Source organism: Coregonus lavaretus, assembly GCF_964263955.1.
Source record: "Coregonus lavaretus genome assembly, chromosome: 8".
NCBI lineage: Eukaryota > Metazoa > Chordata > Actinopteri > Salmoniformes > Salmonidae > Coregonus > Coregonus lavaretus.
This window is the reverse complement of record NC_139995.1, coordinates 47019775-47091863: the sequence shown is the minus strand read 5'-3', so window position 1 is coordinate 47091863 and position 72089 is coordinate 47019775. Positions and strand designations below refer to the sequence as shown.

Below are 72089 nucleotides of genomic sequence, written 5' to 3'. Positions count from 1 at the left end.
AACACACTACGCCGTGAAAGACTGAAATCCTGCAGCGCCCGCAAGGTCCCCCTGCTCAAGAAAGCACATATACAGGCCCGTCTGAAGTTTGCCAATGAACATCTGAATGATACAGAGGAGAACTGGTTGAAAGTGTTGTTGTCAAATGAGACCAAAATCGAGCTCTTTGGCATCAACTCAACTCACCGTGTTTGGAGGAGGAGGAATGCTGCCTATGACCCCAAGAACACCATCCCCACCGTCAAACATGGAGGTGGAAACATTATGCTTTGGGGGTGTTTTTCTGCTAAGGGGACAGGACAACTTCACCGCATCAAAAGAGACGATGGACGGGGCCATATACCGTCAAATCTTGGGTGAGAACCTCCTTCCCTCAGCCAGGGCATTGAAATTGGGTCGTGGATGGGTATTCCAGCATGACAATGACCCAAAACACACGGCCAAGGCAACAAAGGAGTGGCTCAAGAAGAAGCAAATTAAGGTCCTGGAGAAGTCTAGCCAGTCTCCAGTCCTTATTCCCATCGAAAATCTGTGGAGGGAGCTGAAGGTTCGAGTTGCCAAACGTCAGCCTCGAAACCTTAATGACTTGGAGAAGATTGGGACAAAATCCCTCCTGAGATGTGTGCAAACCTGGTGGCCAACTACAAGAAACGTCTGACCTCTGTGATTGCCAACAAGGGTTTTGCCACCAAGTACTAAGTCATGTTTTGCAGAGGGGTCAAAAACTTATTTCCCTCATTAAAATGCAAATCAATTTATAACATTTTTGACATGCGTTTTTCTGGATTTTTGTTTTGTTATTATGTCTCTCACTGTTCAAATAAACCTACCATTAAATTTATAGAATGATAATGTCTTTGTCAGTGGGCAAACGTACAAAATCAGCAGGGGATCAAATACTTTTTTCCCCTCACTGTATCTGACTCTGACACCTGGCACTGTGCCTCGCTATTTTGTAATATTTGTAGAACTTGGCTCACTAATCAAGGCAGAACAGATATCATGAAAAGTCATTTGTGCATTAGCTAGAACTTCGCTACACTAGCTAGCTAGCTAGAGGGAGTATTCAGCATTGAGTGTGTGAACTTTTGTTGATAGCATCCCTGCCTTTCGTTTCATATGGATTGATTTGAGACTGGTTCAGCCAGCAAGCAGACACTAGCTAGCGAACGTGTTAGCCAGCAAATTTTTGGCCACCACAAAACACTTTAGCTAGATGTAGAATTAGGTAGTGAAGATTTGGTCATGAAAAAAGGCAATGTTAGCTACAGGTTTATAGTTTTTGGTAATATTAACTCTGACTATTGAGAATGAAAGGTGGTTCAGTGGACGATATCAACTTGGTAACATTTTAGAATGTTAGGACAGCATTGTAGCCTAACATCTTTTTAGCTTTCCCCTGAGTGTTTGCGAGTTATCAGTGCAGACAGCCATTGCGCTATTTGACATGAGACAATGCTGTGGTTTCCACTAGTTTCCACATCCACAAAGTCAAAATTGGCTATATCTTAAAAAATCATGAAAACCAAAATTGTAGAAATAGTTCCAATATTTGCATAACCTGGAGGTTAGCAATGAGGGTTATTGAATAAGGATCAAATTCTCTGATCTCCTCGAGCTCATTAATGACAGAATGTTCATATTTGAAGATTGAAAGGCCAGTCTCTTTGGCAAATGACAGGAGTGGAATGTTAGCTAAAAAGACTGGATGCAGTTAAATATTGGATGCAGAACAACTTCCTCCAACTCAACAGCAGCAAGACAATGCAGTAGATCACCAACTCCTGCAGCATCCGCCCTGCCATAGATGGCCACATCATTCCCCTCTCCTCAGCCATCACCAACCTGGGTGTGAAATTCGACCCTACTCTCTCCTTCAATTCCAACATTCGTCACATATGTAAAATGTAATTCTTTCACTTGAAGCACATCTCCCACCTAAGGTCCTCTCACCACTTTTTTACACTTTAGTAATTTAGCAGGCCGCTCTTATCCAGAGCGACTTACATGAGCAATTAGTGTTAAGTGCCTTGCTCAAGTGGACATCGACAGATTTTTCACCTAGTCAGCTCGGGGATTCGAACCAGCGCCCTTTCGCTTACTTGCCAATCGCTCTTAACTGCTAGGCTACCTGCCTGCAAACTCAGTTAATTAATTAAAGCTTACTAGAGTTCTGTGTTATTGCACTTCAACGTTGTGGAGTTTCTGTCTCTTCTCTAAATCTTGAGCAGGAGCAACACATTCACATGTAACTTAGAGTCATATGATCTTCCAAAGGTTTTGGAGGTGTTCAAAACCAATATACAGTACCTACAACTCCAGACGACTAAATGCTGATTACAATTACTACTACGAATACCACTTTACTGTTATGTAGCCTACTTCTAAGACCTAGACTGACAATATAACTACTGTTACAATGATGTCATCAGTTTTCCCATAAGCATAGATCAGCTTCACTGGACTGACCTATGAGAGGAGGAGGGGGGATAGAACAAAACAACACCAATTGACATAAAACATACAAGAGCACAGAATAACAAAGATCACAGGCTGAGGACTGTGTGAAGAAAAGGCCTAGTAGGCAGTAGTCACTAAGTGGGGCCTACAATGACATTGAAGTTATGACACTTGTTATGACACCATTGTCTTTATTAATGCTATTTTGTCTGCTTAGATTTCTGAATCCCTGGGAACCATGTAGGGTTACGGACAGGTCACTTTTGAAAATGTCTGCGTCCCTCCCTGTGTTTAGGCCATTGTTCTACTCCCCTGATTGTTTGTGGTGAATGACTCTCAAAAGAACCAGTAGGTGGATGTAAACGAAAGATGGCCTCCAGAGAGTTTTCCAAGAGCAGGTACAGTAGATTGAGCACACTGTACAGAAGAGAAAAGAATCAGGGTTTTAGGAAGACACTGGAGCTTTGCATGGAGGCCTGTTGTGATATTATGAGATGATGATTTAACATTACAAACAATGAAGTACAACAGTGAAAAACCAGAGCACAATAGAGTAGAAACCTGGCGCTGAGCCGTTCCACTGTGCCGACCAGAAAAATAAAATTCTGAACCGGTTCGAACAAAAAAAAAGTTATGGTTTATATCGTTCCTTTCTGTTCCTTTTTAAACCTCTGAAATCATTTATTTATTTATTTTTATTTACATTTTGCTCGACATACACTACCGTTCATAAGTTTGGAGTCACTTAGAAATGTCCTTGTTTTCGAAAGAAAAGCACATTTTTTGTCCATTAAAATAACATCAAATTGATCAGAAATATAGTGTAGACATTGTAATGTTGTAAATGGCTATTCTAGCTGGAAACTGATGATTTTTTATGGAATATCTACATAGACGTACAGAAGCCCATTATCAGCCCATTATCAGCATCCTGTGTTCCAATGGCACGTTGTGTTTTCTAATCCAAGTTTATCATTTTAAAAGGCTAATTGATCATTAGAAAACCCTTTTGCAATTATTACAAACTGTTGTGCTGATTAAAGAAGCAATAAAACTGGCCTTCTTGAGACTAGTTGAGTATCTGGAGCATCAGCAATTGTGGGTTCGATTACAGGCTCAAAATGGCCAGAAACAAATAACTTTCTTCTGAAACTCGTCAGTCTATTCTTGTTCTGAGAAATGAAGGCTATTCCATGCGAGAAATTGCCAAGAAACTGAAGATCTTGAACAACGCTGTCACGCCCTGGCTCTGGGGACTCTTATATGTTGAGCCAGGGTGTTAGTTTATATGTGTAGTGTCTATGTTTTGTTTTCTATGTGTTCTTTTCTAGATCGTGTGTTTCTGTGTTGGCCGGGGTGGTTCCCAATCGGAGGCAGCTGTGTCTTGTTGTCTCTGATTGGGAACCATACTTAGGCAGCCTGTTGTGCACTTGTCATTTGTGGGATCTTGTTCCGGAGAGGTTTGTGTTTTGTTACCTCAGGACTTCACGTATCGTTTTGTTGTTTTGTTGTTATTGTAATAGTACTCATTAAAAGATGTACGCATATCACGCTGCGCCTTGGTCTGTTGCTTACGACGATCGTGACAGAAGATCCCACCATAACAGGACCAAGCAGCGTGTCCAGGAGCAGACAGCCTGGACTTGGGAGGAGATCTTGGACGGGCAGGGATCCTGGACTTGGGAGGAAATCCAGGCCGGAATGGATCGCCGTCCGTGGGAGGAGACGGTGGAGGCGCGCCATAGAGAGGAGCAGCGGCGCCAACCGTGCCGACGTCGGACACGCAAGAGGCAACCGCAATAATTTTTTTTGGGGGGGGCACACGGCATGGACGACGGGGCTGCTGGAGGCAGCTACAGGGCGAGTTTGTGGATTAGGAGAGGAGGCCACCGGGTTTGGGGGGCTGGAAGGGAGGTTGGCGGAGCCTAGAGGTAGAGCAGAGCCAACTCCCCGACTCAGGCTAGGCAGCGTGAGACTGGGCAGGTTCCGAGGTATGCGGAGCTGTGTACTGTGCCGCGAGTGGTCCGGCACAGTCCTGTACGTCCTGTGCTAGCACCACACACGTGTCGTGCTAAGGTGGGCATGCAGCCAGGACGGAGTGTGCCGGCTCAACGCTCGTGGCCTCCAGTACCCCTCTTCGGTCCCGGATATCAAATCAAATCAAATCAAATTTTATTGGTCACATGCGCCGAATACAACAGGTGCAGACATTACAGTGAAATGCTTACTTACAGCCCTTAACCAACAGTGCATTTATTTTAAACAAAAAAAGTAAGAATAAAACAACAACAAAAAAAGTGTTGAGAAAAAAAGAGCAGAAGTAAAATAAAGTGACAGTAGGGAGGCTATATATACAGTAAAATAAAGTGACAGTAGGGAGGCTATATATACAGGGGGGTACCGTTGCAGAGTCAATGTGCGGGGGCACCGGCTAGTTGAGGTAGTTGAGGTAATATGTACATGTGGGTAGAGTTAAAGTGACTATGCATAAATACTTAACAGAGTAGCAGCAGCGTAAAAATGATGGGGTGGGGGGGCAGTGCAAATAGTCCGGGTAGCCATGATTAGCTGTTCAGGAGTCTTATGGCTTGGGGGTAGAAGCTGTTGAGAAGTCTTTTGGACCTAGACTTGGCACTCCGGTGCCGCTTGCCGTGCGGTAGCAGAGAGAACAGTCTATGACTAGGGTGGCTGGAGTCTTTGACAATTTTGAGGGCCTTACTCTGACACCGCCTGGTATAGAGGTCCTGGATGGCAGGGAGCTTTGCCCCAGTGATGTACTGGGCCGTACGCACTACACTCTGTAGTGCCTTGCGGTCAGAGGCCAAGCAGTTGCCATACCAGGCGGTGATGCAACCAGTCAGGATGCTCTCGATGGTGCAGCTGTAGAATTTTTTGAGGATCTGAGGACCCATGCCAAATCTTTTTAGTCTCCTGAGGGGGAATAGGCTTTGTCGTGCCCTCTTCACGACTGTCTTGGTGTGTTTGGACCATGATAGTTCGTTGGTGATGTGGACACCAAGGAACTTGAAGCTCTCAACCTGTTCCACTACAGCCCCGTCGATGAGAATGGGGGAGTGCTCAGTCCTCTTTTTTTTTTCCTGTAGTCCACAATCATCTCCTTTGTCTTGGTCACGTTGAGGGAGAGGTTGTTGTCCTGGCACCACACGGCCAGATCTCTGACCTCCTCCCTATAGGCTGTCTCATCGTTGTCGGTGATCAGGCCTACCACTGTTGTGTCGTCGGCAAACTTAATGATGGTGTTGGAGTCGTGCCTGGCCATGCAGTCATGGGTGAACAGAGAGTACAGGAGGGGACTGAGCACGCACCCCTGAGGGGCCCCCGTGTTGAGGATCAGTGTGGCAGATGTGTTGTTACCTACCCTTACCACCTGGGGGCGGCCCGTCAGGAAGTCCAGGATCCAGTTGCAGAGGGAGGTGTTTAGTCCCAGGATCCTTAGCTTAGTGATGAGCTTAGAGGGCACTATGGTGTTGAATGCTGAGCTGTAGTCAATGAATAGCATTCTCACGTAGGTGTTCCTCTTGTCCAGGTGGGAAAGGGCAGTGTGGAGTGCGATAGAGATTGCATCATCTGTGGATCTGTTGGGGCGGTATGCAAATTGGAGTGGGTCTAGGGTTTCTGGGATTATGCTGTTGATGTGAGCCATGACCAGTCTTTCAAAGCACTTCATGGCTACAGACGTCAGTGCTACGGGTCGGTAGTCATTTAGGCAGGTTATCTTAGAGTTCTTGGGCACGGGGACTATGGTGGTCTGCTTGAAACATGTTGGTATTACAGACTCAGTCAGGGACATGTTGAAAATGTCAGTGAAGACACTTGCCAGTTGGTCAGCACATGCTCGGAGTACACGTCCTGGTAATCCGTCTGGCCCTGCGGCCTTGTGAATGTTGACCTGCTTAAAAGTCTTACTCACATCGGCTACGGAGAGCGTGATCACATAGTCGTCCGGAACAGCTGGTGCTCTCATGCATGCTTCAGTGTTGCTTGCCTCGAAGCGAGCATAGAAGTGGTTTAGCTCGTCTGGTAGGCTTGTGTCACTGGGCAGCTCGCGGCTGTGCTTCCCTTTGTAGTCTGTAATAGTTTTCAAGGATATCCTGCGCCAGTGCCACGTGCTGTAGTGCCAGTACGAGTACACAGCCCTGTACGTCCTGTGCTGATGCCTCACACAGAGTGTGTAAAAAAAGGCATTCATCCAGGACGGGTTGTGTCAGCTCTTCGCTCCAGACCTCCAGTCCGTCTCCACAGCCCGGTCCGGCCTGTTCCTGTTCCCCGCACCAAGCCTGTGGTGCGCGTCGCCAGCCCGGCCCGGCCTGTTCCTGCTCCCCGCACCAAGACTGTGGTGCGCGTCGCCAGCCCGGCCCGGCCTGTTCCTGCCCCTCGCACCAAGCCTGTGGTGCGCGTCGCCAGCCCGTTCCGGCCTGTTCCTGCTCCCCGCACCAAGCCTGTGGTGCGCGTCGTCAGCCCGGTCCGGCCTGTTCCTGCTCCCCGCACCAAGACAGTGGTGCGCGTCGTCAGCCCGGTCCGGCCCGTTCCTGCTCCCCACACCAAGCCAGTGGTGCGCGTCGCCAGCCCGGTCCGGCCCGTCCCTGCTCCCCGCACCAAGCCTGTGGTGCGTGTCGTCAGTCCGGCACAGCCCGTGCCTGTTTCACCGGTGCCTGGTCAGGTACCGGTCAGCTGCTCCACACCGGAGCATAAGCAATCCGCTCCACCGATGTCCAGTCCAGCTCCAGCCAGCGGGGCCAGACCAGACCAGGGGCGCTACGGGGGGGGTAGTTAGAGGGTGGTGGTCACGCCCGGAGCCGGATCCGCCTCCGAGGCGGAATGCCCACCCGGCCCCTCCCCTGTTGGGTTTAGTTGGCGCAGTCGCAGTCCGCGCCTTTGGGGGGGGGGGGGGGGGGGGTACTGTCACGCCCTGGCTCTGGGGACTCTTATATGTTGAGCCAGGGTGTTAGTTTATATGTGTAGTGTCTATGTTTTGTTTTCTATGTGTTCTTTTCTAGATCATGTGTTTCTGTGTTGGCCGGGGTGGTTCCCAATCGGAGGCAGCTGTGTCTTGTTGTCTCTGATTGGGAACCATACTTAGGCAGCCTGTTGTGCACTTGTCATTTGTGGGATCTTGTTCCGGAGAGGTTTGTGTTTTGTTACCTTAGGACTTCACGTATCGTTTTGTTGTTTTGTTGTTATTGTAATAGTACTCATTAAAAGATGTACGCATATCACGCTGCGCCTTGGTCCGTTGCTTGCGACGATCGTGACAAACGCTGTGTACTCCTCCCTTCACAGAACAGTGCAAACTGGCTCTAACCAGAATAGAAAGAGTGGGAGGCCCCGGTGCACAACTGAGCAAGAGGACAAATACATTAGAGTGTCTAGTTTGAGAAACAGATGCCTCACAGGTCCTCAACTGGCAGCTTCATTAAATAGTACCCGCAATACACCAGTCTTATAGCGGACAGCCAAGTTTTCTGTCACTCATAATGCTCATCAGCGTTTCATCTTTTTTTCCCCTAACCTTGCCCCACTTGTTAGATAATATGCACATTGATAGCTTAATAGCAAACGTCCTCGCCATGTGATTTATCATAGTAGCAGGCAGCAGCAATCTAAATGATCAGACCAAAAACGTGAGGAAAATTGATTGTGTGAAATTATGAAGCGAGTGGAAGGAGAAATACAGCTTCACTCTATACAATCATAGCAGCAGGATCAACGGACAGCCCGCCCTTCTCTTTACAGAGACCCAGTTGAGTCATTTAGACCACGTAAATCCTCACACATGATTGACTGACATGAAAATGATGCGTGCTGGCACCTGTTTTTCTTTTTTCAATCATGGATAATTACCAAAAAATACTCGGTTTGTAATCGTATCCAGAAAATTGCTCATATCCGTTACAATACTCGTTTTGTCCGACTACTCGGCACACCCCTAACCCAGGCAATCTGTCTAAATGAATAACACTATTGGCTATGCAGCCTAAATGACAACCCATTAATTGGTAGACTATAGCCATGATCTACACTCAGTGGCCAGTTTATTAAGGTACAACACCCCGTTCACGAAAAGAGTTCGCTCCTACAGCCAGTGAGTAACGTGGCTATGGCTTGCTATGCAGTATAAAGCAGGCAGACAGGCATCGAGGCATTCAGTTACTGTTCGATTGAACATTAAAATGGGCAAAACGAGTGACCTAAGCGACTTTGAGCCTGGTATGATAGTTGGTGCCAGGCAGGTTGGTTCCAGGTTCTCAGAAACGGCCGGCCTCCTGGGCTTTTCACACACAACAGTGTCTACAGCAGGGTTCTTCAATTCCGGTCCTGGAGGGCCGAAACTCTTCTGTTTTTTATTTCTACCTGGTAGTTAATTGCACTCACCTTGTGTCCCAGGTCTGAATTACCCCCTGATTAGAAGGAGAGGATGGAATTGAAGAACCCTGGTCTACAGTTTACCGAGAACGGTGTGACAAACAAAAAACATCCAGTCAGTGTGCGAAAACAGCTTGTTGATGAGAGAGGTCGAAGGAGAATGGCAAGAATCATGCAAGATAACAGGCGGTCCACAAACAGGCAAATAACGGCGCAGTACAACAGTGGTGTGCAGAACAACATCTTGGAACGCACAACTCGTCGGTCCTTGTCATGAATGGGCTATTGCAGCAGACGACCACACCGGGTTCCACTACTATCAGCTAAAAATGAGAAGAAGCGGCTCCAGTGGGCACGCGATCACCAACACTGGACAACTGAGGTGGAAAAAACATTGCCTGGTTCGACCGACAAATCCCAGTTCCTGTTGCATCATGCTGATGGCAGAGTCAGGTTGTTGGCCATGGCCCCATCCTGCCTGGTGTCAACGGTACAGGCTGGTAGCGGTGGTGTAATGGTGTTCGACCCGGTACTAGATGGGTGTATTTGAGTAATTTGTTTAAGTAATGAACTGACAAGTGAACAAGACAACATGATGATTGCTATTATCTGGACAATTATTTTTGAATGCTTCGCAGCCAATAGGCTATAAAAGGCCTGGGTGGATGGAAATCATTTAAATAGCCAATGTGAAAAATGACTGGGAAAGATCAAATGTCAAACGGCCTAAGATGCTGAAATTGTAAGCACACAATACTTATGTCCATTGTTCTTTCTCCCTTTAAAATAAATACATTTACTTTTGCCCGAATTAAGGCATCATAACGGGGAAATTGATACATTAATTGAAATATTTGTCATCACGTGTCGATTAAACTTTTTTTTAATTCTCCCATAGAAAGTTCAATTAATAATTTTAATGAATTGGTTGAATGAATGTTGAAGAAACAATTACAGAGTTAATAAAAGAGAGAGACGAACAAGCAGGCTATGTGCGCTAAGCCCACAATTGTTGTTGGACAATTATATTGAAATTAATTAATGAATTAACTGAATCCCAAGGTGGGAATGTACAAGAATTGTAGCTAGGCCATCTGAAAATGTAGCTGATAAAATCAGGTGAATAAATGGCCTAAATCCATTTTATTGTCAATTAACAGAGTGATGTTTTTTCTGTGGTATCCTGAGAGGGATAACGTATTTCTTTCCTTTGGCTGAAAAAATAAGAGGTAGGCCTATCACGCTGTATACTTCAGAAGTGTCTCATCTATCTCAAAAGGTAGAACCAGCCCTAGACAGGTGTCACGCTCGTTGATAGACAGATCAGACCAAGGTGCAGCGTGGTATGCATACATATTCCTTTATTCACTGAATACAGATCAAAACAACAAAATACAAACAACCGTGAAGTTCAACAGGCTGCACAAGCCAAAACAGAAACAAGATCCCACAACTAAGGTAGGCAAAATGGCTGCCTAAGTATGAACCCCAATCAGAGACAACGATCGACAGCTGCCTCTGATTGGGAAACACACCCGGCCAACATAGAAATACAAAATCTTGAATTTACACCCTGACCAAACAAACTAGAGAAAAACAGGGCTCTCAAGGTCAGGGCGTGACAACAGGACTCCTTAATAATAATCACATTACACATACTGACTCAAATTAATAATAAAATGTATTAAAATAAATCGTAAAATAATGACCAATGGAATCATAAGTCATATTATTATATGTAATTTGTTTCCCTTCATAATGCACTTTCTTAAAATAGGACATTTGTGTGTTTGACTAGAGCGCATTTAAGTCTGGCCAAGACTATATGTATATTTTCTTTGTATTGCATAGATACAGTCACTGACCAATAACCTGCATAAATAAAAGGAATGGTCACTACGGAGGCACCAATAAGGTCGCTCTCTCACCTGTGCAACAGTACAGGACAGATTCATGCGGAAAACATGAAAGGGGAGCAGGGGAAAGAGGAAGATGAGGGATTAATACAATTTAGTTTTTGATGTTTTATTAATACAGTGGGGGAAAAAAGTATTTAGTCAGCCACCAATTGTGCAAGTTCTCCTTCTTAAAAAGATGAGAGGGGCCTGCAAATGTCATCATAGATACACGTCAACTATGACAGACAAATTGATTTAAAAAAATCCAGAAAATCACATTGTAGGATTTTTAATGAATTTATTTGCAAATTATGGTGGAAAATAAGTATTTGGTCACCTACAAACAAGCAAGATTTCTGGATCTCACAGACCTGTAACTTCTTCTTTAAGAGGCTCCTCTGTCCTCCACTCGTTACCTGTATTAATGGCACCTGTTTGAACTCGTTATCAGTATAAAAGACACCTGTCCACAACCTCAAACAGTCACACTCCAAACTCCACTATGGCCAAGACCAAAGAGCTGTCAAAGGACACCAGAAACAAAATTGTAGACCTGCACCAGTTTGGGAAGAATGAATCTGCAATAGGTAAGCAGCTTGGTTTGAAGAAATCAACTGTGGGAGCAATTATTAGGAAATGGAAGACATACAAGACCACTGATAATCTCCCTCGATCTGGGGCTCCACGCAAGATCTCACCCTGTGGGGTCAAAATGATCACAAGAACGGTGAGCAAAAATCCCAGAACCACACAGGGGGACCTAGTGAATGACCTGCAGAGAGCTGGGACCAAAGTAACAAAGCCTACCATCCGTAACACACTACGTCGCCAGGGACTCAAATCCTGCAGTGCCAGATGTGTCCCCCTGCTTAAGCCAGTAGATGTCCAGGCCCGTCTGAAGTTTGCTAGAGTGCATTTGGATGATCCAGAAGAGGATTGGGAGAATGTCATATGGTCAGATGAAACCAAAATATAACTTTTTGGTAAAAACTCAACTCGTCGTGTTTGGAGGACAAAGAATGCTGAGTTGCATCCAAAGAACACCATACCTACTGTGAAGCATGGGGGTGGAAACATCATGCTTTGGGGCTGTTTTTCTGCAAAGAGACCAGGACGACTGATCCGTGTAAAGGAAAGAATGAATGGGGCGATGTATCGTGAGATTTTGACTGAAAACCTCCTTCCATCAGCAAGGGCATTGAAGATGAAACGTGGCTGGGTCTTTCAGCATGACAATGATCCCAAACACACCGCCCGGGCAACGAAGGAGTGGCTTCGTAAGAAGCATTTCAAGGTCCTGGAGTGGCCTAGCCAGTCTCCAGATCTCAACCCCATAGACAATCTTTGGAGGGAGTTGAAAGTCCGTGTTGCCCAGCGACAGCCCCAAAACATCACTGCTCTAGAGGAGATCTGCATGGAGGAATGGGCCAAAATACCAGCAACAGTGTGTGAAAACCTTGTGAAGACTTACAGAAAACGTTTGACCTGTGTCATTGCCAACAAAGGGTATATAACAAAGTATTGAGAAACTTTTGTTATTGCCCAAATACTTATTTTCCACCATAATTTGCAAATAAATTCATTAAAAATCCTACAATGTGATTTTTCTGGAAAGAAAATTCTCATTTTGTTTGTCATAGCTGACGTGTACCTATGATGAAAATTACAGGCCTCTCTCATCTTTTTAAGTGGGAGAACTTGCACAATTGGTGGCTGACTAAATTATTTTTATGCCCACTAAGAAGCTTGAGAATTGATCAACACGTATCATTGTAGCTGTTTATGTCGTGTACCAACACCTTACATAATGTATGGAGTCAATATGAGACAAATAATATGTAAAGACCCATCTCAATATCACGTGTTGTGGATAATACTTAAGATATGAATACATTAACATGTGTGACATGGCATGTCAATGGAATTGTGCAGCCAGACGAAATAATTAAGATATTTTCTTATTTGAAAAAGAATAACACCAACATCTGTTTTTTACTCACCCATCAGCAATAGAAAGTGAAAGGTTTGGGCGAGCTTGGGATGGGTTGGCATTCTCCTCCACATACTCCTCAAGATCTAGAGGCATATAATTTCTCATTGATAAAAAAAGTCAAATTTTAGTCTACAGAAATTACTACAGACCCAAATGGATGTTTTATAATGGTAAAAGGAAAACTGGCACAAGTCACTTTACTGAATTGTTATTCCCAAATGAAGATGACCCAAAGTTCATTAATGACCTTTTACTAAACTATCTCAATGTAACAGGAATGTTATATTGGGGGTGATTTTAATTGTGATGCAGGATGCAACTCTAGACAAGTCATCAACTAAACTATATCCTCTTCCTAATATGTCTATAGTATTAAACCACGACATCAAAGAGATGGGTCTATGTGAACTGTGGAGATATAAACATCCAACTGAAAGATAATACTCCTATTACTCACGTCCACAATTCATATTCAACTTTTCTTTAACCCCCTAGAGCCGATGTTTGCACCCCGCGGAAATCAAATTAGTATAGCACATTAAAGCTCCAACCTCCTATGCCAATAACAAAGACCTGGTGATCCAACACAATGTTACTTGGAGATAAGGAGTTTACCTCATATCTCAACACAAAGATAGACATATTTTGGGAAATAAATGTAGATAATGAAGTATGCCCAACTGTTATTGGTAGCTCTTAAAGCATACACTGAGTTTACAAAACATTAAGAACACCTTCCTAATATTGAGTGGCCACTTTAGTTGTGATAAGGTTTGTATCACAACTAAAGTGGCCAAATAACTTCTTAAAATTAAGCACATTAATCCGCTTTACAAGGGGTGTAGAGCCTAACCAGCATACATAAGCAGCGCGTGAGTTTCAAGTTTGGGAAAGATAATTTTTACCATAAACATGCACCTTTATAATAAAAGCATTACATGCATAATCACATTTGCAGTCACTTTTGATAATGGTGTTTTCCCGCTAATGGAACATTTGAGATTATAGCCTACTGCCGTGTGCACATTGCTGCACTTATAATGTGAAGATATAGCCTAATAGTTTATCAACATTTTAAGCTAAACGTTGTGATCTGTTGCGTCAGCCTCATTGTGTAAAACAGTTGTTTAGATGCTAGTGGTTGTATGAATTTGGGATCTATCGCATCCCACAACTGTCCCAGACTATGTTTGGAATATTTATTTCTCACACAGAATAGAATAGGTCAACTTTTTTACTATGGGGGATAGTAGATTAACATAGGCTAGTGCTTTTGCTGTTCGTTAGGCCTACTCATCTTGTTGGCTGACGAAAAGTAAATGTGGACAGTTCTTCCAATATCTTCAATTTGCATCTCGGAATTGGATAAGGACGCACGCAGTCTTCACTTGTAGCCTGTGAGAAAGACCCGATCACGTGATGGAGAGCCATGTGAGTGAAAGGTGCTTCGGAGCACGCAGCACTCAGGGAGAAGGGAATTATAATTATTATATTTAGCTCAAGGGCACAACGGCCACTGGCCGCAAAAGGCATGGATTTTTTTAGGGTGCATTACGGCAACACAAAGGGGATGCCGCTGGGAAAATCGAGGCATTATCAAGTGCTTGTCAAATTGTGAATGAGAGACTGATGAAATGTGTACAGCCTGCGCAAAAAAACAAAGCAGAGCTCATGCCTTTCAAGCAACTTTTTTCAAATCATCATTAGAGTCGCATCATGCAGCCTTACAATGTATTAAAAATCAAAACATATAGCCCAACGTTTGTAGAACAACTAAAGTTACATTAATAACTCTAAATGAAGCATATACTGTAGGGGTACCTATTTCTTTGTTAACCGCTCAACACAGAATAGCTACATGTGCGCACTCCCTCAAATCGTTTGGAGAAAAGATCCTTTCTATTTTATTCAGCTTTGTTCAATTGTATTCTTCATACTATAAAATAATATAAAATAATGCCACAGAATTCTAAGCAAATCTTGTCTGCTAAATGAACTAGTGTAGCCCACAGCCAAATTGCATAGTCAGATCAGGACCTAACAGAAGGACAACTCAGAGTATGCTAGTCTGTTCTTCTGAAATAGACTACATTTTCTTCATATCATGTTTCTTTAGACCTGTCTAAAATAAATAATGGATTTATTCTGAAGGTGTAGGCTATATTACATGGATTTATTAGACTTTTTTAAATGTAGATGTTCCAAAGGTCTGCATCAGTGGCTTGTAGGCTATGTGTGAATGCCAGGAGACGCTAAATGTGTTTATGTTAATGAACAGTCAATTACTGTGAGACCGGCAGTTATTTGCTTGACAATCACTGGCTGACCGCCACAGCCCTACACCTTGTTCAGCAAGGTGAAAATTCAGGGAAAATGCTTGCTTGGCAAAGTAAGAAAGAGGAAAAGGAAAGTACCGTCCTTAGCATTCAAACCCCAGATGGTAGCATAACAATGGATCCTTCTGAAATCAACTCAGTCTTTAAAACATTTTAGCACAAACTGTATCAATCTGGAAACAATAGCTCAAAGGAGGATATACAGTGAGGGAAAAAAGTATTTGATCCCCTGCTGATTTTGTACGTTTGCCCACTGACAAAGAAATGATCAGTCTATAATTTTAATGGTAGGTTTATTTGAACAGTGACAGACAGAATAACAACAACAACATCCAGAAAAACACATGTCAAAAATGTTATATATTGATTTGCATTTTAATGAGGGAAATAAGTATTTGACCCAATATCAATCAGAAAGATTTCTGGCTCCCAGGTGTCTTTTATACAGGTAACGAGCTGAGATTAGGAGCACAATCTTAAAGGGAATGCTCCTAATCTCAGTTTGTTACCTGTATAAAAGACACCTGTCCACAGAAGCAATCAATCAGATTCCAAACTCTCCACCATGGCCAAGACCAAAGAGCTCTCCAAGGATGTCAGGGACAAGATTGTAGACCTACACAAGGCTGGAATGGGCTACAAGACCATCGCCAAGCAGCTTGGTGAGAAGGTGACAACAGTTGGTGCGATTATTCGCAAATGGAAGAAACACAAAAGAACTGTCAATCTCCCTCGGCCTGGGGCTCCATGCAAAATCTCACCTCGTGGAGTTGCAATGATCATGAGAATGGTGAGGAATCAGCCCAGAACTACACGGGAGGATCTTGTCAATGATCTCAAGGCAGCTGGGACCATAGTCACCAAGAAAACATTTGGAACACACTACGCCGTGAAGGACTGAAATCCTGCAGCGCCCGCAAGGTCCCGCTGCTCAAGAAAGCACATAGACAGGCCCGTCTGAAGTTTGCCAATGAACATCTGAATGATTCAGAGGAGAACTGGGTGAAAGTGTTGTGGTCAGATGAGACCAAAATCGAGCTCTTTGGCATCAACTCAACTCGCCGTGTTTGGAGGAGGGGGAATGCTGCCTATGACCCCAAGAACACCATCCCCACCGTCAAACATGGAGGTGGAAACATTATGCTTTGGGGGTGTTTTTCTGCTAAGGGGACAGGACAACTTTACCGCATCAAAGGGACGATGGACGGGGCCATGTACCGTCAAATCTTGGGTGAGAACCTCCTTCCCTCAGCCAGGGCATTGAAAATGGGTCGTGGATGGTTATTCCAGCATGACAATGACCCAAAACACAAGGCCAAGGCAACAAAGGAGTGGCCTAGCCAGTCTCCAGACCTTAATCCCTTAGAAAATCTGTGGAGGGAGCTGAAGGTTCGAGTTGCCAAACGTCAGCCTCTTAACCTTAATGACTTGGAGAAGATCTGCAAAGAGGAGTGGGACAAAATCCCTCCTGAGATGTGTGCAAACCTGGTGGCCAACTACAAGAAATGTCTGACCTCTATGATTGCCAACAAGGGTTTTGCCACCAAGTACCTTAGTCATGTTTTGCAGAGGCGTCAAATACTTATTTGCCTCATTAAAATGCAAATCAATTCATAACATTTTTTACTTGCATTTTTCTGGATTTTTTAGTTGTTATTCTGTCTCTCACTGTTCAAATAAACCTACCATTAAAATTATAGACTGATCATGTCTTTGTCATTGGGCAAACGTACAAAATCAGCAGGGGATCAAATACTTTTTTCCTTCACTGTAAGGACATATTACCAATTATGAGTGAATCAGAGAACATGAGTATGGATAGAAATATTACCCCAGGTGAATTGTTGGAAGCCATCAATAATCTACAAAATGGGAAATCTCCTGGTAATGATGGATTCCCAGCGGAATGTTATAGAAACATTCGTCCCAAATGACTAAAGCCAAGTTACTTATGCTCACAGAAGCTCTAGAGAAAAATGTACTTCCCTAGTCACTATATTTGGCCACAATCACCCTGCTTGAAAAGAAAGATAAGGATCCACTATCATGCAGATCATTTCGCCCAGTATCACTCTTGAATCTGGATTACAAAATCATTGCTAAGATATTGGCTTTTCGCATAGTAAAACAAAACAAAAGTTGATTCACTCCGATCAAACAGGGTTTATACAGAACAGGATGTCTGCAGACAATCGCCGCAGGTTTTTCTCTCTCAATATAATCTATCATACCAAGATCTTGAATGCTCCAAAAGTGTCAGTATGAATAGATGCATAAATAAATAAAGCATTCGATAGGGTTGAATGGGCATATTTGGTGGCTGTCTGAAAAACATTTGGTTTTGGTTAGGTATTTATTTCCTGGATTGAGCTTTTGTACTGTGGTGTCGAGACAACGATGCTGATATGCTGTGATGACAAGAAATCCGCTGACACTGTCCTTGATTATAATGGTTTATTACATAAAATATTACAGTATCAATTTACAGACTCCTGCAGAAATCTGGAGAACAACTGACCCAATCTCTAATATGTTATTCTCTCCGTCCTTTGTTCAAAAACATGGTATTTATATCCTATGTAACATAATATGGGTGGTTTTAGATAGACCAATCCCTGGCCTTTACACATCCGAATCTCCTCTTTCTTAGGGGGCCCCTATAGTAATGTTTTCCAGATGTTTCCGCAAGCAGAGCCAAACTCCTCTAACACACCATTTGCAAACGTCAGCAAAATCATAAACTGTTTAGATACTACATATTTCCCCCCTTCCGAAAACAAAAAGAATAGAATTATGACAAATCTTGTGTAACTTTAACAATAAAACAAAATGTATGTAGTGTGAAAAAAATGTATGAAGTGTAAACAAATCATTATGGTAGTGTAAGAGCGAAAAACCTGTCTGGCAGCTTTCTTTCCAAATATCCATCAATCAATCAAGACAGTAAAATTCTCTCATGGCCCCTCTGCCCCAGGCGACCACCTAAGTACTCCAGATCAATTTATAAATCTTTATCAATGCATTTTAAACTATGATGCAATTGAATACACATGAAAGCCTCAGAAAACAAAATACAATCAAAAATGTCCACATTCAGGCTGGTCGACCCATCGGCCCCTCCTGTGGATTCTCTCTGTCCCTGCCTAGACCCAATATCCCTAAGCATCCACGAAAAAAACAAAAACATCTGAGGTCCCCACATGTACCCAACAACAGAAAACATCAATCTTCAAAAATTAATACAGAAAGAATATGACACAAATGATGTATTACACATACAAATATGTCTATATATCATTGCAGACACTGGAATGTAGTCCACTACACTGCATCTGATGGAATCTGAACATTTCCACACCTTCCTTGTTCCACTTCCTCCAGTCCATTCATATTGTCCATGTTTGAGTATTTGAATCCCCTCTACACATTCCCCCATATGCTTCTGGAAGAAAAGAAAACACCAACCAGTATCTTTTGCAAAACAACACATGCAAATTAAAACATCAATATCAACAATAATATAAAAATGATATATAAAATGATATATACAATTAATCACATTCCATTTCCCCCCTTTGATTCATAAGAAAATACTAAATATCACAATAATATAATTATCCTACAATCAGATATTCAACATTTCCTAGAGTTATTTCAACCCTAGTTTTCATAACTTTTTTGTTTGTTCTGACTTTTCCCCAATTTTTTAAAAATCTATTTCACTGATTTATCCACAAAACTCTTACCCATTTTCTGAGGATATTCGATCGGGAATCCCCCACCTGCTTATGACTTCTTTACACAAGACCTTTGCAACCGACTGAGCATATTTTAGCTTAGTTGGAAATCTTATGCACCTCTTGGTGTAGGAATGTCATACTCAACCTGTTCAAGCAGATATGGTTCCCAAAAACCATACTCCTTTGTGATCTTTCTCCTAACCTCCCCCCTTGCAACATTAGCTAACCCATGTGCTTCCTAAATCATCAGACCTAATAGGTCTAGAGGCGCTACTATCAACCCCTCATGGTTTCTCCAAAGACAACAAAGGATTGTTAATCTGAGGATTTTTTATTGTCTTCAAAACACCTGCTTTCGAAAGTCCTTCAATTTGTGGTTCGATCCCTTGGATTGCTTCATCTTTCAATGTATACTGATTCTTCCAAGGAGGTCTGGCTCCTGGTCGAAGTTCAACTTTCACCAGTTGGACTGATTTCACAAGTCCAATATCGGTACTGTGTTGAGACCACAAACATTCTGGAACTTGTTGCAACATCTCCTCTTTCATAGGGTCTGAATCCATCTTCGCACTGCAAATAGATTCATGTGTCATCCGTACAGCTTGTGGCTCTCCTTGTCCTTGAGCCGAAATCATGATTTTGAGAAATCACTGATCTTCACTCCTCCAAATCGCCAAATTCTCTTTCATTGGTACGAAAACAGCTTTCTCTGCTTCTGTCATCATTTCTCCTATTTGCTTCTGCTCATAGCCTTCAGAAACCAACAAGGTCACATGTGGCACACTCTTCTCAATCTCAAATTCTTTATCCAGATAATCGTCTGTGTTTATCTTCATAGCTGCTCCTTGTGGTCCTAAAATTATGCAACATGAGCTGAGTTGAACTTTCTTTGGTTGATGACTCAACCATTCCTCTGAGTTCGATTGGGCAGCATTCTTGAAATACTTGAGCGTACAATGAAATGGATATTCCGGAAGCCTCGCATCTGGTATGTTTGCCACAATGAATTTCTCCCATATCTTAGCCTGCTTCAAAAAATCTTCACTGAGATTTCCAATCCAGAATAGTGAAGAAGAATCCATCTCTGTCGTCATCAACAATTGGTAAACCTTTTCCTTTGGCACTTCTACTAGACAGCCGTCTGGTGTACATTTTATTGTACAGTTCAATTTACACAATGCATCTCTTCCCAACAATGCAATAGGTGTATGTTCTGATACCAGTATGGGTATTGTAATTTTCTGATTTTCATAGCAGAGCTCAATTGGTTCCGTAAGAGGAATCAGCTGTTTCACTCCCTCAAATCCGATTGTCCTAATTAGTTGAATGGACATAGGGAGATGTGTAGTATCTTCAGGCCGAACACAGGTAAAAGCAGCTCCGCTATCCGCCATCACTTCCAATGGTCGTTTGTTTACTTTCACCTCAATTGTTGGATCTTTTTCCGGTCCTGATGCTACCAGCTGACACCCCCCTTTCGGATCTTCTGGGCACCCCTAGAATCCTTGCTCCGGGCCCCTATAAGGGTTCACCGGTCCTCCAGATGATCTTGACTGGCCCCTGTATCTTCCTCTGAAATTCCCTCTGGTGTTTCCTCCTGGCCCATTACACTCACGGGCAAAGTGACCAACCTGTCCACAATTATAACACACTTCTGAAGATTGCTGGAAGTATGGCTTAAATCTTCCTCCTCTTCCTCTTCCTAAGCCTTCTCATCCTCTTCCTCTCCAATTCTGTGTCTGTCCAGAAACTAGCTGTGGATATGAAACAACTGGTACCGCTATTGGTGGCTGGTACAATTGCGGTTGGAACTGGTTCGGTTGAAGCTGTGGCAGTGATTGTTGATTTGGTGCACACTGATTCTGCATATCCAAAGCTTGTTTCTTCTCCTTCTTATTCTCCACCAGTTGTATTTGATTGAGTTTTCTGAGAGTTTCTTGGTCCTGTTCTTTCTGGTTGTGTTCCTTTTTCCGGTACAGATCCACTTGATGGGCTATATGATCTGTATAGACACCTTTTGACATGCTTCCAAGTCCAACCACCTCTGCCAGTTTGCTCCTTACTGGTGAGGGCAGTCCCATCTGCAGTTTAGCTCTCAAAATTGACTGCTCAATTTGACTCACATCAGGATCATTTCCGGTAATATTTCTCCACACTTGATGAACTCTTAAAACATAGGCTCTCAGATTTTCTTGTTGTCCTAGTGGGTCAATTAGAATGTTGTCAGGATGCACATTTGTTGGAAATGTGTCTTTCAGTGCTCTCCACAGCCGATTTCTACTTGCTGCCAACAATTCAGGATCATTCACCGCAGTCCCCACATATCGATGAAGTCCAGCTCTCTGAAAAATGTCTTCCATTCCTGGAATCCCAAGGAGATTAGCCAAAAGTCTCTTAATGTCTCCTATGGCAGACTGTGTTCCCACCGTAATTTCTTCCAATTTTGAAATCCAAGGATATACTCCATCTTGAAGAGTAGGCAGCTTCTCAAGTATATCTGACATATCGGTAATCTGCAAATGCTTATACTCCAGGTTCTGTCCTCGAATTATCACTGGCATCATCTTCTTACTTGTGCTCCCTTGTCTTGGCCTCAATATATACCTCTTCTCCAATTCTTGGGATCCTTTTTTCAGCAGTTTTTTCTTCTGTATCTTCAGCTTCTTGAGTTGTTCTTCCAGTTCTCTTACTTCTTCTAAATTATTGGCCTTATCCAGGCATGATACGCATCGGTCTATATATTTTTCTGTTTCTTCTGTGCTAGTCATTGTAGGATAAAATCCTCTTGAATATGAAGCACCTTTAATCTCCAAATCTTTATGGCTGTCTTCATCTTCACTTTCATCAGAACTCGAATCTCTTGTATTCTTCTCCTTCCAACTTCCATCACCACTTCATTCCGCTCTGGCCAACTTCTGTCTGATCACAGGGTCATATCCACCCATGATCTCTTCCGAATCACTCTGATCATCATCATCATCATCATCTTCAAGTTCCATCCTCCTGAACCTCACTCCACCCTTAGTTTCCAGACATCTCGTTTTCTTCTTACTTTTGGAGTTTGGATTCATCTTTATGGTCGTTTCTGCTTGTCCTCTCTCTATCATTCGTTCATCTTCATCTCTGATGCAATAATCACCCTCCTGAATGATCACTGGATGCTGAGGATAGACGTCCTTAAACTCTACTTCTTCCTCGTAAGGTGGGGGTCTTTTTGCTGAATCCGTATGTGAGAAAGGTGTATTGACTTCTGCCATTAGTTTTTCTGTCACCTTCACCACTTTTGCCATTTTCTCTATACCTCTGTCTCTTTTATCTTTTGTATCTTTTATCAGTTTTTGTCCTTCATTTTCAAACAGCTTAAGAACACCCAGCTCTCTTTGTCTCTTTTCTTTACGATGTTCCCCTTTTTTCCCCTTCTCTTGATCTGCCTTATATGTGGCCACAAGCACTTTCATTATCTTGATGACGTCTGGGTTAAGAGTCCCTTCCACTGGCCATGGTTGTTCAATGTCAGGCCAACGTTTATTCCATTTTCCAGATAACCTTGCAATACCATGAACAAGAGGATTACTCTTTTGTACTACATCAACAGGAGTAATTACTTTCATAGTTTTGATGTCCTTTTTCCCCATTGTAACAACTCTTTTATATTCCTTTATTGTGAATTATTTTATTATTATTATTATTGTTTTAAACCAATTAATTTCTAAACCAAAAAATACTTTAGACTATGTAGCTTATGTTTCCCTCCTTTTTGTTTTTTAAAATTTAAATTAATTAATTAATTAGCAGGCAGGGGAGTGGCATATTTGCTCTACGTAACTCTAAACTCATAAAATCCCACGCATGTGCAGCTCATTCACCAGTGCGATTTCAGAGTGACAGGAGCTCTCCCAAGCAGCTCTCTCCAAGCTAAACAACAGAAAGCAGACAGACCAGCCGTCCCTCCGTTATTTCCAACACAGACAAACAGTAACACTTAACAAAACTCACAAACCAACACAGAACATAGAACACAAATCCTACTTCGAAGTTTCTTAACTTTACCACAATCTATTTTCTCTCTCCTCTATCTTCACATCTTTTACTCTAATCTGTAGACTTATTTTCTTATCCATTACATCTAACGTCCTCCCAGGGGCTCATAGTTTTTTAACAATTATTAAATGTTCTCTTTTATAGAGACTCATAAGATTTTAACCTTAACTAACATATTTCCTTACAAAAAACTAAAACCCCTGTTGTCATAGCCTTAGTCGACACACAGCAGAGACCTCCCCTTTTATACACATGCATAGGCTGTCTGCCTCTCACACACACACTTCAAGAGGAATGCATCCGTTCATACAATACACTAAGCATGCTACCGTCGCTCCTTATTTCTCATTGTTCCTTCCTAAATTTCTGCTACCTCGAGTTGCAGATATTCAATGAGAGGTTACTTCGAACACATACCTCGTCAACTACAGTGGGGAGAACAAGTATTTGATACACTGCCGATTTTTCAGGTTTTCCTACTTACAAGGCATGTAAAGGTCTGTAATTTTTATCATAGGTACACTTCAACTGTGAGAGACGGAATCTAAAACAAAAATCCAGAAAATCACATTGTATGATTTTTAAATAATTAATTTGCATTTTATTGCATGACATAAGTATTTGATCACCTACCAACCAGTAAGAATTCCGGCTCTCACAGACCTGTTAGTTTTTCATTAAGAAGCCCTCCTGTTCTCCACTCATTACCTGTATTAACTGCACCTGTTTGAACTCGTTACCTGTATAAAAGATACCTGTCCACACACTCAATCAAACAGACTCCAACCTCTCCACAATGGCCAAGACCAGAGAGCTGTGTAAGGACATCAGGGATAAAATTGTAAACCTGCACAAGGCTGGGATGGGCTACAGGACAATAGGCAAGCAGCTTGGTGAGAAGGCAACAAATGTTGGACCAATTATTAGAAAATGGAAGAAGTTCAAGATGAAGGTCAATCACCCTCAGTCTGGGGCTCCATGCAAGATGTCACCTCGTGGGGCATCAATGATCAAGAGGAAGGTGAGGGATCAGCCCAGAACTACACGGCAGGACCTGGTCAATGACCTGAAGAGAGCTGGGACCACAGTCTCAAAGAAAACCATTAGTAACACACTACACCGTCATGGATTAAAATCCTGCAGCACACGCAAGGTCCCCCTGCTCAAGCCAGCGCATGTCCAGGCCCGTCTGAAGTTTGCCAATGACCATCTCGATGATCCAGAGGAGGAATGGGAGAAGGTCATGGGGTCTGATGAGACAAAAATAGAGCTTTTTGGTCTAAACTCCATTCGCCGTGTTTGGAGGAAGAAGAAGGATGAGTACAACCCCAAGAACACCATCCCAACCGTGAAGCATGGAGGTGGAAACATCATTCTTTGGGGATGCTTTTCTGCAAAGGGGACAGGACGACTGCACCGTATTGAGGGGAGGATGGATGGGGCCATGTATCGCAAGATCTTGGCCAACAACCTCCTTCCCTCAGTAAGAGCATTGAAGATGGGTCGTGGCTTGTTCTTACAGCATGACAACGACCCGAAACACACAGCCAGGGCAACTAAGGAGTGGCTCCGTAAGAAGCATCTCAAGGTCCTGGAGTGGCCTAGCCAGTCTCCAGACCTGAACCCAATAGAAAATCTTTGGAGGGAGCTGAAAGTCCGTATTGCCCAGCGACAGCCCCGAAACCTGAAGGATCTGGAGAAGGTCTGTATGGAGGAGTGGGCCAAAATCCCTGCTGCAGTGTGTGCAAACCTGGTCAAGACCTACAGGAAACGTATGATCTCTGTAATTGCAAACAAAGGTTTCTGTACCAAATATTAAGTTCTGCTTTTCTGATGTATCAAATACTTATGTCATGCAATAAAATGCAAATTAATTACTTAAAAATCATACAATGTGATTTTCTGGATATTATTTTTTTTTTCTCTCACAGTTGAAGTGTACCTATGATAAAAATTACAGACCTCTACATGCTTTGTAAGTAGGAAAACCTGCAAAATCGGCAGTGTATCAAATACTTGTTCTCCCCACTGTATATGTCGAGAGGTAACTTACAATGGAATGTATCTTCCACAAACTCCAGTTCCCAGAACTGACCTTAAAAATCAACCTAGTGATTTTTCAGGATTTTCGGCCCATCCTAATGATTGCCTCGTTTGAGGGCTTCCTTAAATCAGCGACGTCCTAAAAGTATACTTTTTCCTTATTTCCTGGCCTTATTCCTTCATGCTATCCCTGGACACTCCTTTGAATTTTATTCAAGCCAAATATCTGTGTGCCCAGTGTTAACAATTCCTATAGACACTCCCCCCTGTTTGCGTTGTTCCCAACGCAAACAAATGTAGAAATTTAGAACGGATTCTCATCATACAGCAAATAACAGCAAAGCGCACACACAAGTTTTTAAACGGTACATCTCCTCAACGCACACACACAGCACACGAACTGACCAGCGCCCAAAGTTTGTGAGAAATCTCACCTTATTTGCCTGCGTCTTGAGCGGGAGTCACTTCGTAGCTCATGAATGGAACGCTAAGAAAAGACGCAACATATCCCATCCTCGTCGCCATTCTGTGGTGTCGAGACAACGATGCTGATATGCTGTGATGACAAGAAATCTGCTGACACTGTCCTTGATTATAATGGTTTATTACATCAAAGATTACAGTATCAATTTACAGACTCCTGCAGAAATCTGGAGAACAACTGACCCAATCTGTAATATGTTATCTCTCCGTTCTTTGTTCAAAAACATGGCATTTATATCCTATGTAACATAATATGGGTGGTTTTAGATAGACCAATCCCTGGCCTTTACACATCCGAATCTCCTCTTTCTTAGGGGGCCCCTATAGTAATGTTTTCCAGATGTTTCCGCAAGCAGCGCCAAATTCCTCTAACACACCATTTTCAAACGTCAGCAAAATCATAAACTGTTTAGATACTACAGTACAAATCCCCCAAAGCATCTATACAAGCAAATGGACAGATCTCTGAATAATTTCAGTTATCATGAGGGACAAGACAGGGATGTTCTTTGTCTAGTTATTTATTTTCTTTAGCCACAGAATTCCTAGCATCAATAATTAGAACTCATGGCTCAATCCGGGGCATAGAGATTGGTGGAGATCAACAAATTATATCACTGTATTCAGATTACATACTTTATTTATCTGAACCAGAACATTCTCTGTCATTTATTTTACTACTGTTGGATACATATGGTGCTGTATCAGGATTTAAAGTGAATTAGAAGAAAACTGAAATAATTCCCATTTCTAGTTATGACTTCAAAAAATAAATGTAACTGGACGTGGACAAAGACACATATGAAATACATGGGTGTACTGATACCATGCAACCTGGAGGAGGCATATAAAATCAATTACTATCTTTTAATAGATAAGATTGAATCTGATGTTCAGAGATGGCCATCTCTCCCCATTTCTATGTTAGGTAGGGTCAACATTATAAAAATTAATATATTACAAAGATGTATGTATTTATTCCAGGCCCTGCCAGTTTAAATTCCATACAACTTGTTTTATAAAATAAATGGCCTGCTCTCCACTTTATTTGGAATGGAAAGACCTCAAGAGTCAAATTGACTGTTTTACACTTAACCCATGAAGCTGGAGGTCTTGGACTACCTCATATGAAGATGTATTACTGGGCTGCACAACTGCCTTCACTTTAACAATGGACAGCAGACTATCCTTGTGCATGTAGGAGTATTGAAGCCATACATTTGACATTTTAGACATTTAGCGGGGGGGTCGAGGTGAGGAGGGGGATTATTTAAGATACTGTTTAAAGATGTAGGGTTTCAGATGTTTTCGGAAGAAGGGCAGGGCCTCTGCTGTACTAGCTTCAGGGGGAAGCTGGTTCCACAACTGGGGTGCCAGGACAGAGAAGAGCTTGAACTGGGCTGAGCGGGAGGTGGCAGAACGGAGTACTCGGGTTGGGGTGTAGGGTTTGAGCATAGCCTAAAGGTAGGGAGGGGCAATTCCTCTTGCTGCTCCGTAGATAAGCACCATGGTCTTGTAGTGGATGCGAGCTTTAACTAGAAGCCAGTGGAGTGTGCAGTGGACCAGGGTGACATGAAAGAGTTTGGGAAGGTTGAAAACCAGGCAGGCTGCAGTGTTCTGTATAAGTTGCAGGGGTTTGATAGCACAAGCGGGGAGTCCAGCCAACAGCGAGTTGCAGTAGTCCAGACAGGAGATGACAAGTGCCTGGATTAGGACCTGCGCCGCTTCCTGTGTGAGATAGAGTCGTACTCTACAGATGTGGTAGAGTATGAACCTGCAGGAGCGAGTCACTGCTTTGATGTTTACAGAGAACGACAAGGCGTTGTCCAGGGTCACGTCAAGGTAGTTTGCACTCTGGGAGGGTGACACTGTGGAGTTGTCAACCGTGATGGAGAGGTCTTTGAGCGGGCAGGCCTTCCCCAAGAGGAAGAACAGCTACGTCTTGTCGAGGTTGAGATTGAGGTGGTGGGCCAACATCCCAAGCAGAGATGTGTGTTAGAAGGGTGAAAGGAGAAAAGTAGTTGAGTGTCATCCGCATAGCAATGATATGAGAGACCATGTGAGGATATGACGGAGCCGAGTGACTAGGTGTATAGAGAAAAGAGGAAAGGGCCTAGAACCGAGCCCTGGGGGACACCAATAGTGAGAGTATGTGGTGCAGACACAGGTAGGAGCGGCCTGCAAGATAGGATGCAATCCAAGAATGTGCAGAGCCTGAGACACCCATCCCTGAGAGGGTGGAGAGGACGATCTGATAGTTCATGGTGTCAAAGGCAGTGGATAGCTCTAGGATGAGAACAGAGGAGAGAGAGTCAGCTTTGGCAGTTTGTAGAGCCTCCGTGACACAGAGAAGAACAGTCTCGGTTGAGTGACCTGTCTTGAAGCCTGACTGGTTAGGGTCAAGAAGATCGTTCTGAGAGAGATAACGAGAGTTGATCAAAGACAGCACACTCAAATGTTTTGGAAAGAAAAGAAAGAGGGGATAAAGGTCTATAGTTTTTGACGTCAGATGAGTCGAATGTTGGTTAAATGTAATACCTTATGTTCTAAATTATACAGTACCAGTCAAAAGTTTGGACACACCTACTCATTCAAGGGTTTTTCTTTTTTTTTAAACTATTTTCTACATTGTAGAATAATAGTGAAGACATCAAAACTATAAAATAACACATATTGAATCATGTAGTGACCAAAAAAGTGTTAAACAAATACAAATATATTTTAGATTCTTCAAAGTAGCCATCCTTTGCATTTTACATTTACATTTTAGTCATTTAGCAGACGCTCTTATCCAGAGCGACTTACAGTTAGTGAATACATATTTTTTTTATACTGGCCCCCCGTGGGAATCGAACCCACAACCCTGGCGTTGCAAACGCCTTGCTCTATCAACTGAGCTACATCCCGGCCGGCCATTCCCTCCCCTACCCTGGACGACGCTGGGCCAATTGTGCGCCGCCCATGAGTCTCCCGGTCGCGGCCAGCTGCGACAGAGCCTGGATTCGAACCAGGATCTCTAGTGACACAGTTAGCACTGCGATGCAGTGCCTTAGACCACTGCGCCACTCAGGAGTCTTTGCCTTGATGACAGCTTTGCACACTCTTGGCATTCTCTCAACCAGCTTCATGAGGTAGTCACCTCGAATGCATTTCAATTAACAGGTGTGCCTTGTTAAAAGTTAATTTGCTGAATTTCTTTCCTTCTTAATGCCAATCAGTTGTAGGTAGGGGTGGTATACAGAAGATAGCCCTTTTTGGTAAAATACCAAGTCCATATTATGGCAAGAACAGCTCAAATAAGCAAAGAGAAACGACAGTCCATCATTACTTTAAGACATGAAGGTCAGTCAATTTCTTCAAGTGCAGTCGCAAAAACCATCAAGCGCTATGATGAAACTGGCTCTCAAGAGGACAGCCACTGGAAAGGAAGACCCAGAGTTTCCTCTGCTGCAGAGGATAAAATTATTAGAGATAACTGTACCTCAGATTGCAGCCCAAATAAATGCTTCACAGAGTTCAAGTAACAGACCCATCTCAACATCAACTGTTCAGAGGAAACTGCGTGAATCAGGCCTTCATGGTCGATTTGCTGCAAAGAAACCACTACTAAAGGACACCAATAATAAGAAGAGACTTGCTTGGGCCAAGAAACACGTGCAATGGACATTAGACCGGTGGAAATCTGTCCTTTGGTCTGATGAGTCCAAACTTGAGAATTTTGGTGCCAACTGCTGTGTCTTTGTGAGACGCAAAGTAGGAGAACGGATGATCTCCGCATGTGTGTTTCCCACCGTGAAGCATGGAGGAGGAGGTGTGATGGTGTGGGGGTACTTTGCTGGTGACACTGTCTGTGATTTATTTAGAATTCAAGGCACACTTAACCAGCATGGCTACCACAGTATTCTGCAGCGATACGTCATCCCATCTGGTTTGCGCTTAGTGGGACTATCATTTGTTTTTCAACAGGACCTACAGGCTGTGTAAGGGCTATTTGACCAAGAAGGAGAGTGATGGAGTGCTGCATCAGATGACCTGGCCTCCACAATCACCCGACCTCAACCCAATTGAGATGGTTTGGGATGAGTTGGACCGCTGAGTGAAGGAAAAGCAGCCAACAAGTGCTCAGCATATGTGGGAACTCCTTCAAGACTGTTGGAAAAGCATTCCTCATTAAGCTAATTGAGAGAATGCCAAGAGTATGGAAAGCTGTCATCTAGGCAAAGGGTGGCTATGTGTTATTTCATAGTTTTGATGTCTTCACTATTATTCTACATTGTAGAAAATAGTAAAAATATAGAGAAGCCTTTGAATGAGTAGGTGTGTCCAAACATTTGACTGGTACTGTATACCGTTGAAGTCGGAAGTTTACATACACCGCAAACTACATTTAAACTCAGTTTTTCATAATTCCTGACATTTAATCCTAGTAAAAAATCCCTGTCTTAGGTCAGTTAGGATCACCACTTTATTTTAAGAATGTGAAATGTCAGAATAATAGTAGAGAGACTGATTTATTTCAGCTTTTATTTCTTTCATCACATTCCCAGTGGGTCAGAAATGTACATACACTCAATTAGAATTTAGTAGGATTGCCTTTAAATTGTTTAACTTGGGTCAAACGTTTCGGGTAGCCTTCCACAAGCTTCCCACGATAAATTGGGTGAATTTTGGCCCATTCCTCCTGACAGAGCTGGTGTAACCGAGTCAGGTTTGTAGGCCTCCTTGCTCACACACGCTTTTTCAGTTCTGCCCACACATTTTCTATAGAATTGAGGTCAGGGCTTTGTGATGGCCACTCCAATACCTTGACTTCGTTGTCCTTAAGCCATTTTGGAAGTATGCTTGGGGTCATTGTCCATTTGGAAGACCCATTTGCGACCAAGCTTTAACTTCCTGACTGATGTCTTGAGATGTTGCTTCAATATATCCACATAATTTTCCTTCCTCATGATGCCATCTATTTTGTGAAGTGCACCAGTCCCTCCTGCAGCAAAGCACCCCCACAGCATGATGCTGCCACCCCCGTGCTTCACGGTTGGGATGGTGTTCTTCGGCTTGCAAGTCACCCCCTTTTTCCTCCAAACATAACAATGGTCATTATGGCCAAACAATTCAATTTTTTTTTCATCAGACCAGAGGACATTACTCCAAAAAGTACGATCTTTGTCCCCATGTACAGTTGCAAACCGTAGTCTGGCTTTTTTATGGCGGTTTTGGAGCAGTGGCTTCTTCCTTGCTGAGCGGCCTTTCAGGTTATGTCGATATAGGACTTGTTTTACTGTGGATATAGATACTTTTGTACCTGTTTCCTCCAGCATCTTCACAAGGTCCTTTGCTGTTGTTCTGGGATTGATTTGCACTTTTCACACCAAAGTACGTTCATCTCTAGGAGACAGAACGCGTCTCCTTCCTGAGCCGTATGACAGATGTTTGGTCACACGGTGTTCATACTTGCATACTATTGTTTGAACAGATGAACGTGGTACCTGCAGGCGTTTGGAAATTGCTCCCAAGGATGAACCAGACTTGTGGAGGTCTACACTGTTTTTTTCTGAGGTCTTGGCTGATTTATTTTGATTTTCCCATGATGTCAAGCAAAGAGGCACTGAGTTTGAAGGTAGGCCTTGTAATACATCCACAGGTACACCTCCAATTGACTCAAATGATGTCAATTAGCCTATTAGAAGCTTCTAAAGCCATGACATCATTTTCTGGAATTTTCCAAGTAGTTTAAAAGCACAGTAAGCTTAGTGTATGTAAACTTCTGACCCACTGGAATTGTGATACAGTGAATTATAAGTTAAATAATCTGTCTGTAAACAATTGTTGGAAAAATTACTTGTGTCATGCACGAAGTAGATGTCCTAACCGACTTGGCAAAACTATAGTTTGTTAACAAGAAATGTGTGGAGTGGTTGAAAAACGAATTTTAATGACTCCAACGTAAGTGTATGTAAATTTCTGACTTCAACTGTATACACTACTGTTCAAAAGTTTAGGGTCACTTAGAAATGTCTTTGTTTGCCATGAAAACATACATGAAATGACCACACGGTCAAGCTGCTCCCACAACAGCACAATAGGGTTGAGATCCGGTGACTGTGCTGACCACTCCATTATAGACAGAATACCAGCTGATTGCTTCTTCCCTAAATAGTCATTGCATATTTTGGAGCTGTGCTTTGGGTCAGTGTCCTATTGTAGGAGGAAATTTGCTCCAATCAAGCGCCGTCCACAGGGTATGGCATGGCGTTGCAAAATGGAGTGATAGCCTTCCTTCTTCAAGATCCCTTTTACCCTATACAATCTCCTACTTTACCACCACCAAAGCACCCCCAGACCATCACTTTGCCTCCACCATGCTTGACAGATGGCATCAAGCTCTCCTCCAGCATCTTTTCATTTGGTCTGTGTCTCACAAATGTTATTCTTTGTGATCTGAACATCTCAAACTTCTATTCGTCTGTCCATAACACTTTTTTCCAATCTTCCTCTGTCCAGTGTCTGTGTTCTTTTGCCCATCTTAATCTTTTCTTTTTATTGGCCAGTCTGAGATATGACTTTTTCTCTGCAACTCTGTCTAGAAGGTCAGCATCCCGGAGTCGCCTCTTAACTGTTGACGTTGAGACTGGTGTTTTGCGGGTACTATTTAATGAAGCTGCCAGTTGAGGACCTGTGAGGGAGTAGTACACAGCGTTGTACGAGATCTTCAGTTTCTTGGCAATTTCTCGCGTGGAATAGTCTTCATTTCTCAGAACAAGAATAGACTGACGAGTTTCAGAAGAAAGTTATTTGTTTCTGGCCATTTTGATTCTGTAATCGAACCCACAATTGCTGATGCTCCAGATACTCAACTAGTCTCAAGAAGGCCAGTTTTATTGCTTCTTTAATCAGCACAACAGTTTTCAGCTGTACTAACATAATTGCAAAAGGGTTTTCTAATGATCAATTAGCCTTTTCAAATGATAAACATGGATTAGCAAACACAATGTGCCATTGGAACACAGGACAGACGGTTGCTGATAATGGGCCTCTGTACACCTATGTAGATATTCCATTAAAAATCAGCCGTTTCCAGCTACAATAGCCATTTACAACATTAACAATGTCTACACTGTATTTCTGATCAATTTGATGTTATTTTAATGAACAAAAAAATTGCTTTTCTTTCGAAAACAAGGACATTTCTAAGTAACCCCAAACGTATGAACTGTAGTGTATATTTTTACTCCGGACTCCGACATTGCTCATTGTAATATTTCTATATTTCTTAATTCCATTCTTTTACTTTGAGGTTTGTGTGTATTGATGTGTATTGTTAGATATTATTGCGCTGTTGGAGCTAAGAACACAAGCATTTTGCTACACCAGTAATATAATCTGCTAAATATGCGACCAATACAATTTGATTTGATTTGATTTTACTATTTTGCATTATGCCCGTAGGGCAAAATAGTGATATGACATGGTCTTGATGGTAAATGTTGCTATTTTCATTAATGGCACCATTCATTTTCCTTCCAGGTTTTGTCAGCTTACTTCTCATTCAGCGGAGAGGGACATGTCTAATCAGAAGAAGAGCTGCTAGCACTCTTCAAGAAGAAGATTAAAGGTAAGTTTAGAGAATTTAAAGTCAAAGTTAATTTAGACTTGTAAAGGAGATGCAAATCTTTCACACGTGCATGAATTCCAGCATGGTCGTTTTGATACCACAACTCACCGTCATCCTCCATGGTATGCGTGTAATTTTTGTAAAGGTAACATAATCTTAAAGATTAAAACATCTTTAACACCAAATCATGACCCTTTACTGACTCTTTTCATTGGACACCAACGTTGTCTTGTTTCTTAAAGACTAGGAAGAATGCAGGCATTAGTTTAACCTCTACTGGATCGGTGTCCCGTATACGGGACGGTTGAGCTAACGTGCGCTATTGTGATTAGCATGACTGTTGTAAGTAACAGCAAACTTTCCAGGACATAGATATGTCTTATATGGGCGGAAAGCTTAATTTCTTGTTAGTCTAACTGCACTGTCCAATTTACAGTAGCTATTACAGTGAAAAAATACCATGCTATTGTTTGAGGAGAGTGCCCAACAACAAAAAACTTATCATGGCAACTGGTTTGATGCATTCACCTCTGAAGGTAAATAATGTACTTACATTCAGTAATCTTGCTCTGATTTGTCATCCTAAGGGTCCCAGAGATAAAATGTAGCATAGTTTTGTTTGATAAAATCCATTTTTATATTCAAATGTAGGAACTAGGTTCTACAGCTTGAACCCATGCTGTCTCTGGCTCCACACCCACCCTGACCCCAGCCATCTAGATGTGTGAAGGTTAGTGTATAAGCTAATGATCCATCATGTATGAAATTCCTGGGAGTGTGTAAACTTACATTTTGTATAACCATATAATTTTTTGTATGTTCTCTATAGTTATGTACTTGAAAATGTATCAATTGACCAATTTGTCACATTTGGGCAGACTTGATACAAAATAGTCCAGTATTGCAATGCTTCACTGGATCAATCTGAAACTTTGCACACACACTGCTCTTCTAGTGGCCAAAATCTAAATTGCACCTAAACTGCAATATTATATTGTGTTCTTTCTCTTGCATTTCAAAGATGATGGAAAAATAATAAAAAAATAACCCATGTTCTTTTGTTTGTATTATCTTTTATAATGTGTTATATTCTCCTACATGTATTTCATATTTCCACAAACTTCTAAGTGTTTCCTTTCAAATGGTATCAAGAATATGCATATACTTGCTTCAGGTCCTGAGCTACAGGCAGTTAGATTTGGGTATGTCATTTTAGGCAAAAATGGAAAAAAAGGGTCCGATCCTTAAGAGGTTAACCTGTTTGCCAAATCTGTTCATTTGAATAGAGACACTTATTTAATGATTGGGGTGGACGGACCTAATGAGTGTTCTGTTAAAGCAAGACTGACAAACGGAGGTGGTTTAGAACCACCCCCACATGATAAGTAACCTTGCCTGATGTTGAAAGACTTGTGTTAACACCCCAAACTGATTCATCAAAAGGCCTTACCAAGAAAAACGTACAAAAGGAGATTATTTAGTCGAATTTTTCCTGCTAAGCCCTTTTGATGGATTTATGTCATTGTTGTCAAGCACCCCTCCTATTTTCAGCAGGCTTAACACTGTTTTGTGGCAGGATTTGTTTATTTAATTGTTTGCTCCCTATTACTTGGGTACAAGAGCAAGAAGAATTTACTAACATTATTTGAATGTGCCTTAAGGATAATAATGGCAGTGGTGGTGGTGGAGGATACCGGCTCTTTTTCACATTCCCAACCCACAGTACGGCTGGGAAATGGTACCTTATCTCTGGGATTGGATGTAGAAGGAGGGGGCAAGGGGAGGGGTGCACCTGAGGTGAATTTGACTCTCACACGGGACGGGGCTAAAGCACATTCCTCGGCACCTAGAACAGGGTTTACTTGGCCGGGTACACAGAAGCTCCATAGAATCAAGACATAGGTGTCAGCCTCAGGTTAAGTTTGAATGCTGTCTGATTACCATTGCTCGATTGAGCAGCCTGTTACCTGCTCACACACACACACTCACTCACTCACTGCACAGTACAGGTTGTTGGTGGCACCTTAATAGGGGATGATGGGCTCATAGTAATGGCTGGAACAGAATAAATGGAATGGTATGGAATTCATCAAACACATGGTTTCAATGTTTGATTCCATTCCGTTCACGCTATTCCAGCCGTTATTATGAGTCGTCCTCCCCTCAGAAGTGTGCAGACACACACACAAACCAAGTCACTGGGAGATACTGGAGGAAATCACTTCAGCTTTATGAAGCTCCTGCTAATCCCACCGAGTTTAACACTGATTCTCATTCATCGCTGTGCTTACCTATAATTATACGTTGCATACTTTGGGTATTAGCAAAGCTGTTACTTAAATTTGCAAGTATGGTGTTTTCTGGCCTGTATTAGTAGGGCTCCCTTTTATTCTGTTTCAGTGCAGGCCCCACAGAATACTCACCAAAGCAGAAGTGTAATTCCACAAATAGTGTAATTTTGTCAAATTTTATTTCACCTAATTTTAACATTCTGTCATAAAGAGCACATGTACAACTTCATAACAAACATGTTTTCCTATCTCAAGAGGTTTGATCTATGGGTAATAGGGTTGAAGTGTTATGCTCGCGCGCTTAGTTTCTCCACCACAAAACACCAGAAAATTGCCAAAAAGAGTAGAACCATCTCATCTGCTTTTACACTATGATGTTACTATTACATTTCTTTAAGGAATAGTTTTACCATATTAAAACGACAGTTCAGTTCATGTTAGAGGGTGGACCTTAAACTTGAGGGGGACATATGTAAATTAATCAATCATATTAAATAAGTAAATATCTTAAATTCCCAAAGCAACAAAATAGCTAGAACTTTACAATGATGGTGAAAACGTGGCAGAATCTTAGGCTTAAGTGGGTTAAATTCTTCCTAGAAGTTGGACAAATATGACGTGGGTAATGCCAAAGTAGGGATTTTCAGAGAAAACAAATAACTTATTTGAATGAAAACACACTGCTATTGGATTTTTTAACATGGTTTAATTCCGTTAGCAGCGATGGGCAATTCCGTTCTTCGGGAATAATACTGATTGCTCAACCTGTCAGTATTGATCCAAGTATCACCACTGAAATATGATTACACATAGGCAATTGCATGGGATTTCTCTAATAGGGTTAGGGTTATTAATACAATTTAGTGAATTGGCCACCAGAGGCAGCACCTTCAACCCTTTTAAACACCCAATGCAGCTGTTTTTATCTCAATATTAAATCATTTCTAGGTAACAATTAAATAACTTACTCTAATAGTTTTCTATTCAAGTGGTCAAAAATAAACTAAAATAGATTTTTCTCTAAAAACTATTTCACAAGCAAAACATTTGCTAGGACCGTCTGGGAGTGGTCTGAGTGGGGAGGGGGAAGGATATGTAATATGAAAACTAGATGTTATTGGCAGAAAGGTTTGGAACTCTTTGTTATTGGTCTATATTTACTTTTGCCGCCTGGTGATGTCACCAGGCAAGCCACAACTCCACCCATGCAAAACCTGCTGATTAGAAGGTCCTGTGTATTACGAAATAACACTGATCAAATTTCTTCACACTTTTACAGTGTTAGTTTAGGGGCCTACCTCAATTAGTATTACAAAATAACTTCTCATAATTACCATACTTTGACTACATTTATGTCAAGGAAACATGCCAAATGTCTTTCTTAGATCTAATTAAGGAAGTAATGTAAAACATTAATTTAAAAAATGGCATTTAACTGTAAGCCCATATAGATTGCCAAATATTATGTGTCTCAACATCAGTTGAGGCAAGTTTCAAATTAGTTTTTGATAAGGCATCAAAAGCATAATTGATTCCCCTGCAGTCCCATCCCTGGTGTATTACACATACAGGGCTGCCATCTGGCATTTGGACAGGACTTAAGTTGCTCTGCAGTGTAGCATCCAGGCCAAGTACCCTATAGACCTATATGTAAAAGTATACATAACAGATAAGAATGTAGTACTGTATTGCCCAATTATGTGTTCAATGTGCTTGGATTGGTCACCTTAGGCAGCCATTTCTGCAGTCTGTCTTTTGGAACTATCTTTACATACTTTTCTTCACCTACTTTTTAAAGTCATACCCATTTACGCATACCCATTTATATTTTCCATTTTAGACTTAGTTCTTTGTAATGTTGTTGCGTAGGATTCACAAATAAGAATATAAGAAGATTTCCATTTTAAAGCATAGGGCACACAGATTAAGCCTAGTGCTGGACTAAAAAAGCATGCTCAATGGAGAATCTCCATTGAAAGCTTTTTAGTCCAGGACTAGGCTTAGTCTCTGTCTGGGAAACCAGCCCATAATTGATCAAGTCAAGCTTAATTTATGAGATACTGGCCTAATTGTCTGCCTATTTTACATCATTCCAATTGGGTTGACAACACCCTGCCAATTTGGACGTGAGACTCTGGATCTTTAGGTACCCTCTCGGCAAGCGAAAGGAAAAATTAAGGGGAAAAAATAACAAAATGTTTATGAACAATGTTGGTCAGTGATTTGTGAATTTTTAAGTCAGAAGTCAGACACTGTAAAAATAAATAAATAGAACTAGTGTAGACAATTATTCGTATACACACAAAAAAAGCTGATTGGCATACACTAACAAAACAGTTGTATACAATATTCAGTCAGTATTCATACTTCATTTTCAGACTGATGGATGGCTCTAATCAAAGATTTTCTAGAAACTTCTAGATTTTCCCCCTTGGTCTGTGCTATCTGGAATCCTTGTGATGTCCCTACCCCATTGAAGTTGAAATGTAAAATGTTTTAAGGTAAGGGTTAGGTAAGGGTTATGGTTAAGGTTAGGGTAAGGATAGGGGTTTGGGTTTGGGGTAGTTACGTCCCAAGCATACTGGATAGCACTGACCTTTCCCTGCCTGCTACATCTGTCGCTTTAAATAAACGTCAACAGCAGACGTGCCCCCTAGGGATGTGTGATTAGTCCTTTGTTGTTCTCCATTATGATTGATAATTTATTGTACCAAGTGTGACCAGATATTGGGATAAATATCCCATTGGGATAAGTGTTTAGGTTCCTGGGGTTCGGGTTTGACACTTGTATGATGTGGGTGGAACATGAAATATTAAATGTGATGAGTTGCCTGTCAGATGTTGAAAATGTTATAATATATAGCGCTATCTAGGTCATCACTGGACTATGGTACAGTGGAGGCTGCTGAGGAGAGGATGGCTCATAATCATGGCTGGAATGGAGTGAATGGAGTGGGATCATACACATCAAAGACGTGGTTTCCATGTGGTTGATACCATTCCATTGACTCCATTCCAGACATTTTTATGAGCCGTCCTCCCCTCAGCAGCTTCCACTGCAATGGTAGTGTAGCATATGGATCAGCAGCTCAGACATCTTGAAAAAAGCTAGATGTAATCCAGGCTCAAGCTCTAAGAATATGTTGTGGAGCAGTCCGGACCTCCCAGGTAGCAGCGCTCCAGGTAGCGTTGGGGGAGATGTCTTTAAAGTTGAGAAGACAAGAACTAACCATGACATATTGGGTAAATCTTCAAGGACATAAGGTTACACATCCTACTTAAAAAGGTGCTCCTAGAGTGCTGGGAGCATGAACGAGATCTGAATACAAGTTTTGAGTGGATAGGTAATGGCATGACGAGAGAGATGGGGTTGTTTGGTAAGGAGTTCAGCCTGGAAGAACCTCTGTGGTTATTCCTACTATCCCACCTTGGTTGCTTCCTCAGCCAATGATAGACCTAGGGTTGCTTTACAGGGTAAGAGCTGGTGAGGAAGGAGTAGATCCAGTAAATATTGTAAGTGAACATTTAAGAACTCAGTACTATGCTGTCTTGAATATATTCACAGATGGATCTAAGGACCCTAAAACAGGTAGTAGTGGCAAAAAGAGCAACGGATCATTTATCCGTATACACAATGGAGTTGCTGGCCATACCCTTGGCTGCTGAGTGGGTGGAGGAGGTGAGGCCAGACAGGGTAGTCATCTGCTCTGACTCATCTGCTACACTGATGAGCTTAAATTCATTTGTGTCTCTGAGCAGAAAGGATTTATTGTATGAGGTTTTGCAGTGCCTGTTTAGGGTGAGACAGATGGGGGTATGTGTGAGGTTCCTCTGGGTACCAGCTCATGTGGGAGTCGAGGGGAATGAGGAGGTGGATGTTCTTGCCAAGCAGGCTCTCAAACATTCTAGTGTCGATATGGAAGTGTCAATCAGTAAAGCAGAAGCCAAAGGGTTAATTAGAACAGTGGTTAAAACAAATGGCAAGAGTTGTAGAACAGGAAGGGCAAGGGAAGACCCCTGTAAAAGATCCAGGAAAAGGTGGGGGCAGGGAGGTCCTCAGGTTGAGAGAGAAGGGAGGAAAAACCAAGAAGAATGTACACTAAAGTGGGGCTTGGCTGGCTCTGGCTGCCGGGGAAAGTAACGTCCGATAATGAAAGCGATATGGATCCTAATGAATATATACATCCAGGCTTGAGGTCGACGAAGAAAGTAACCTCACAGAAAGAAGAAGATAAGGAGAGTAGAGAAAGCAGATGAGTTTGAATCTGATGAAGGTAGCAACAACAAGGCAGACGGTGTGTGGAGGAAGATTGGTGTAAAGTACAAGCAGAATGCGCTGTGCTCCAGACTGAACTTTGGAGGTGAACTGGAAGACAACGAGGACAAACTACCTGAGGTGGCAGGTGTGGTGAAGATCTCAGAGCCCCAGCTTCGCACCGATGGTCATGATAAAGATGAATCTGGTCCAGTAGGAGAGAAATGTTTGAAGAAAATGGACCCCTGCCTTTTGGCTGACCTATATGTGGTTTAAAGTTGGGTGGAAAAGGAATTGGGTACCGTTGAATAGGTGAATGTAACCCAAAGTGGACTTGTGATGTTTTTTTTGTGTTTCTTACACCCAGAGGGAGCGGGCGCTTCGTGCAACGTGAATGGGAACAAGAGCAGTTACTTGAAAGGGCGCCATTGAAAGGAGTGATTACTGGGGTAGCGGTAAAGGTGAAGGTGGATCAACTGAAGTGGAAGATTTCCCTTGTCTGTGACGCCCACTGTTTGGTGTGACGCAAACCCAGTGGCGAGCGTGGTGAAACAGAAGAGTCAATGTCTGTCCTTTTGAGTTTTGATGTTGAGTCTTTACCCGACTAAGTAATCAATTATTATCCCATACAAGCTTTTGTGCTGAACCCACTACTTTGTTTCAGGTGCCAAGGTTATGGTCATGTGGCAGCAGTGTGTAGGAGGGAGATTCCTAGATGTGAGAAGTGTTCAGGAGGGCATGAGACTGTGTACTATCAGTGAAAGAAGCGGTATGTGTAATCTGTGGGGTGCCCATGTTGCAGGGGATCAGAAGTGTCCGGTGCGAGAGAGGCAGATTGAGGTTGCCATGATTAGAGTTGTACAAAAGGTGCTGTATGCTGAGGCAGTGAAGAAAGAACAGGAAGATGGGTCAAGGGGGAGGGATCCTGAGAGGCTCCTGGTGAGTGGTAGACTTTTGTCAGTACAGAGTGATGGGCCTACGAATTAAATGTGCTTCAGTAAGGTTGGCTTTTTAGCGTTCATTGCCATGGTTATCAACGGTACCACAGGAATGGAATGTAAATCACAGAAAATAGGTGTTGTTGTGGCAGCTTCAGAGAAGTACTTGGAGTTACGAGATTTTACTACTCCATTGCAGGGGGTGTTGAATGGTAGTGTCCCGTCGGCCTGGTGTAGGATTTAGATGGGGTTAAAATAGTGGAATGTGGTGGTGTTTTTTTAATGAGTGTAGGGTTAATAGTTTGCAGGGTAATTTTATTTTCATTTCGTTTCCCCATTTTTGTATCACAAAGTATAATGATTTATTATCCGGTCCAGTTGGTGGCGGTAATGTAACATTATATTGGATGCCAACCCACGTTAAACACCGAATAATAAGAAGAAGTCAGTGACGTACCAGGAAGCTTTAGCCACCGCTAGCTAGCCAGTCAGCCAAGACCAACACCCTGATATCAAACATGCTTGCTGATAGTGAATTCGTAAATCTACGAAATAGATTTAAGAAAGATGCTGATCTTCTCATGCAAGGGGTTTCAGCAGGTGACAGCAACGAAAAGAGTAAGTGAACGGTAGACTTTAGCCATGAAAATACCCTCAGTTGCTAGCACAAAGAACTGAATCTCAAAAATAGTAAACACATCAATGAATGATACGTAAATAACTTATTTGGTCTGTATCGTTGCTTATCATTCAATTTCCCCAATTTCTTATTGCTATTAATATAACTAGCTAGCTTGCTAAAGTTGAGGCTCTACAGTACTGTAAGGAAAATCCTCTAGCTAACGTCAGCTATGTCTAAGATGATTGTCTCGAATGTAACGGTAGCTAACGTTACATTTCTGCCTGCATTTCTTTTACAGCTGACACATAAAGTATGGGCTGATATAGCCAACTTTGTGCCATCGTACAGGAGGTCCAGTAGGCATATTTGACAACAGAACAATTGTCTTATATTTAGGCATGCCACTGATTCTTGATTGTTTTGACTATGCAAAAGCTGTGTCAGCACTGCAGCAACACGATAGTTTCAGACTATACTTCTGCACTGTACTCGAGACTCAGCCCAGTGCCTGTGTAAACTGATATGCATTAAGTGGCCGATTCAGACTTAGGAAATGTATGCCTTTCCTACGCACTTCTCAGTAGTTGGTATTCAGACTTACCTTTTTCTTTAAGGTTTTATGTCAGACTACACCTATTGGTGTATTGCCGCCACCTACTGTATGGGGTATTGAAACAAAAAATATTCCATTGCAGGAAGAGTGGGGGGAGGTCCCGACATCATACAGTTCAAATCACATCCCTAAACAGCTCAGGTGCCTGTGAGCACGGAGCATTCATCGACAGGATTCCTTGTAGTGTCTCTGCTGTAAAATCGCTGAGTCCCCCCAAAAAAACCTAGCCAAACTCACAATGATGCCTATTTCCGATTTCCTCTCTGTTTGCGCTGTGCAGTTGATAACCAATGCAATACAAGCTACAAAGTCCACCTTCTTAACATGCAAAATGGCAGGATCCCTCTGTTGACAAGGAATATTATATTGTGTTTCTACTCCTACTACCATTATTTCTTCAACTTCACTCCTTTCTTCCACTCTTCTCAACACCTCCGCATAGGAGACATGCTGGACAGCCCTTATTCTTACCACCTCAGTCTCCTTCACCCTAACAGGACACTTCAGAAATTCGGGTGCATGTTCCACCACCACAATTGCAGCATTTAGGCTCAGCTGGCATACAATACCCCTCCCATCTACATACACTTGACACGTGACCAAATATTTTGCATTTATCACACTGCATGCGTTTGGGCACGAAGGCTCTCACAGGGCAACTCATAAAACCCAAGTACATGTGAGAAGGGAGAGACTCTTCATCAAAAAACTATAGAATAGATGGAGTGGGCTTCCTCACTCCATCCACCATGCGGGTACGTCGGTGTGCATCAACCACTTGATCCAATTCTTCACGTATATCCTTTGCTTTTACTTCTAGTGCCACCCCAGAGATAACACCCTTGATAGGGGCCCTGCTTCGAAGATTCACACGCAACACGTTCCAATCTGATATCTTCTTGAGGCCCAGAGCATGCTCCTTCTGTTCCATAGATACCAAAAAATCTAAAATGTACTCTCATCAACACCACCTCATCCAACGCATCCAGAATTTGTTATAGAGACTTCAATCGGATCTCCCAGGTAACAACATCAATCCAAAACCCTTACTCCGACCAAAAAAGACTCAGAACTAGGCTTGGATTTACTAGATTCCACTACCACTTTACTTCTGTTATTTCCTTTTCCATTCACCACTGTAATCTAATCCTCATTCCCATCTCCACTCGACACGCCATCTGATTCAAACATAACATCCACCATTTTCCTGCTGTTCCCAGTATTCTTCTTCCCTCTTCAGACGTACCTTATGCAAGTGCGTAACGGGCTTTGCAGGTGTGGGTCCCTTGCTTGTGCTGAATAAATTGAATTGAACCGCTGAAAACCCTCCTCCACGTGCTGGCCAACAGATTTTCTTGTGGAGTTTTAATTCAATAGGATTTTCAGTACATTTATCTAAAGCCATCCCTTTAAATTTGGTGTACCTTTTAATTTGAATTTTCTCGACAGACTCACTAGAATATATGGAGAGAACGGTTCAGAATATTAGGGATCAATGAAAGAAAGCCATGGAAATACATGCATTTGTCTCCTTTTCAGCAACAATTGGTAGATAGAAAAATACTCTGATCTTGTATATTATTTAGTGTTAGGAAAGTATTTATGAATAATAATAAAAAACAGGTTTGGAGAGCCTTTACGCACAGAATATATTGGTGAATCAAAAATACAGTGGTTTCATTCATCCTGAAAGTTGCCATATTCAATTGTTCATTCCATGGAATATTGGAAGGTGAGAAAAGTGTGCAATGGGGTTGAACAGTAGTCCTATAAACCTACCCTAATAATCCTCACTAATCACGGAACTGTGATGACAACGGTCCAGTCATCATGAATTGTGCGCCAGGCTCCAGGTTTAAACTGCTACGTATGGTCTGCGTTCCATAATGATTTAAATAGGCTACATGTCCCAGATTATTGCACAACTTGTAATACGTTAGTCTAATATGATCCACTATTGCTAGTGATCATCAGGAACAACCACACAAACGTGACAGAGGAAAGAAAGGTAAACTAACTATGTAATGGAATTATAGAAACTAACACTAAAGTCAGTGACAGTTATAAATGTATGTGGGTATAACTGACGGTGGCTACCAATAGTGGCTAATGTTTAACACAATACAAAAATACAGTGAAAGGTCTGGGCATATAATTAAATGATTCTATAAGTCATAAATCAACTCGGTAGGTTTGGCGCTATACTGTTATTTGTGCATGGCTACAGAAGCCTATAGCTTGGGTCGCCAAATGTCATCGCTGCAAGTTATAAGGCCAGCATTTCATAAACTTCACTGCGGAAAAGGTGATCTGTTGATATGCTTCAGTTTGCTGCTATATGACTGGTTTCACATTTGCCTCCAGAGGTCATAAGGTAAAATAGATGTAAAACAATTGTCATTTATATTTACAATCCCCTTAGCCAAACGGCTTACTCATTAACCTAGCTCTTATCAATAGAGGTGCAGTAGCTCTTATCAATTTGTAAATTACAGTGCATTACAGTGTTATTTCTATCAGAAAAAATTAAGTAGATGTTGTTCCACTTGGAACCGACAAGTTGCTTGACCTTATTCATCGTTTCATTGCACATAAAGGTGGTGGAATTATGAAGGAATGAAGTCAAATTCAGAATACGGCGTGTCTGTAGACACACCTCCACCACACATTAATTTATTTGATCTCCACCCCAAACAAATAGCGGGTGAATAGCATGCTATTATCATGCTTAAGTTCAAGGTCAGAATACAAGTAGAGAGAAAAGTACATAAAAAGGGAATTATGTTGCATTTATGCACGCTTAACTGGTCGAATTCCCCCCTAAAAGAAACAGCAGACCCAACATTGTCTGGCTGGATGGTCCAGTCCAGGCTATTCTTTCACGCTGACTATATTTTTTGCAACATTAAAAAAATTATACTATTAAATGACCTTTTTAAGTTGCTATTATAACTGTCTAGTATTGGACAGCTGCAGCTTGGTAGGTCTGATTTCAACTAGAGGAGATTCTAGTGCCAACCCCAGGGCACTGGGTTCATACCTGAGGACAGACTTCACAGCTTGTCCACTTCACCAGCCAACTGCTGTCTCCGATACTTTTAATCAACTGCTAAATTATAGAGATTAATAAATAGGCTTTTCAAAAAGTACGCTTATAGCATGAGGGGCAGTTTAATCCTGAAATGTCTTGAACCTTAAAAGTTGCGGATTGGGCACCTTCTGTTCTCATATTCTGGTGTAAATGTTCCAGTATGAAAATGCATGCATGCACTCACTAACTGTAAGTCGCTATGGATAAGAGCGTCTGCTAAATGACTAAAATGTAAATTCTATCTGGTTTCATAGCCTATTTGTGCGTTTTGCCTGGTTGCATTAGTGGTGACCAGGTCCTTGGCAGACAGACGATATTCAGTATTTAACTAAATGATGCTGAATAGTGGGTTGTAGCCTAGGCTATCATCATACATAGGCCTAGCTAGATTGTGTAGTGCCCTTCAACAAATCCCAAAACATTCAACTGTGTGGGAGCAAGTAATCACACTGTCTCTAGGCCTTTTCTGTTTCTTTTGAAATGAAGAATCTACTTATTGTGAACAAGTGATGATTTAGGACGAGGTCTACTGCATTACCAATGACCATGGAATTCTGTCTCAAACTTGCAGGTCAAGAAGAGAAAGATGCCAAACCACTTCCTCGGATCAACCGCCATTCCGTCTTCTGGATTGTGGCTTCTGTCGGGTTGACTTACTATTTCGACTGCCTCCGCGTCATCACGGAGAATGGCGATATCAAAAGGTGTTGTAGTGATGAAAAATCCTTCTGTACTCAAACCAGTGCCTGTATAGGTCTTTGCAGTAGGTCATCTGTGATTAGTAATCAAAAGGGGTCGTCAGCCTGAATCCAGACTGGAGAATTTTGTTTCTGGATGGTAGTCTTGAATCGCTCCTATTGAAGTGATTTCCACTGTCCAGAAAATAAAAAAAATTATGTTTGGTCTTAGGTTACTAAGGGGTAGATTGGTCACTGTAATTGGAAAAGTCCCAAATATTACGCATATTTGTTCCTTTTTGGTTAGGCAGACTTTTATTCATGCAGGATTATCTATTATCTACTCCATGTTTGCAGAAATGTATTTATGATGATGGCATTTCCCGAAAGAACCAAACCACAAGTTCCTGTCATGTATTTGCTGCTTATGTGCTTTGTTTTGTGTTGTTTTCCAGCTGGTGGTTCAATGTTGGAGTGATACTGCTGGGAATATGCCTAGCTTTGGCCATGTTTTGCATTGTATACCTGGAGTGGTTTAAGGGAATACAGCACTATGATCATGAGTACCCTGCTATTGCCCCTATCACCACAGCAGCCTTCATTGCAGCATCATGCAGGTAATCCATGGATACATGCTAACCCATTCATAGACGCTAACTACAGTGCCTTGAGAAAGTATTCACACCCCTTGACTTTTTCCACATTTGTTATGTTACAGCCTGAATTGAAAATTGATTACATTGAGATTGTGTGCCACTGGCCTACACACAATACCCCATAATGTCAAAGTGGAATTATGTTTTTAGACATTTTTACAAATTAATTACAAATGAAAAGCTGAAATGTCTTCAGTCAATAAGTATTCAACCCCTTTGTTATGGCAAGCCTAAATAAGTTCAGGAGTAAAAATGTGCTTAACAAGTCACATAATAAGTTAACATGATTTTTGAATGACTACCTCATCTATGTACCCCACACATACAATTAATGATCTGTAAGGTCCCTCAGTCGAGCAGTGAATTTCAAAAATAGATTCAACCACAAAGACCAGAGAGGTTTTCCAGTGCCTCGCTAAGAAGAGTACCTATTGGTAGATGGGTAAAAATAATAAAAAGCAGACATTGAATATCCCTTTGAGCATGGTAAAGTTATTAATTACACTTTGGATGGTGTATCAATACACCCAGTCACTACAAAGATACAGGCGTCCTTCCTAAATCAGTTGCCAGAGAGGAAGGTAACGCTCAGGGATTTCACAATGAGGCCAATGGTGATTTTAAAACAGTTACAGAGTTTAATGGTTGTGATAGGAGAAAACTGAGGATGGATCAACAACATTGTAGTTACTCCACAATACTAACTTCAGTGACAGAGTGAAAAGATGGAAGCCTGTACAGAATAAAAGTATTCCAAAACATGCATCCTGTTTGCAATAAGCCACTAAAGTAAAACTGCCAAAAAATGTGGCAAAGTAATTAACTTTATGTGCTGAATACAAACTGTTATGTTTGGGGGAAATCCAATACAACACATCACTGAGTACCACTCTTCATATTTTCAAGCATGATAGTGGCTGCATCATGTTATGGGTATGCTTTTCATCGGCAAGGACTAGGGTGTTTTTTTTTTTTTGGGGGGGGGGGGGAATAAACAGAATAGAGCTAAGCACAGGCAAATCCTAGAGGAAAACCTGGTTCAGTCTGCTTTCCAAGAGACATTTGCAGACAAATTCACCTTTCAGCAGGACAACCTAAAACACAAGGCCGAATATACGCTGGAGTTGCTTACCAAGATGACAATGAATGTTCCTGAGTGGCCTAGTTACATTTTTGACTTAAATCGGCTTGATAATCTGTGGCAAGACTTGAAAATGGCTGTCTAGCAATGACAGTGCTTGAATAATTTTTTAAAGAATAATGTGCAAATATTGTACAATCCAGGTGTGCAAAACTCTTAGAGACTTACCCAGAAAGACTCACAGCTGTAATCACTGCCAAATGTGATTCTAACATGTATTGATTGACTCAGGGGTGTGAACACTTATGTAAATTAGATATTTCTGTATTTGTCATTATGGTAAAATACTTTGTCACCTGGTAAAACGCTCCACATTTTTGGAATCACTAAGGCAGTTTAGATCCCTGATGATAAATGAGTTCACCGAGGTGTGCAATTGTTTTGATTGACTTTAATAATTTGTTTATTATGCCTGTGATGTTTGATTTTCTAATGTAATGTACAGTGCTATGATAAAGTATTTGCCCCCTTTCTAATTTTCTCTACTTTTGCATATTTGTGATACTGAATGTTATCAGATCTTCAACCAAAACCTAATATTAGATAAAGGGAACATAAGTGAACAAATAACACAACAATTACATATTTATTTCATAAACAAAGTTATGCAACACCCAATTCCCCTGTGTGAGAAAGTAATTGCCCCCTTACACTCAATAACTGGTTGTGCCACCTTTTAGCTGCAATGACTCCAACCAAATGCTTCCTGTAGTTGTTGATCAGTCTCTCACGTCGCTGTGGAGGAATTTTGGCCCACTCTTCCATGCAGAAACCATCACACCACCACCACCATGCTTGACCTTTGGTATGATGTTCTTACTGTGGAATGCAGTGTTTGGTTTTCGCCAGGCATTATGGGACCCATCTCGTCCAAAAAGTTGACTCAAGTTTGCCAAAAAGCACCTGGATGATCATCAAGACTCTTGGAAGAACTTTCTATGGACAGATTATTCAAAAGTATAACTTTTTGGACGACATGGTTCCAGTAATGCCTGGCAAAAACCAAACACTGCATTCCACAATAAGAACATCATACCAAAGGTCAAGCATGGTGGTGGTGGAGTGATGGTTTGGGGATGCTTTGCTGCCTCAGGACCTGGATGACTTGCCTTAATAGAAGGAACCATGAATTCTGCTCTGTATCAGAGAATTCTACAGGAGAATGTCAGACCATCCGTCTGTGAGCTGAAGCTGAAGCGCAGCTGGGTCATGCAGCAAGACAATGATCCAAAACACACAATCAAGTCTACATAAAAATTGATAAAAAGCAACACATTTGAAGTTTTGGAATGGCCTAGTCAAAGTCCAGACCTAATCCCAATTGAGATGTTGTAGCAGGACTTGAAACGAGCAGTTCATGCTTGAAAACCCACACGTCACTGAGTTAAAGCAGTTCTGCATGGAAGAGTGGGCCAAAATTCCTCCACAGTGACGTGAGAGACTGATCAACAACTACAGGAAGCATTTGGTTGGAGTCATTGCAGCTAAAGGTGGCACAACCAGTTATTGAGTGTAAGGGGGCAATTACTTTTTCACACAGGGGAATTAGGTGTTGCATAACTTTGTTTATGAAATAAATATGTACCGTAATTTTCGGACTATAAGCCGCGCCTTTTTTCCCATTTTTCGACCCTGCGGCTTATATAACGGTGCGGCTAATCTATGGATTTTTACAGCTAACGGCCACTAGAAGACCTCCTAAATCTATGGATTTTACAGGTTACAGTCCACCAACTTTAACTCTATGGGCTCTATGACCGGTCCGCGCCCCCCACCTTTAAGCGGCGGGCTCCAGCAGGAAAAGCTGGAGGCCGGCGCAAAAGTAAAAGTGGAACCGAGAGTGGTACGAGAGACAGAACGAGAGACAGAACGAGCGCAAGACAGACAGACATTACGAGAGCGAGACAGTTTGTGCAAAGGAAGTTTTCATGCACAAACCCTCATTATGGAAAACAAACGTAGAAATGCATATGATGCAGCTTTTAAGTTAAAGGCAGTCAATCTGGCTGTCAAAACATCCACGATCATTAACGGGTTCCGAAAGGCTGGACTGCTGCGTGATGAAGAGGAGGACGCCGCCACAGCTGAGGCCCTTTAGAGGCTGTTCGATTCCGACAGTGACGAAGAGGAGTTCGTTGGTTTTGAGAGCGACAACGAAGGAGAGAGGAGAGTGGCTGACGAAGCCACCCTGAGCCTGTTCGTTTCCGACACTGAAGATGAGGACTTTGGTGGTTTTAGTACGCAGGAAGAAGACGGAGATGAGGATTAATGACTTGACTTTTCTGGTTACAGCCGTGTACTGCACCTTAGCCTAAAAGATGAAGACGAGGATTAATGACTTTTCTGGTAGGCTGATTACCGTATATTTTAAGCAGCCGTGTTGCTGCAACTTTAGGCTTACGCGCTTACTGTCGTGTTACAGGCACTTTATTTTGCACTTTTAAAAAAACACATTTAATTTAGCCATTGATATTCCCTCGTCAAGCGCTGTAAGCTTTGTTTTTTGTTATGGTACTACTGTAGGCTATAATGTAGATAAATATTCAAAGATGTGCACACTTTTTCAAGGTTTTTCAAAAATAACCAAAGTTAAATGATTGTGACGCTATTAACTCATTTTGCTGGGGAACCCCTAGCACTCCCTCAAGGACCACTGGTTGAAAACCACTGCTGTAGATCACTGCCGGTATGTGCGCTGGGAGCGCACCGTTTAAGTTTGAAAGTTGAAAAGTTTGTGTGTCTGAAACGCTATGTGATACAGTAGTTTACACAGCACAGTATATGTTCTGTAGCTACTATTGCACTAAATGGTAACACTTGAATACGTTATGCAAATATGCAACATGTTTGTTGAAATGTTAATAAATGGGAGCTTCCTCAAGCAGCCATCTCTTTCCCGACAATCCCCTCTGTGCACGAACCCTTACATATGGTAATTAAACATTAAAACACCTGCGGCTTATAGTCCAGTGCGGCTTATATATGTACACATCATTCAATATCATTCAATTTAGCTGCTGCGGCTTATACTCCGGTGCGCCTTATAGTGCGGAAAATACGGTAATTGTTGTGTTATTTGTTCACTTATGTTCCCTTTATCTAATTTTAGGTTTTGGTTGAAGATCTGATAACATTCAGTATCACAAATATGCAAAAGTAGAGAAAATTAGAAAGGGGGCAAATACTTTTTCATAGCACTGTACTTATTTTATCTTGTTATTCTCTTGTATCTTGTAGTTTTATATTTTATTTTATGTCCTCAAGGCACCATTGAAAGTGAGACCCTTGTCTCAATTGGGCTCCACTGATTAAATAAAAGTTAGTAAAATAAGTCAAGGGGGAAGTATGAATACTTTCTGAAGGCACTGTACCTTCAGCACTTATTGACGATAGTATCTTCTGGCTGGGGGAATTTTGTTAAGAGCCCTGGCGCTCGTTCTGAACGTTAAAACGCTTTGCTTGCGGTACGTTTTTGGAAACATAAGGAATGTAACTTTCAAATCAGCTATAAATAATTTTCAAAAATCAAAAGGTTACATTACACACCTTTTATAGGTTTAGGGATAGTGTTCCCGCATGGCAATATCTCCATGTTACAGCGCTTGTTTACGGAAGACAGACAGAAGACATAGGCGGCTGCCTGTGCTAATTAACTATCTAGCATGCCCCGAACACCTGTGTGTAAGCGCAACTGTGGAGGAAGTGGAGTTTGTCAACTTGAGGCACACACAGCTTATGGATCTGTGTAAAACTGCTACAGGAAGTGTATCTTTTTTATTTGGAAGATTCTCGCTGATATGAAAAATAAAGGGGCATATGTTTTGAAAGCCGTTTTGCAAACAATGATTATTGACATTTCTAAACGTTAAAACACAGCGCTGGAATTGTAGTTCACACGCAGCCAACCGTGGGTGAAGCTAACCGCTGAAAACCCTACGGATAAAAAGGGTTTTAGTGAGCTAATAGCTAGCTACATAATGCTTTCGGTTATTAAGTTGTAAGCCTATTTTACAATCTCTCCAATGGTAATCAGAATTATCTTGGTCTCAAGCACATTTGTTATTTCTTCTCCCCAGTTTTAATATAGCACTGTGGCCTGTATGGTCGTTCCTCACCCCCGTCCTCCTGTTTACCCAGTTCATGGGAGTTGTTATGCTCATATCGATGCTTGGGTGAGATGTTAAGGTAAGATGCCAACATTTAAATAAAGATGATCTTATGAATCAACAATATAGATAGTAAGAATCAGTATTATAAACAATATTGTTAATCGTTAAATCCAATACCTTCTCTCCATTATGCAAATGTTTAATAAACCTATGAATCTCAATTTTTTTAACTAGGCAAGTCAGTTAAGAACAAATTCTTATTTACAATGACGGCCTACACCGGCCAAACCCAGACGACGCTGGGCCAATTGTGCGCCGCCCTATGGGACTCCCAATCACGGCCGGTTGTGATACAGCCTGGAATCAACCTGGGGGTCTGTAGTGATGCCTCAAGTACTGAGATGCAGTGCCTTAGACCGCTGCGCCACTCGGCAGCTCAATGTAATTTTATTGTGTAAGAATCGGTATTGTTAGTATTAGTTCATTCCAATACTTATCCCGAATTTCAAAATGATATTATTATACTGAACAAAAATATAAACGCAACATGTAAAGTGTTTCATGAGCTGAAATAAAAGATCCCATACATTTTCCATATGCACAAAAAGCTTATTTCTCTCAAATTTTGTGCACAAATTTGGTTACATCTCTGTTAGTGAGCATTTCTCCTTTGCCAAGATAATCCATCCATCTGACAGTTGTGGCACATCAAGAAGCTGATTAAACAGCATGATCATTACACAGGTGCACCTTGTGCTGGGGACAATAAAAGGCCACTAAAATGTGAAGTTTTGTCACACAACACAATGTCTCAAGTTTTGAGGGAGCGTGCAATTGGCATGCTGACTGAAGGAATGTCCACCTGAGCTGTTGCCAGAGAATTTAATGTTAATTTCTCAACCAATGTCATTTTAGAGAATTTGGCAGTACTTCCAACCGGCCTCACAACTGCTGACCACGTGTAACCACGCCAGCCCAGGACCTCCACATCCGGCTTCTTCACCTGCGGGATTGTCTGAGACAAGCCACCTATACAGCTGATGAAGCTGGAGTATTTCTCTGTAATAAAGCCCTTTTGTGGGGAAAAATAATTCTGATTGGGTGGGCCTGGCTCCCAAGTGTGTGGGTCGATGCCCCCCCAGGCCCACCCATGGGTTACAGTCATGTGAAATCCATAGATTAGGGCATAATGTATTTTAATTGACTGATTTCCTTATATGAACTGTAACTCAGTAAAATCTTTGAAATTGTTGCATGTCGCGTTGATATTCTTGTTCAGAGAGCTTAAGTACCAATAATGGATAACTAAGTACCTACTTCTGAATGCAATTATTTTTGTTTATTTTACAGTGCTAAAGCCTCAACATAAAGTGAATGACTACAGTTTGACTGACTTTTTTTTCCTATTTTTTACATACATATATTATATTGAGTAAATTACCAAAGCATTTTATGTGCTTAAATAGTTTTTGTATAGGTTTTTGAATCACAGTTTTCGTTGTGAGTCAGAAAGCTTTTGTGCTATTAACAGTGTAAATGTGTCTGCTTAAATTCTGTAAAATATATTTAACTTTTTGTTAAATAATTAAAAGTGGTTTGTTGCTAATGTCAAAACCTTGTTTTCCTCTTTTGTTGGCAAAAAACCTTCAAAATCATTGATATGAACTTGAGTATCTTTCTTTCTTTTTCTTTCTTTGGTAACATTGGTCCTCATTCACCAATATCTACCTAAGAATTTTCTAAATAAACTCCATAAGAAAAGTCTACGTCGGATTCATGACATGTTCTTAAACAACAGAATTGTTCGCACCTGTGTTCTTAGGATTGATGAATCCCACGTCTTCGTAATTGAAAGCGTGTGCCAGTTGATCTTAATTAGCATAAGAAAACGGCCCGCAAATTCCCATATAAGGACATGACACTTCAGGGCCGTGTGCAAGAAAAGTTGGAGAATGTCCAAAAGACGCACAGACGGTGGTGGTCCACCGATCACCAAACGAAAAAGGAACTTCAGTAATTCTGAAATAGAAATTCAACTGCAACAGGTAAATGCCAAACGAGGCATAATATTTAGTACTGTTTCCAGTGTTTTTAAAGCCACCAACAAAACGGAGGCATGGAAGGAGATCACGGAGTCCGTGAACTCAGTTTCTGGACAACGTCGCTCAATTGAAGATGTAAAAAATAAATGGTTTGACTTAAAATCAGAGACCAAAAAATCCATTGCCAAACATAAGAGACATATGCTGACCACTGGAGGGGGGCATGCAGGCCCTGAGTTATCTGAGATTGACCAGCGCATCGGGGCCATTATTGGTGAGACGGCACTCTCAGGTATGCCATCAGCGGAGCAACTGGACACTGACCAGGGCCCTATAACAACAGCTTCATATCCTCCAAGGCCATCTCCCACCAGTGAATCAGACGGTAAGCAAGTCTTTCTGAATTTATACAAATTCATGCCATAATTTAACTGAAAGCAACGGTGAAACCATTGGAAAGGAATTTTACACCAGTTTGTCAAACCAAATGTGGGCCTATGTGACTGAGTCCTCACCTGAATTCCTAGTTTATTCAGTTTGAAATCCTATTGCTTTTGCAGTAGGCCTATATTGAATAAACTGAAACATAACAAAAAAAGAAATCAGTGCACTGTGACTGTTTTACTTTCAGTATCGTTTTTGTTATTTCCAGATCTCCAATCCAGGCAACCCTTCTGTGAAGAGGAACCTGACACCATTCGGCCTTCTTGCAGTAGGACTGCCTCTGTACGTGCCCCCAGGTCCCGTCCAACTGCATGTGTCATCTCCGATGCGGTCTTGGATAACCAGGAGCGGATTGCACAAAGTCTCTGTGAAATCGCTTCTACTCTTGCCACAATATCAGAAACACTCAGACATAAACACTTAAAAATATAAAGAACACGCACTGAAAACTGTGTCATTTCATGTGTTTAATTCGTGGTATTTAAAGGACAAAACAAATCAAAAACGAGAAATTATTTGTTGTCTGACTTCCACGCCAAGTCGGTTGTCTGGTCCCAGCAATTTGGTCAGGACGCACATCCTGGTGTGGTGGCTGAAGTGGAAGACCACGCTTCATAGCGATGTTGTGTAACACACAACAGGCCATGATTATTCTGCAAACCTAAAAACGGTGTAAAGATGATCAAAAGCTAGAAAAACGAAATAAAATGAATTGTTGGAATGAGATTCTACAACGTTCTCCATTTTTCAAACCTGAACAAAACAAGTAGTCCTACTCACCTTCTCTGGCTTGTAAAGCAGCTTACCCCCTGCTGTGTCCAAACGCATCCAGCGTCCCTTCAGAATACCAATGGTGGAGCGGGTGCGTGCGTGCCTCTGGTTATAAGAGGCCTCTTGGTGCGTCTGAGGGTTTGTTAGTGGCATCAAGATAAGCTATATGTTGTCTAACAGTTGTGGGATCAATGATTATAATCTCCCTGGGAAGATATATAGACTACCTGAAAATGTATAGGCCTAAACATGCAAGATGGTTATAGAATTAATCCCTTGTTTAAACTGCTGCAATAAGATACACTTGAGCAAGACACCTTAACTGCATAATATTGGTCTGTAGGTAGGTTTCCATCCAATTCAGGACAGATTTTAATGTGAATATTTTAAAATCTGCATAAAGAAAATATGCGCATTTTCCCACCAGTGGTGTGTTTCCACCAAACTGACAAAAAATTTACTTTTCCGCCTAAGTTTTCATGTAGGCTTACTGAATAAACATCTAAAGTTCAATGTGTTTTCATCGCATTTTCAAATCTACCAATAGTTTCGTCACACAAACTGTTGCGTTAAATAGCAAATGTGCCTACTCTGGTCTTGGCACATGCGCTCTAGCCAACAGTTAGCAGATACAGTTCGGGTAGGCTAGTCTACATGATGTGATTATAATGGATAAAATAGATAATATTTTTTTGTCCAACTGCAGACAAGCATTGATTATCATGTCACCAGAATAAGAGCTTCGATATTTATTGGAAAGGAGCATCAAGATCACTGTGCACTTTCACCACCCAGTGAAGTTCAACAGAATGTATTTAATCTGTAGCCTAATAAACTGCATGGTTTTCCGAGTCGTAGTGGGAGGACCACACACCATATCATCGCGTGACTCCAAGTTTACTTTGATATGATGGTTATTATATCAATAATCATTGTAATACATTTTACAGACACAAAAATAACCCACCATGTCAAAAGAACAAATTATCTGTCTGCATTTATAAAATTGCACCGAAACCTTTTTCAATCACAGCTGTCCAGATTTGTATTTGTTATACGGTATGACGTTACTCGCATAAAAATGGTGGATGGAAACGTGGTTTGTAATATACAACTATTGTTGGCCTAGAATCGAAAACACTCGACTCCGTCGAGCCAATGGATATTTCAACCTATATAGCCCTAATTATTGGTTTAATATTGTTGGCAAACAATGATGAAAGAGAAGTTGGAACCCCACCATGTATGCGCACGCGCTCCATAATAGTTTGGGGAAATCAGAAACTCACCAAGGAGGACGTGAATCCGAGGTCAGAAAGAAGAATTGGTGGGAAGTAGGGGTGTAACGATCCATCTACTACATCGATGTATCGATTTATATTCCTATGATCCAACTACATCGATCTGTGCTCGGCGAGTTGGCCTTTTGGACAACATATATCAATCTAACATCGTTTTAAAATGTAATAAATCGATTGTATCGATACTAGGAAATAACCCATTGGATTTAAGCACGTCAGACTTTATATGGATGTTTTTTCTTAGCACTTTTAATGATAAAGGCTTTAAACATTACTCGATTCAGTCTGCCTATCCGTGACGTCATTGCCCCGCGCCAGCAGCAGCGCAAAGGCGCAAAGACAACAAAACATAGCATGGCGGACGACAGAGGAGAAGCCGACGAGCGAGAAATTATCAAGCCACCATTGCGGTCCTTACAAGAAACAGGAATCTAGGAAACTTCACCTGCACTGTCCAGTATCCAGGTATTTATTTCAGTCACACTGGTTGAATGTTTGGCTAAAAGGTTACTGAATCGATTTCAAGTCACTGAATCGTTTCGGATCGTATCGTTCTAAATGAACCAATATCGTCCTTGAATCGTATCGACAACCACGAATCGTGATACAAATCGAATCGTTGTTAAAACGAATCGTTACACCCTTAGTGGGAAGTGGAGAGAGATATGGAATGAGTCGTATACCAAGGGAGGGTAGGCAGCCCCGTAAGCTTGATAACTGTTTTGGCAGCATGGCTTCTTCAGCGAAAAGATGAGCAGTTGGAATGGGAGAAAATCCAGCTGATAGTAAGGATAACAGCTAGGATGAGGGATCGGAAGACGATGGTGATTCAGAAGAGAAGGACAGCGGATGAGAAGAGGAGAGCAATGAAGAGGTCATTGTGGACTTTGAAGCCGAGGATAGAATAGACGCCGGAAGGGAAAGGAGGGGGAAAATTGAGTCCTTTGAGAAGGCAAGACACATATATTGGTCAGGAGAAATGCAGTATTATCATAAGGATAAGTATACTTGGATGAATGAGGAGGAATGGAGGGAAAAAGAGAGGCAGAGGAGGTCTAAGAGAGAGATGGAGGAAGACTGTGAGTTTGAGTCTGTAAAAAATGGCGGGAAAAAGGGAGAAGGTTTGTTAAAGAAGAGTGGTAGGAAATGTAAGCAAAGTGAGCTGAAGACAGGAGTAGAAATGGAAGAAGGTGAAGTATCGGAGGTGTTAGGTGTGGTGAAGTGCTCGGAGCCAGAGGCTTGCGCAGAGGGTCAGGATAAAGATGAGTCTGTGGTAGTAGGAGTGAAGTTTGTGGAAAAAGTGGATCCTTGCCTTTTGGCTGATCCATTTGTGGTTTCAAGATGGGTGAAAAAAGCGTTGGGTATAGTGGAATCGGTGAGGGTAACCAGAAGTGGTCTAGTGATAATTGTTTGTGTTTCTGTTGGGCAGAGGGAGAAGGCGCTCAGAGTTAAACAAATGGGGGAAAGAATTGTGAATTGTTTCGCTCTTAAGAAAAGGGCACCATTGAGAGGAGTGATTACTGGGGTAGCAGTAAATGTAAAAGTGGATCAACTGAAGGAGAAGATTCCCGGTGTGTGTGATGCTCGTCGTTTGGTGCGACGTAAACAGGGTGGGGAAACAGAAGAGTCATTGTCTGTTCTGTTGAGTTTTGAAGTTGAGTCTTTGCCTGATAAAGTGAAGTTAGGATATATAAGTTATCCAGTGCGAGATTATGTGCCGAGTACATTACGATGTTACAGGTGTCAAACTTATGGGCATGTGGCAGCAGTATGTAGGAGAGAGATTCCAAGGTGTGAGAAGTGTGCAGAAGGGCATGAGACAAAGGAGTGTGAAGCAGTGGGGAAAGTGGTGGTATGTGCTAATTGTAGGGGTGGCCATGGGGCTGGGGATCAGACATGTCCAGTGCGAGAGAAGCAGGTTGAGGTTTCCAGGGTAAGAGTAGAGAAGAAGTTGGGGGGGGGGGGGGGGGGGGGGGGGGGGGGGGGTGAGAGTAGGAGATATGTACCAGTACAGTGGGATAGGCAAGCAAGTGATATATGTTTCAGTAAGATTAGGTTTTTAGCGTTTATAGCAATGGTTATTAATTGTACTGCAAATCAAATCAAATGTTATTGGCCACATGCGCCGAATACAACAGGTGCAGACATTACAGTGAAATGCTTACTTACAGCCCTTAACCAACAGTGCATTTATTTTTTATTAAAAAAGTAAAATAAAACAACAAAAAAAGTGTTGAGAAAAAAAGAGCAGAAGTAAAATAAAATAACAGTAGGGAGGCTATATATACAGGGGGGTACCGGTGCAGAGTCAATGTGCGGGGGCACCGGCTAGTTGAGATAGTTGAAGTAATATGTACATGTGGGTAGAGTTAAAGTGACTATGCATAAATAATTAACAGAGTAGCAGCAGCGTAAAAAGATGGGGTGGGGGGTGGGGGTGGGGGGCAGTGCAAATAGTCTGGGTAGCCATGATTAGCTGTTCAGGAGTCTTATGGCTTGGGGGTAGAAGCTGTTGAGAAGTCTTTTGGACCTAGACTTGGCACTCCGGTACCGCTTGCCGTGCTGTAGCAGAGAGAACAGTCTATGACTAGGGTGGCTGGAGTCTTTGACAATTTTTAGGGCCTTCCTCTGACACCGCCTGGTATAGAGGTCCTGGATGGCAGGAAGCTTGGCCCCAGTGATGTACTGGGCCATACGCACTACCCACTATACTGCCTTGCGGTTGGAGGCCAAGCAGTTGCCATACCAGGCGGTGATGCAACCAGTCAGGATGCTCTCGATGGTGCAGCTGTATAATTTTTTGAGGATCTGAGGACCCATGCCAAATCTTTTCAGTCTCCTGAGGGGGAATAGGCTTTGTCGTGCCCTCTTCACGACTGTCTTGGTGTGTTTGGACCATGATAGTTCGTTGGTGATGTGGACACCAAGGAGCTTGAAGCTCTCAACCTGTTCCACTACAGCCCCGTCGATGAGAATGGGGGCGTGCTCAGTCCTCTTTTTTTTCCTGTAGTCCACAATCATCTCCTTTGTCTTGGTCACGTTGAGGGAGAGGTTGTTATCCTGGCACCACACGGCCAGGTCTCTGACCTCCTTCCTATAGGCTGTCTCATCGTTGTCGGTGATCAGGCCTACCACTGTTGTGTCGTCGGCAAACTTAACGATGGTGTTGGAGTCGTGCCTGGCCATGCAGTCATGGGTGAACAGGGAGTACATGAGGGGACTGAGCACGCACCCCTGAGGGGCCCTTGTGTTGGGGATCAGTGTGGCAGATGTGTTGTTACCTACCCTTACCACCTGGGGGCGGCCCGTCAGGAAGTCCAGGATCCAGTTGCAGAGGGAGGTGTTTAGTCCCAGGATCCTTAGCTTAGTGATGAGCTTTGAGGGCACTATGGTGTTGAATGATGAGCTGTAGTCAATGAATAGCATTCTCACGTAGGTGTTCCTCTTGTCCAGGTGGGAAAGGGCAGTGTGGAGTGCAATAGAGATTGCATCATCTGTGGATCTGTTGGGGCGGTATGCAAATTGGAGTGGGTCTAGGGTTTCTGGGATAATGATGTTGATGTAAGCCATGACCAGCCTTTCAAAGCACTTCATGGCTACAGACGTCAGTGCTATGGGTCGGTAGTCATTTAGGCAGGTTATCTTAGTGTCCTTGGGCACGGGGACTATGGTGGTCTGCTTGAAACATGTTGGTATTACAGACTCAGTCAGGGACATGTTGAAAATGTCAGTGACGACACTTGCCAGTTGGTCAGCACATGCTCGGAGTACACGTCCTGGTAATCCATCTGGCCCTGCGGCCTTGTGAATGTTGACCTGCTTAAAAGTCTTACTCACATCGGCTATGGAGAGCGTGATCACATAGTCATCCGGAACAGCTGGTGCTCTCATGCATGCTTCAATATTGCTTTCGTCGAAGCGAGCATAGAAGTGGTTTAGCTCGTCTGGGATGGAATGCAAATTGCAAATTTAAGAAAATTCAACTCCACGAGTAATGGTTTTAAGTGGTGATGTCCCATCATTTCAGGTTGAGGGCATGAGGTAGGAGTGAGTGTATTTAAACAGTGGAGAAGGGTGGGGTTAATTATTAGTTGTAGTGTTGAAGGTGTGAGTGTAGTGTTAGATGGTAGGATATTTATTTGCTTTGGTTTATTTTATTTTTCATGTAAAGATAAGGGAGTTGAACTCCAGTCTAGTAGGTGGCGGTAATGCAACAAATTGGATGCCAAACGCGGTTACAGTGAGGGAAAAAAGTATTTGTACGTTTGCCCACTGACAAAGAAATGATCAGTCTATAATTGTAATGGTAGGTTTGTTTGAACAGTGAGAGACAGAATAACAACCAAACAATTCAGAAAAATGCATGTCAAAAATGTTAGAAATTGATTTGCATTTTAATGAGGGAAATAACTATTTGACCCCCTCTTAATCAGAAAGATTTCTGGCTCCCAGGTGTCTTTTATACAGGTAACGAGCTGAGATTAGGAGCACAATCTTAAAGGGAGTGCTCCTAATCTCAGTTTGTTACCTGTATAAAAGACACCTGTCCACAGAAGCAATCAATCAATCAGATTCCAAACTCTCCACCATGGCCAAGACCAAAGAGCTCTCCAAGGATGTCAGGGACAAGATTGTAGACCTACACAAGGCTGGAATGGGCTACAAGACCATCGCCAAGCAGCTTGGTGAGAAGGTGACAACAGTTGGTGCGATTATTCGCAAATGGAAGAAACACAAAATAACTGTCAATCTCTCTCGGCCTGGGGCTCCATGCAAGATCTCACCTCGTGGAGTTGCAATGATCATGAGAACGGTGAGAAATCAGCCCAGAACTACACGGGAGGATCTTTTCAATGATCTCAAGGCAGCTGGGACCATAGTCACCAAGAAAACAATTGGTAACACACTACGCCGTGAAGGACTGAAATCCTGCAGCGCCTGCAAGGTCCCCCTGCTCAAGAAAGCACATATACAGGCTCGTCTGAAGTTTGCCCATGAACATCTGAATGATTCAGAGGAGAACTGGGGAAAGTGTTGTGGTCAGATGAGACCAAAATGGAGCTCTTTGGCATCAACTCAACTCGCCGTGTTTGGAGGAGGAGGAATGCTGCCTATGATCCCAAGAACACCATTCCCACCGTCAAACATGGAGGTGGAAACATTATGCTTTGGGGGTGTTTTTCTGCTAAGGGGACAGGACAACTTCACCGCATCAAAGGGACGATGGACGGGGCCATGTACCGTCAAACCTTGCGTAAGAACCTCCTTCCCTCAGCCAGGGCATTGAAAATGGGTCGTGGATGGGTATTCCAGCATGACAATGACCCAAAACACACGGCCAAGGCAACAAAGGAGTGGCTCAAGAAGAAGCACATTAAGGTCCTGGAGTGGCCTAGCCAGTCTCCAGACCTTAATCCCATAGAACATATGTGGAGGGAGCTGAAGGTTTGAGTTGCCAAACGTCAGCCTCGAAACTTTAATGACTTGGAGAAGATCTGCAAAGAGGAGTGGGACAAAATCCCTCCTGAGATGTGTGCAAACATTACATTTACGTCATTTAGAAGACGAGAAGCGTCTGACCTCTGTGATTGCCAACAAGGGTTTTGCCACGAAGTACTAAGTCATGTTTTGCGGAGGGGTCAAATACTTATTTCCCTCATTAAAATTCAAATCAATTTATAACATTTTTGACATGCGTTTTTCTGGATTTTTTTGTTGTTATTCTGTCTCTCACTGTTCAAATAAACCTACCATTAAAATGATAGACTAATCAAGTCTTTGTCAGTGGGCAAATGTACAAAATCAGCAGGGGATCAAATAATTTTTTCCCTCACTGTAAACCTCATTTTTTAAATTTCACCTTTATTTAACCAGGTAAAACTGGAAGGAATGGCGGCCAAAGGAGGTGTTGGCTTTGGGGATGACCAGTGAGATATGCCTGCTGGAGCGCCTACTACGGGTGGGTGTTGCTATGGTGACCAATGAGCAGGGATTTGCCTAGCAGTGATTTGTAGAAGGCCTGGAGCCAGTGGGTATGGCGACGAATATGTAGTGAGGACCAGCCAACAAGAGCGTACAGGTCACAGTGGTGGGTAGTATATGGGGCTTTGGTGACAAAACGGATGGCACTGTGATAGACTACATCCAATTTGCTGAGTAGAGTGTTGGAGGCTATTTTGTAAATGACATCGCCAAAGTCAAGGATCGGTAGGATAGTCAGTTTTAGTCATTGAAGAAGAAGAAGAAGAAGAAGAAGAAGAAGAAGAAGAAGAAGAAGAAGAAGAAGAAGAAGAAGAAGAAGAAGAAGAAGAAGAAGAATAGTTTGGCGAGATGAACAGTGAGCAAAATGACCGCCTCCAATCGAATCTAAATGTTCAGAAACATATAATCAATCAGGTTGATGGAATTAACAGGGTTTAATGGATGTTTGTTTATTTGACTGATAGGCCTTTAGAGTAATGATTAACAATTAGGATTCCCATTCAGAATGGTTTAGCGCTGATGACCACCTCACGTCAGAGTGCATGAGGTGATTTCCTGATGTTGCTTGACGGCAATGATTAAAACAATGAGTGTTAATACAACAACAGAAACGACGACTTGATTTCGCATGTAGAGTATTGAGTTTCGATATAGGCCAACACATCTCATGAGCAAGTTGATCATAATCGTATGGTCCTTTATTTGTTTTATGCCTCTCCTGTATGCACTATTCAATGCACCCTGTCAATTTATAATCTTCAGCCTATAATACTGCAGCTATGGTAACAAAAAGCACTAAAGGGAATTTGGAATCATGGGTAAAAGGTGGAAACCACTTGGGAGTAAATCTAAATTAGGGGTTGCCTGGTCAGATTTTCCCAGAGGTCCGGAAGAATATTAAAATATAATGGGGCCCATTATTCAACCATAAGTCCTACCTGTATCAATTTCACTAATTGCATCTCTAATTATGCATTTGATACATTTGTTTGAAGGGAAAAATGCATTAACCTGATTGAGTGGCCACAAGAAGTAGCCTAGCCTGGGTACATTTTTATGTATCCCCCCTCCCATTTTTAAAAACAAAATCCCCCTTTGTTCACTTGTTTGAGTTCCAACAATAGTTATATTGATTTCACTCTTGGCCTTAGTGCAACTTTTCCCAAACTCATTCCTGGGGACCCCAAGGGGTGCATGTTTTGGTTTTTACCTTAGCACTACACAGCTGATTCAAATAATCAAAGCTTGATGATGAGTTCGTTATTTGAATCAGCTGTGTAGTGCTAGGGCAAAACCCAAAACGTGCACCCAGGGGGCCCTAGCACTGAGTTTGGGAAACACAGCCTAAAAGGCTCTTCATGGTCAATCCAACCTCTGCATTGGCCGTGCAGCATTTACGGTGATATGGCCTCTACAGAAGTCAGGGCATTCATACTTCTTGTGCTTGGCAGAGCTGTTGTGAAGGAAGTTGTCAAGGAAGTGAGTTTGTGTTCATACCTCCCGCCACCACCTACCGTCAACCAATCATGTCAATGCAGAGCTATACGGAACCCTCTGCATTATTACAGAATTTGGGAGGCGCACTGCGATGCGGTACTGAGTTTCATTTGGCCTCTGCATGCCTCCGGAGGCTCCGCAATTGCGTCAAACCCTCCATACGGAGCCTCCGACCACATTTTCTGTTCAAGCATAAATTGGCTTTTAGTGCTAGATGTTGCCAAATACGATATACACTGCTCAAAAAAATAAAGGGAACACTTAAACAACACAATGTAACTCCAAGTCAATCACACTTCTGTGAAATCAAACTGTCCACTTAAGAAGCAACACTGATTGACAATAAATTGCACATGCTGCTGTGCAAATGGAATAGACAACAGGTGGAAATTATAGGCAATTAGCAAGACACCCCCAATAAAGGACTGGTTTTGCAGGTGGTGACCACAGACCACTTCTCAGTTCCTATGCTTCCTGGCTGATGTTTTGGTCACTTTTGAATGCTGGCGGTGCTTTCACTCTAGTGGTAGCATTAGACGGAGTCTACAACCCACACAAGTGGCTCAGGTAGTGCAGCTCATCCAGGATGGCATATCAATGCGAGCTGTGGCAAGAAGGTTTGCTGTGTCTGTCAGCGTAGTGTCCAGAGCATGGAGGTGCTACCAGGAGACAGGCCAGTACATCAGGAGACGTGGAGGAGGCCGTAGGAGGGCAACAACCCAGCAGCAGGACTGCTACCTCCGCCTTTGTGCAAGGAGGAGCAGGAGGAGCACTGCCAGAGCCCTGCAAAATGACCTCCAGCAGGCCACAAATGTGCATGTGTCTGCTCAAACGGTCAGAAACAGACTCCATGAGGGTGGTATGAGGGCCCAACATCCACAGGTGGGGGTTGGGCTTACAGCCCAACACCGTGCAGGACGTTTGGCATTTGCCAGAGAAGACCAAGATTGGCAAATTCGCCACTGGCGCCCTGTGCTCTTCACAGATGAAAGCAGGTTCACACTGAGCACATGTGACAGACGTGACAGAGTCTGGAGACGCCGTGGAGAACGTTCTGCTGCCTTCAACATCCTCCAACATGACCGGTTTGGCGGTGGGTAAGTCATGGTGTGGGGTGGCATTTCTTTGGGGGGCCGCACAGCCCAACATGTGCTCGCCAGAGGTAGCCTGACTGCCATTAGGTACCGAGATGAGATCCTCAGACCCCTTGTGAGACCATATGCTGGTGCGGTTGGCCCTGGGTTCCTCCTAATGCAAGACAATGCTAGACCTCATGTGGCTGGAGTGTGTCAGCAGTTCCTGCAAGAGGAAGGCATTGATGCTATGGACTGGCCCGCCCGTTCCCCAGACCTGAATCCAATTGAGCACATCTGGGACATCATGTCTCGCTCCATCCACCAACGCCACATTGCACCACAGACTGTCCAGGAGTTGGCGGATGCTTTAGTCCAGGTCTGGGAGGAGATCCCTCAGGAGACCATCCGCCACCTCATCAGGAGCATGCCCAGGCATTGTAGGGAGGTCATACAGGCACATGGAGGCTACACACACTACTGAGCCTCATTTTGACTTGTTTTAAGGACATTACATCAAAGTTGGATCAGCCTGTAGTGTGGTTTTCCACTTTAATTTTGAGGGTGACTCCAAATCCAGACCTCCATGGGTTGATACATTTGATTTCCATTGATAATTTTTGTGTGATTTTGTTGTCAGCACATTCAACTATGTAAAGAAATAAGTATTTAATAAGATTATTTCATTCATTCAGATCTAGGATGTGTTATTTTAGTGTTCCCTTAATTTTTTGGAGCAGTGTATTTCAACCAACAATGTCCGCACACGGGGAACGATTCTGACTGAAGATTAGTCTTCCTAGTTCAACAAAGCCATTTACAAAAAGGGCCAATGCAAATTCGACCATTGAAATCCGATTTAGTTTTTTTCAATCTTGAAAAGTATAGTTATTAACCATGACATGGAGTTAAAAGGTTACGGGCTATTGGACTGAGGCGTGTTTGGGTAATAGGACATTTGTAGAGTTGGGGACAGTCTTAGCTCCATAGCCGACCTGTACAACCTTGCCTAAGAGGTTTGTTTGTTTGACAAATATAGTTTTCTTTTTATCTTATGTGTGCCACGGGACAACCCCTCAAAACGGATTTCACAGAGATCCATGTCTAGACTTGACAGAGATCCATGTCTAGACTTGACAGAGATCCATGTCTGGACTTGACAGAGATCCATGTCTAGATTTGACAGTTATGCAGTTTTTGCATTCTGATCATGGTATTCCGAACACATCAAGCATCTACACTTACAGTTAAATGTGTCCACCATCTCCACATTGTGTCTGGATTCCTTTTCCCGCCAGTATGCATTCTGCAAACGGTGGAATAGGCTAAATCTGGCCCGGCTCCAGATTTAGCCTATTCTTGTGAAACTTGTGCCCCCTCAGTTTTAGCTTCATGTCCCTATATAAAAATAGCAAAAAAGTTCAAATGATTGAGTAACAGGTTGCCGCAGATTCAGTATCTCCGCTGCGCTGTTTCAGCACAATAGACAGAGCACGCCACCATGTGTGTAAGGGGGCTTTGGAAAGCCACTGGGGCGGTTAGGTATGACTCCTTTGGGTTTCCATAAAAAGTGGGAAAAAACGCTTCTCATTTGTGGTAGGCTAAGTGACGTGATACGCCTCCGCCTGTAATATTTGATTTTGATTTATAAGGGCAGGGTCAAGTTTACAGCTGAAGCTGCTTCACTCAACTCTGCCTCACGCCCCACCACTACAGCATTTAGTTAGTTTCTTAGCTAGCTGCAAAAAGCATTAGTGCCTTAGCCTATTTAACTAGCTTTAACCAACTAATCTGCCTCTGCCATGATGGATATCAGAAATTGGCTTAGCCAAAGTAACTAAACGAGAGCGATGAGCAGTATCAAACCACCGTGGCCAAGCACCAGCAACATTTTAGTCATTTATCAGACGCTCTTATCCAGAGCAACTAGGGTTAAGTGCCTTGCTCAAGGGCACATCAACATAGCCTTGTCAGCTCTGGGATTAGAACCAGCAACCTTTCAGTTACTGGCCCAACTCGCTAACCACTAGGCTACCTGCCGCCCCAGAGCTAGTGCTGCGTGCAGAGCCTACCGCCCCCCCCTCTTCCACAAGCGCCGCCAAGATAATGGCTCCACAGCCCCCTCCACCTCCGACTGTTCCTGACGATCTTGCAGCCAGCCCAGGTTTTCTGTCCAAAAACATTAATTTAATAGCAACTGGTTCATAGGTCGAGCGTGGCTGGAATTCTCAGTTACTGCAGATGCAGCATTTTGTTTCCCATGTCAAAAGGTCTGTGTTGGGTCAAATGCTAACGCAGACAAGGCCTTTTTGCAGACTAAAATCGACCACTCTGGCTCCAATGAGGACAAATGGACCCCACCTGATATCCTGCAATGATTCTCTGGGCCTCTCTGCTATGCCGACCGTGCTTACTGCACTAAAACATTGGTTGACTTTTGGGGCGTCCACAGCTACATGCGAGAACTCATTTTCCACTAAACAAACGTGTTCAGTTAGCACAGAAGAAGCATGCTACACCTGAGGAAAGCTCAACTAATCCAACTGGCAGTCGAGGGGGATCTTACAAGAAGATTTTGGGGAGAATGGAATGATCGATTACTCAGCATCAAGGAGGCTGCAACTCTTCTGAAAAGATAAGAAACAATCTATCTGATTGTTTTTTTAAATCAAAATATTGGTGGTATAGCCAGTGGCATCATTTCAGCAAAAACCTAGGGTATGGAATGGCAAAATCATTTCCTTAGCCAGCTTATGTTTTCAACAGCCTTGCTTTAATGTGTAGGGCGCTGTTGATGGTGCTGATAGACCACAGCAGAGATTTTGCGCCAACCTGTCACTTCTTGGTCAAAAGCACTCAATGGTCTCGGCATTTGAACATTTATGTTTATTGTGGTATAGTATAGCGTGATATAAGCAGAATTCAATCATTCCAATGCAAGAACCCAAATGATGCCCCTGGGTATAGCTACATACTGGAGCTGTCACACCCTGATCTGTTTCACCTGTCTTTGTGATTGTCTCCACCCCCCTCCAGGTGTCGCCCATATTCCCCATTATCTCCAGTGTATTTATACCTGTGTTCACTGTTTGTCTGTTTACAGTTCATTTTATTTTGTCAAGCCTACCAGCGTTTTTCCCCTTGCTCCTGTCTTTCTCAAATTCCTGTTTTCCCAGTTTTGACCATTCTGCCTGCCCTGACCCTGAGTCTGACTGCCGTTCTGTACCTTGTCACACAACCCTGGATTATTGACCTCTGCCTGCCCTGAGACTGCCTGCCGTTCTGCACCTTTTGGACTCTGATCTGGATTACTGACCTATGCCTGCCCTTGACCTGTCGTTTGCCTGCCCCCTGTTTTTGTAATAAACTTGTGTTACTTCGACACTGTCTGCATCTGGGTCTTCTCCTGAAACATGATAGTAGCAGTATGTTTCATCATAGAAATTGATCAATTATATTATGGTTTTCTTGGTAGCTTATTGGTTTTCGTGGTTGTAAATGGAACTGTAAGTATTGGTAGGCTGGCATTGCTTAATTGAATATGTGGGTCAAATGTTATCCACAGAAGTATACTGTGCCATATCACAACGTGTTGCTGAACTCATGAGCGGCAAAATGTTCCCTGTTTTGAAGCAGGCCTATAGGCCTATTTATTTAGCAAGACAGCTGTGCTTGGCTGCATCTCACTGTAGTAGGCTGTAGGCTGTGTTTTGGTTATTTGGATCTCCAGTCGCCTTTTGTTTACTGCTTTTGTTTACTGTTAATGTAACTAGCCTAAATATAGATAGTGTCATGCCTTTATCGATCTGATATTTTGTTTACTAGGCCTACTTGGTTACTTCTGTTTTGTTCTGTTTAAATTAATTTGTTCGCATTTGCAGTTGTCTGTATTCTAAACCAAACTGTTATTCAGTATTTTTGTTTGCATGCATGAATGACTAGGCTACTATTTTCAGCATTTAGTTAGCATTATTTTGGTAAGACAACTGTGTGTACGGCTGCATTCACAAAAGCTGTTTGTAATAGGATAATTCACCTATCTTGTAGCCTATATTTATTACCAAAACGGTCTTGCTTTAGTGTGTAGGGCGCTGTGCATTGTGCTGATACATCGCAGCGGAGATAGGCTACAGATTTCGCGTCAACCTGTCACTTCAAAAGCACTCAATCAATGGTCTCGGAGTCTCTGCATTTGAACTTTGTTTATTGTGGTATAGCTTGATATAAGCAGAATTCTGTATATTTCCAACGCAAGAACCCCCCAAAATTGTGCCCCCTCACTGATTTCAACTGCCCCATAGTCACTTTATCCTGGCGCGGGTCTGGGCAAAATATGATAATAACACAACAACTTGATGGCTGTAGCTTACTAGCCAGGCAACCTCTGTAGCTAGCCAGCAATCTAGCAAGCAAAGCTAAAGGAATTGCAAACGGGTTAACAATTTTTTTCCTTCTAAATATTAGCTATTGGGCTAGTATTGGAGCAGTGGCATGTATTCATGGTAGCCAGGCTTCCCAATTTTTTTTAGCAATATATATTTTTACATATATAAAATGATGTATCTTTCGTCTCTCTGTGTTTCATAATTTTCCTCAAATTTGCATGAGGCTGAATGTATGTCACCAGAGAAAGCATCAGAGCAAGTGAAACAGTGCATATCTGTATGTGTAGCCCATCTATCCAATGCTGTCTGGTCAAAAAGAGTATGATATTGTTGCTGCCCGAAGCATTGAATGCAAAAGAAGCCAGCGATCATTTGGCATCCCTATCTAAAGAACATCTTTAATAATAATAGCCAATCAGCGTTGTGCTACACTGAGTGAGCTCAACGGTAAATGGTCCTGGAACACCCCAAAATAAGTGTCAAGGGAAGCCAGTTTGGATTTGGCTTCAGACCAATCACATCACATTAAAAGCCAAATGTTATTGACAGAAAAAAATTGAATTATTGTATCTCATTGTGTTGTTGTCCTCTGGTGGCTAGCTAGCTAGCTAAAATTGTCCCTTTCCTAAATTAGCCATGGATGGATATAGGGATTTGGACTTGTGGTTTTACTTGATTCTCCTTACTGGCCAATGATTATAATGGCGAATCTGATCCAACCATAAATTCATACATTCTGACCCTGGCCTGGGAGGATGGAAGTTCAATTTGTAGCTAGATAGAGTAGGGTAATTTTAACTAGCTGGCTCATCGTTGCCCATGAAAGGAAGGTAGGGTAGTGAGCAAGCATTTTAGCCAGGTAGCCTAGGACAACAAAAAGTGTGTACTGTATGACAGTCATTGACCGTTTCGGCAACATGAAAGAGAGGAGGTGTCACGCCCTGACATAGAGATCTCTAGTTGGTTTGGTCAGGGTGTGAAATTCTAGGTGTAGATCTATGTTATCTATGTCTATGTTGGCCGGGTGTGGTTCCCAATCAGAGGCAGCTGTCGATCATTGTCTCTGATTGGGGATCATACTTAGGTAGCCATTTTGCCCACCTATGTTGTGGGATCTTGTTTCAGTTTGGCTTGTTGGATGTTTAGCCTTTTGAACTTCACGTTACGTTGCTTTTGTTGTTTTGTTGGTGTTTAATATAATAAACGATTATGCACGCATACCACGCTGCACCTTGGTCCAATCGTTTACACGACGAACGTGACAGAAGATCCCACCGAAAGCAGCGTGTACAGGAAGAGCAGACAACATGGACATGGGAGGATATTTTGGACGGTAAGGGATCCTGGACTTGGGAAGAGATCCAGGCAGGTATGGATCGCCTTCCTTGGGAGCAGACGGAGACAGCGAGGGAGAATCAACAGCGACGCCGATGGTGCCGACCGCTAAGGAAGCCCGAGAGGCAGCCCCAATACATTTTTGGGGGGGGCACACGGGGTGGTGGGCGAAGCAGCAGGAGGCCCTGAAAGACCTGCAGCTCAGCACTCTGAGAGAGGAGACCACCACCTTACGGAGGCTGATAGAGAAGAGGGAGCAGGAGCTCTCCCTTCAGAGGGAGGCGCTGCAGGAGGCCCACAGGGAGGAGTCAGTGGATGCACGGAGAGAGGAGCTGGCCAGGCAACAGGAGGAGCTGAGAGAGGAGTTAACCCTCCAGCAGCAGAGAGCTCGGGCCTTAGAGCAGAGGCTGGCGGAGCCAGGTTTAGCAGAGCCAACTCCCCGCACTCGCTTTGAGGAGCGTGTGACCGTGCAGGCACCAGGCTATACGCATGCTTTACGCACTGTGCCGCCAGTGCGCCTTCACAGACCGGTATGGCCCGTGCCTGCTCCTCGCACCAACCCAGTGGTGCGTGTCTCCAGCCCGGTTCGCCCCGTACCTGCTCCCCGCACCAAACCAGTGGTGCGTGTCTCCAGTCCGGTACGGCCCGTACCTGCTCCTCGCACTAAACCAGTGGTGCGTGTCGCCAGCCCGGTTCACCCCGTACCTGCTCCCCGCACCAAACCAGTGGTGCGTGTCTCCAGTCCTGTATGGCCCGTACCTGCTCTTCGCACCAAACTAGTGGTGCGTGTCGCCAGCCCGGAACGCCCCGTACCTGCTCCCCGCACCAAACCAGTGGTGCGTGTCTCCAGACCTGTACGGCCCGTACCCGCTCCTCGCACCAAACCAGTGGTGCGTGTCGCCAGCCCGGTACGCCCCGTACCTGCTCCCCACACCAAACTAGTGGTGCGTGTCTCCAGTCCTGTACGGCCCGTACCTGCTCCTCGCACCAAACCAGTGGTGCATGTCGCCAGCCCGGTGCGCCCCGTACCTGCTCCTTGCACCAAACCAGTGGTGCATGTCCCCAGCCCGGTACGGTCCAGTCCAGGGTCAGAGCAGTCTGCTCCACAGGTGCCTAGTCCAGCTCCGGTTTAGCTGCTCCACTCCAGTGCCAGAGCAGTCCGCACCACCGGTGCCAAGTCTAGCTCCGGTCAGCTGCTCCACTCCAGTGTTCGCACACACACACACACACACACAGAAATCGGTATCATGGACAGCCACACGATATTTAGCTTACGTTGATTGGACTAAATTGCTTTTGGACTCTTTTAGTTGTCACTTTATTAGACTAAGCATTGGTGATTTGATGATGTTGAAGTTGAAATGGTACTGGAATAGTGGAGGCAGCTCCTGTTTTCTTTGCAACTTGCGATAATTCTCCGGTCTTCTAAATCAATAGTTGTTTAGTAGTCCGAAAATGTCAGAAACATTAACTTGATTGACCAAGCTGTAGGTCATGCAATATACTTTGTGGACTCCAGCAGACAGATGTTGCTCTCCGGTTTTGTGATGAAACAAAGGTGTGGTTGAATGTATTCTGCCACTGTGTCTATATATCACGGTGTCAAGGCAATTAAACTAACAGGTTATCCTCTACGGGATCGGTGTCCCATATACGGGACGGTTGAGCTAACGTGCGCCAATGTGATTAGCATGATTGTTGTAAGTAACAGCAAACTTTCCAGAACATAGACATGTCTTATATGAGCAGAAAGCTTAAATTCTTGTTAATCTAACTGCACCGTCCAATTTACAGTAGCTATGACAGTGAAAAAATACCATGCTATTGTTTGAGGGGAGTGCATAACAACAAAAAACATATCACGTACTTACATTCA

General features: G+C 42.7%; 1 protein-coding gene across 2 annotated transcripts; it reads left to right on the top strand.

Annotated features, from left to right (window-relative positions):
* Nucleotides 1-40921: 40921 nt before the first annotated feature.
* LOC311133578 (transmembrane protein 128-like) lies at nt 40922-53149 on the top strand. Of its 2 annotated transcripts, XM_084167086.1 has the most exons (5): nt 40922-41092; nt 45372-45504; nt 45933-46094; nt 51351-51459; nt 52299-52993. In XM_084167086.1, exons 1-4 carry the CDS (start codon nt 40993-40995, stop codon nt 51448-51450), a joined length of 495 nt encoding a protein of 164 aa, XP_084023212.1. In that variant the 5' UTR covers nt 40922-40992; the 3' UTR covers nt 51451-51459; nt 52299-52993. The 2 variants fall into 2 exon arrangements, with proteins under 2 accessions (XP_084023212.1, XP_084023213.1); XM_084167087.1 differs by lacking the exon at nt 51351-51459 and having other exon boundaries at nt 52299-53149.
* The last annotated feature ends 18940 nt before the right edge of the window (nt 53150-72089 follow it).

Excerpts from the sequence above, each read along its gene's own strand:
- LOC311133578 (XM_084167086.1), top strand. The coding sequence starts at position 40,993 with ATGCTTGCTGATAGTGAATTCGTAAATCTACGAAATAGATTTAAGAAA. Across the intron at positions 45,505-45,932 it reads GAGAATGGCGATATCAAAAG|CTGGTGGTTCAATGTTGGAG; the intron begins GTGTTGTAGTGA and ends GTTGTTTTCCAG. Across the intron at positions 46,095-51,350 it reads TTCATTGCAGCATCATGCAG|TTTTAATATAGCACTGTGGC; the intron begins GTAATCCATGGA and ends TCTTCTCCCCAG.